The sequence below is a fragment of the Oculina patagonica genome, chromosome 2, assembly GCF_052425735.1.
Source record: "Oculina patagonica isolate OP01 chromosome 2, crgOcupat, whole genome shotgun sequence".
NCBI classification, from domain to species: Eukaryota; Metazoa; Cnidaria; class Anthozoa; order Scleractinia; family Oculinidae; genus Oculina; species Oculina patagonica.
Genome location: NC_135759.1, coordinates 32,891,588 through 32,949,566, shown reverse-complemented (window position 1 = coordinate 32,949,566; position 57,979 = coordinate 32,891,588). Strand labels below are relative to the sequence as shown.

The 57,979-nt window shown below is 38.2% G+C and overlaps 7 protein-coding genes and 1 pseudogene across 10 annotated transcripts in view; 3 read left to right on the top strand and 5 right to left on the bottom strand.

Moving 5' to 3' along the window:
* Nucleotides 1-485: 485 nt before the first annotated feature.
* LOC144644216 (uncharacterized) lies at nt 486-5,683 on the bottom strand. 2 transcript variants are annotated; one of them, XM_078503650.1, is made up of 5 exons: nt 5,468-5,683; nt 3,889-3,966; nt 2,995-3,303; nt 2,012-2,136; nt 486-1,399 (listed from the first exon to the last, which is right to left on the bottom strand). In XM_078503650.1, the coding sequence occupies exons 1-5, from the start codon at nt 5,502-5,504 to the stop codon at nt 1,256-1,258; spliced, it is 693 nt and encodes a 230-aa protein (XP_078359776.1). In that variant the 5' UTR covers nt 5,505-5,683; the 3' UTR covers nt 486-1,255. The 2 variants fall into 2 exon arrangements, with proteins under 2 accessions (XP_078359776.1, XP_078359777.1); XM_078503651.1 differs by lacking the exon at nt 5,468-5,683 and adding an exon at nt 5,268-5,333.
* A 1,185-nt stretch (nt 5,684-6,868) lies between these two features.
* LOC144644215 (uncharacterized) lies at nt 6,869-11,419 on the bottom strand. The gene is made up of 4 exons (XM_078503649.1): nt 11,206-11,419; nt 9,555-9,648; nt 9,307-9,383; nt 6,869-8,986 (listed from the first exon to the last, which is right to left on the bottom strand). Exons 2-4 carry the CDS (start codon nt 9,622-9,624, stop codon nt 8,771-8,773), a joined length of 363 nt encoding a protein of 120 aa, XP_078359775.1. The 5' UTR covers nt 9,625-9,648; nt 11,206-11,419; the 3' UTR covers nt 6,869-8,770.
* A 958-nt stretch (nt 11,420-12,377) lies between these two features.
* Nucleotides 12,378-21,848, bottom strand: LOC144644214 (26S proteasome non-ATPase regulatory subunit 13-like). The gene is made up of 16 exons (XM_078503648.1): nt 21,670-21,848; nt 20,629-20,707; nt 20,188-20,222; nt 18,948-19,003; nt 18,778-18,821; nt 18,510-18,596; nt 17,834-17,929; nt 17,304-17,379; nt 16,008-16,087; nt 15,548-15,626; nt 15,285-15,331; nt 14,304-14,366; nt 14,109-14,189; nt 13,737-13,782; nt 13,068-13,138; nt 12,378-12,532 (listed from the first exon to the last, which is right to left on the bottom strand). The coding sequence occupies exons 1-16, from the start codon at nt 21,762-21,764 to the stop codon at nt 12,437-12,439; spliced, it is 1,131 nt and encodes a 376-aa protein (XP_078359774.1). The 5' UTR covers nt 21,765-21,848; the 3' UTR covers nt 12,378-12,436.
* Nucleotides 21,849-21,941: 93 nt separating this feature from the next.
* LOC144644213 (meiosis 1 arrest protein-like) lies at nt 21,942-31,584 on the top strand. Of its 2 annotated transcripts, XM_078503646.1 has the most exons (16): nt 21,942-22,095; nt 22,314-22,382; nt 22,935-23,092; nt 23,257-23,365; nt 25,920-25,987; nt 26,539-26,652; nt 27,100-27,166; nt 27,491-27,565; nt 27,774-27,881; nt 28,331-28,431; nt 28,982-29,113; nt 29,563-29,574; nt 30,228-30,329; nt 30,442-30,669; nt 30,747-30,872; nt 31,209-31,584. In XM_078503646.1, the coding sequence occupies exons 2-16, from the start codon at nt 22,328-22,330 to the stop codon at nt 31,467-31,469; spliced, it is 1,716 nt and encodes a 571-aa protein (XP_078359772.1). In that variant the 5' UTR covers nt 21,942-22,095; nt 22,314-22,327; the 3' UTR covers nt 31,470-31,584. The 2 variants fall into 2 exon arrangements, with proteins under 2 accessions (XP_078359772.1, XP_078359773.1); XM_078503647.1 differs by lacking the exon at nt 29,563-29,574.
* Nucleotides 31,585-32,130: 546 nt separating this feature from the next.
* LOC144642003 (uncharacterized) lies at nt 32,131-35,132 on the top strand. Its single transcript, XM_078501009.1, has one exon. The coding sequence runs from the start codon at nt 33,096-33,098 to the stop codon at nt 34,719-34,721; it is 1,626 nt and encodes a 541-aa protein (XP_078357135.1). The 5' UTR covers nt 32,131-33,095; the 3' UTR covers nt 34,722-35,132.
* Nucleotides 35,133-38,199: 3,067 nt separating this feature from the next.
* Nucleotides 38,200-46,856, top strand: LOC144642327 (uncharacterized). The gene is made up of 13 exons (XM_078501292.1): nt 38,200-38,801; nt 40,075-40,184; nt 40,944-41,050; nt 41,203-41,261; nt 41,374-41,606; nt 42,007-42,300; nt 42,452-42,666; nt 43,326-43,455; nt 44,204-44,280; nt 44,770-44,883; nt 45,447-45,576; nt 46,168-46,244; nt 46,728-46,856. The coding sequence occupies exons 2-13, from the start codon at nt 40,124-40,126 to the stop codon at nt 46,854-46,856; spliced, it is 1,626 nt and encodes a 541-aa protein (XP_078357418.1). The 5' UTR covers nt 38,200-38,801; nt 40,075-40,123.
* Nucleotides 46,857-50,265: 3,409 nt separating this feature from the next.
* On the bottom strand, nt 50,266-56,312 carry LOC144644211 (mitochondrial carnitine/acylcarnitine carrier protein pseudogene; annotated as a pseudogene). Its single transcript, XR_013569068.1, has 2 exons — nt 56,235-56,312; nt 50,266-51,525 (listed from the first exon to the last, which is right to left on the bottom strand). The product of XR_013569068.1 is annotated as a mitochondrial carnitine/acylcarnitine carrier protein pseudogene (transcript).
* A 934-nt stretch (nt 56,313-57,246) lies between these two features.
* LOC144642002 (uncharacterized) overlaps nt 57,247-57,979 on the bottom strand; it is a 4,145-nt gene continuing 3,412 nt past the window's right edge. The window contains exon 4 of the mRNA XM_078501008.1: nt 57,247-57,979. This exon is cut by the window's right edge and continues 421 nt beyond it. Within this exon, the coding sequence (XP_078357134.1) occupies nt 57,749-57,979 (231 nt within the window). The 3' untranslated portion in view covers nt 57,247-57,748.

Here is a 57,979-nt window from a genome sequence, read left to right as displayed (position 1 = left end):
AAAAAGTTTCTACCAAGTTGCTCGGAAGATGAACAGTTGCCCTAAAGTTGCCGAGCATCTTTTAGGACTAAGAAACATGATAAGTATTATTGAAAAAGACGTAAGATCTGTGGTCACGAGCGATGGACAAAGAACAACTCTGAGCCCCCAGCCGACGGGAGTCGAACCCATACCCTTCCGTACACCGGTCGGATGCTCTAGCTACTGAGTTCCAGGGGATAGAGTGCTGATGAGCTAGGTCTTCAGTACTAGGTTTATTTGTATTCATATGCAAATGACCTTCCTCTAACAAGTTGGCCATTTACGTGATCTTGCGGTTAGCCGGTTAGAACACTATGGCGCCATTTACTGAGTACAACTTTTGCAATAAATCTTGAAGATCTTGGGCTAAACCCGACGGGGATAATAACGAAGGGCAAAAAGCTGACTCACAACGCAAAACGTCTCTCTGAGACTATTACTGATAAACCAAACCAAAGACAATGTACGTAAATAAAACAACACTTTAATGCATGATTTGTATCATTTTACTATTGTCTGTATTAAAGACTCATTACAGAGGTAGAGATTCTGATTTCTCTGGACCCAAATGAGACTGTCCTTTATATAGACGTGTTCTTATTATTATGGTCTCCGTAAGGAGAGGGTCGACTGTACACCAAAGACAGTATCGGCAGAATATCGATGATTGTGCTTTGTCATAAATTTAGTTTTGTATTCAACGATCTTAGGTCCTTTAAGTTTTGAAATGCATTTTATAAAAAGACGCCCCTACTACAAGGGTTGATAGCAATTGTTTAAAACAAAACCTATACGAGTTTAAAAATCAAAATATTAATATATAATGCACCATTACAAAAATAATGTTAAAGGTTTTGAAGCTGTTTTTTAACAGCTGCTCTAGCAAAATTCCTATAAGCTCTACAGTGTAAAAGAAAGGCTGATCTGAGACTGTTACCACTCAAATGTTATACGCAGTGAATAAAATATTTCCTCACTTGGGAAAACTAACTTTACATGCGTTTAAAGCATTCCTAACCGGACTTGAAAGCTTGACAACAATATGTTCTCAATTTTGTCCGTTTTGCGACCCATTTCAATTCCCGCTATCCATAATCATCCTTACTTCCAAGTAAATTCTTGTTACAGTTTTGAATGGTTGACAATAATGTTCTACAAAGCAAACAGTTCGCGACAGTACTCTTTTACAATTCGTGTGAACACGCCCAGCATTTGTCTCACGTCAGCTTGTAAATCATGATTTGTTGTTGTCAATCAAACGTCTTGTCATCACAATGACACCAGCCACGCCCACTGCAACAGCCACAGTTCCGCAGCCGATCGCTACCACCATGTCGATTACATCAGAAGACCGCTTTGATCGTTTTGTGTTTCCAGTCTACAAAACATTGTCAAAAACATCTTAAGTCTTGAAGTGTCTAAAACACTATTGACAATGTACACAGCTTTCTATAGTTTCTAACCATACTGTATAGTAGAGTCACATTTTGATTTTTGATACCTTTTGCCAATTTCTGAGAATTTGGTTGTAAATGAAGGAAATATCCCAAGTTAAAGAATGCGTTCATTCTCTTCACAAGGCTTGACAATATGCTAAGGTTTTGAGTATAAATACAATGCTGATACTAAACTGCTTGGAATTGTGAGAAAAGGTCGACACTGTGCTATGCCAAGTCATAAAGAATGCCCAGCGTGAACACAGCTGTTTCTTCACCTTCTGTGACTTGAGCGTGTTGCAGTTGCAAGGAATTCGACGCACACGAGCATCTTGCAATCACATTTATATTCTATCAATTCGCCTACCAACGAATATGTTGCCACTGAATTAAATTGGCCAGGATGGCTAGACTTGCTTTAATAAAGGACTGTAACTTTGTTTAAACCTAAATTTATTAGCCTCGACATAAGGTGGCCCCAAGGACGATTGCGGTTTCTGTCTTCATCTCACCGTCTTGCCGTAGTGACTACACAGTAAAAAGCTCCAACTCACCCCAAAAGCAGTCACTGTGGTCATGTCATCTTCTCCTTTGTCAACAATAAAAGGGTCTGTGGTTTCTGTTCCAGAAGCCTTCTCCTGAAGGTTTTCCTCCATAGCAGGTTCCCCTTTTCCTTCTCCTGTGTGATGAAAGATCAAAGATTTTTTATCACCGAGCTTAAAATCTACCATCTACCATGCTTTATTATTTACTACAAATTTGATGATTTCGACATTGCTGATCCTAGCAGTATGCAGGACGCGTGTCACTTATCAACCTAGTAAATGGCCTAGCTCACAGCGAGTCTTACGTAGCTCAGTTGGTTAGAGCGCCCAACCGGTATCTGGGAGGCCATGGGTTCGATTCCCGTCGGGGACCAGTCAGATTTTTTCTTTGTCCGACGCTCGTGTCATGTAGAATAATTTCTTCACCATCATGCAAATATGTTTATGTCTTCATGATGATAACCGAATCAAACAAACGAGAGGCTAATCAAACAAGGTGTCGGCGATAGAAGTGATTAAGCATCATTTGGAGTGCTAACCGACGAGCTTTAACACCAGCAAAGAAGTTATACTACAAGGGCAAATATTTAACCGGAATCCAGAAGTTTCGGAGAAGACAATTCTAGTTGAACCAGTCGACTGACTGGGCTATGAGGCTAGACAGAAATAAATGAAAATAACGCTGCGTAGGCATAACCATTTCATAATATAAATGCACAAGTACGGTAATTGAGAACTGCCAACTAAATAGGTAGGCGTTAGCTATTTAGTTAAAACAGAAGCATATCTGGTTAAAACGCAAGAAGGGCGTTGGTGAGAAAATAATACTACACGAGGAATAAAAATTCTTCTTGGTACTTTTCTCAAAAGTATATCTTTCTTTGGGAGAAACGTCACTCTTTACATTAACGTTAATTTATATTTTTATAACTTTTGGCAAAATGAGAAAACAAATCATAAAATAGTGCTATGCAGAAAATGAGCGGGCATACCTTTTGTCTCCTTTGCGTTTGATTTAGACACCACAGAAAGCATCGTGTCAAACTTGGAATTATCGGACTGCTTGATGGCACACGAGTCTGAATTAAAACACTTGACTAGATAACAGTTTTTATTCACCATGAAGGCAACGTCACATCTCTTAGACCCACAACAGTGTCCTAGACATTCGTCCATCTTGTGAATTCCTGCCATTTTGTAATATTTTCCAGCCTTGGCGCCTTTGCTGAGTGTGACATTGTAGTTTACTGCACTTTTCTTACAAGGTGTCTTGTCAGACGAGATCAGTTCGAGATTTGCGGCTAATAGAGGAGCAGAATAATCATGTTAGCTATTCTTTTAAACACAAGTAGAATCGCGGAGGTCAACGGGGTTCGAATCCCGTTAAAGCCCTGATTTTTCTCTCGGGCTTCTTTATTCCAATTGCTTAAATTGGAAATACACTGCGATGATTTACTTTACTTGATATTTACTTACCTTAGTTTCATATTTGTGTTTTGTTAAATATTTTAATTTAAGAATTTTTTAATTAGTTTTGAGCATTTAATAATTTTTTACATGTATGATTTGCGCATTATAAATATTAAATTATTATTATTAATATCTTCATTAATCACTTTCACAAGTAGAAATTGATGTAAAATTGAGAAAAAAGAAGCAATAATGTAACTTGACAGACTGGAATAACTGCGAAAAACTAGACTGAGAAGGCCTGAATGATAGCAAACGTGTATGCACATAAACTCACAACGTATAATATCAGTTGTCAATTGAGTTTGGGAAGGGTGATGTATACTTTTAGTTAAATCAAATGAGCTAAGCTATAGCAAACGGAGTACTGTTGTTATCGGGCTAGCAGTTGCTTACAAAATTACTTTTTATCTTACCTGTGATACTAAATAGTGAAAGTAAAAATAAACAAGCCAGATTTAAACCAGTCTCCATGTCTTCGTTGTCCCCACCGTCTATTCAGATAAAAGAGAAGCCAAAAGGAAAGCGTCAGAACCCTTTTTATCACTCATATAACTACAACAGAATGAATATTTTTTCTAATGTACTTCAATAATAACCATGCAGCCATGTTCTGCTCTAAGACTGTCCTACAGTCCCTCTTTCTCTCCCTTCCCCTGCATGCCCGGTAGGTGGAAGGTCTCGCCACAGTCCCACCCACACATACACACTCTGCAGGTAGAAGTCGAGTGCGCACCAAGTTTTGCAAACGCAGGGAATAATGTTGTGCAGCGTATTCTGTGCGATGATTATTAACCCTGTAACTTATATAACTTACAGAACGTTAGGTGATGTCTTCTAATATGTACGAACTGAAGGTAACCCCAGAAGACAAGCCTTACCGAGTTTCGGTGACCAAAATCTCAACTCATCATTTGGCATACATTCACAAAAGTCGCGATCTGTATTTGGGCGTAAAACTGGAAACATGGTATACCGTTTACTAAATCATTTACACTATCATTTCAAGCAATTTTTATTTCGGTTGTCCTAACCTCTATCTAAACAAGACAGCCCAGATCAAACAGGTTTTTCGGCCGTTTATCCAAGGTTGCGATGCTTTAACCAACTTAGCCTTTTTTGAAATAAACTGACCTTCTCATAAGAGGTGTGCACCAGATGAAGCGAAATTCATGTAAGCGTAATTAATCTCAATTCTTATTTTACGCTCCCTTAAACTGGCCAATTAAGATGATTGTGTTATTACGTTTTGTATTGGATGTTTGTAATCAATTTTCCGGAACATAAGCACATGTTATTCCATTTTACAGATTTCGCGAGGCTTTTAAATAGTTGTTAAAAATTAAAATGACTCAAAGCTCCCTGAGTTTAAAATTGTTTTTTAAAAACGCAGTAAAACTGTTTACAAACTGAAAAAAAAAACATGTAGCTGTACAACGAACCGTGAATAAGGCACCAGAATAACAACTCAACTGAACTTGACAATGTCAAAATTATATTCGTAGTTTACATTGCTGTGTATTTTTGATCTTTATTCTCTTTAACCATTTCGGTTTTTTCCTCCAAAGAGAAGCTAAATGGAAACTTATGATAGGTACTCTCTTGTCTAACAAAAAATCAAAGTGTTGATCTCAGCCGACTGGCAAACTCTTACACGACTTGTGCGCGCGATCACGGACCATACTGTTGTTGACAATATTTTTGAGGTTTTAAGTTAACGTTTTGCATGATCTAACAAGCGTTGCTTTACAATCAATAACAATGAACTAAATCATGAAAATCTCTATTTACTTACCGAGAAAATCCGCGATTTTTGAAGAGTTTTCAGTCAAAGATGAAGTCACTCACCTCCCTAGAGACCATTACTAATAAATTGAACCTAGAGCGTGCGCAGTACGGAGGGCAGAATAGTACCTGCCAGTGACGACTGGTATGTTATGACAGTAACAATGTCTATAGAATGAATTGCAACAGTAAATGTGTCATTAATATCACCTTGTAAATCGCACAAAAATCTCCTGTAAACAGACATGCTTGGCGTTTAGAAGTAGTCTCTTGCGTGTAGCTGGCTTCATCCGGGCGATCAGTTACCCTACTCGGTTGAAATGCTCTATATCAGACTTCACGCTGAGCCCGAGAGGTTTTCGCAGTGATGTTGCTAAACTGATGTGACGTATCTTTGAGGTGACAAGGGCTTGCCACAACATAGTGTTAACATTATTTCGCTCGGACAACAGCCTTCGGAAACTCTTCGGATGCGTCAACGATGATCTAGCGAAATCGACATTCGTTGAATTTCCGAGCCCCGATTGTCAAGTCCAAAGCCCATTCCTCTTTGCTATCCACTCATGGATTATATTAGATCGTGCGCGTTGCACAAATTGAAAACCTTCGTCTGTCCAGTTGGCTTTGCAAACCGGCATTAAGTTGCTGATACCCTTCTCGAAGACTTCCCGCAAGTTTGGACAGTAATTGCCAAGTGACGAATCCTTATGACACCATGATAACATGGGTATGCAGATATGAATGCTGTCATTCAAGAAGTGTTTAGCAACAAACTGTTGTTAGAAAAACAAAAAGGTTGTTATTAAAACTAGCAACATACAAGGTTTTTGATTGTTCGTCTAATATCTCATAGAAGCTTACAATGTTGTTGGCCCATCGGAGTGAGGTGCGGCGTACTGTTTTTTTTTTAATGAAATGATTACAATTTCCAAATAAGACTTCATTCTAATAACATCAATAGAGATAGCGGAATTGAAATTCCTGAAGCATGGATACCTACGATCAGAAAGCATAACAGCCGTTCAACTACACCAGTACAAAGCGGACCTATGAGGGAACATCATCTGTTAGTCGGAACAATAATGAGGATCGAAATGCACCAATCACAGCGAACCAACGTGCATAAATAGCGACGCGTAAACAATCGACCTCATCGCCTGATGAAGACTAGCAGTATTGCAGTCGAAACGTCGCGATCAACATCTCAAAGCGATTCTATCGTGAGACAAACGAATAAACGTTCATTACCTAATTTCCATGGGCTATTTCTCGCGATGTAACTCTTAACCAGTCAGGGTTGCCTCGAGATTCTTCGCTGTAAATGTTGAACAGGCTATGTCTGCAGCTACTGTACTATCAGAAGTCAAATTACCTTTGTAACTTAAGTTCCGTCAGCGACAAGGCGTTCGGTAGGTCTTGATAGAAACAGAACGACATATTTTTTTAACAACATGTAATACCTGGATTGTCCTCTTAAACAGAGTTACATTACAAAATAAGGTGCCTTATCTCAAACAAGACTTCAGCGGAACCCACCACCTAAGCTTCCTTAACGTGTCCCCCCTCCCCCCACTCGCCACCCAAGCACAAAGTGCAAATCAGAAACAAATATTTTCTTTCAAAATTTATTTGTTCGTTCACCTATCATACTGTTTCGCATAACTACAGCTATTCTACCAGGGAGTAATTTATCTAATTGAATCTTTTTGTAGATTCGTGCGTCACATGACAATGTTCTGCAGTTCTTTTCAGTTCGATCTGCAACGTCTTGCTTTCTCATACTCTCCATTAATTATGAACGAAATCGACACACAATTATAACACTTACACAATCAATTCACTTTCAACGAATACGCAGGTGGAAACCACATACTCTTATTATTAAAAATATAACACAAACAGCGGTGATAAACATTATGAAAATCGCATTTTTATAAACTTGACGTTTCGTATGCTAAGCTACATACATTTTCAAAAGTAAGACCGTTAAAATTTTGGCAACTATTTATATATTGTTATTAAAGGGGTCTGGAACCTAGACTGAGACAATTGATCTTCAGCAGTAACTTAATATTTACATTTAGGTTAATAAAGTAACAACCTCTCACTGCCGACATTGGCATTTAAAGAAGGTTGTAGTTCATGAATGTATAAGGTCTCTTTAATCTTGCAGTGGAGGTCAGTTTTGCCTGACGCAAGGATTTCAAAATGATCCCATTTGATGTTATGGCCTGTGGTTTTTATGTGATCAGCAATAGCTGATGGATGGTCACATTTAGTGAGGGCCTTAAAGCACGAAACGTCAAGTTTATAAAAATGCGATTTTTCATAATGTTTATCACCGCTGTTTGTGTTATATTTTTATTATATTACGATGGCCTAAAACCAAGACTCTTATTATTATTATTATTATTATTATTATTATTATTATTATTATTATTATTATTATTATAATTATTATTATTATTCTTTAAACCAACACCGTATATGGATGTATTAATAATAGGATGAGATAATCCATGTTAAGAAATATATATTCGGTAACATCAAAAGTTCATAATCCTGAACTTCTGGTAACATTTACACACAGCTATTTCAACAAAGGTTGTTAAATGAAAGCTTTTTAAAGCCTTTACGACCAGCCCGAAAGGTGGAAAGGGGTAGCTAAACACTAATGAGATTAACCAAATAAGGAGTCCGTTTTGTTTTAAACACGCTACCTTCAGCCAAACTTTTAGCAGAATTTTCTAACATCCCAATTTCCCGAGAAAATGAAAAAAAAAACTTCAAAAACAAAAGATTTCTTGAGGGCAGAACTTGGCGATTTATTTTCCACCAATATGCAAAATTAATCTTATGAATACCGAGATTATCACTCACTCGGTGCCGTCGAGGCGTAAGCAATTCCCGACAACATTTCCTGAAATAGCTCTGTATTAAATAATCCAGAACATCTATGCAACCTTGACTGATCATATTTGTAAAATGCTTCCTTTCTCAGTAATTCTGAAAATGTCTTATCACTCTTCCGTGGGAATCATTTTGAACTAAATATTATAAATAGTAAATATGTACATACAAGATATTATACGACTGGAACATTTTATGCTAGTTTCTCTTATTCAATTATAGGCCCATTTCGATATATTAAAATTCTAGCTTGTCTTCAAGGCTCCGGGGAATAAAGAAAAATATATCTCATCGACGGGTCGAGGGTGGAATGAATAATTTCTTTGTTTTATTCCCCAAAGCCTCGGAGCCAAGTTGAAACTTTCATATCCCAATTATCGAAAATTATGTTATCTTCGCTTCAATTACCCATTGAAATAGTACATTTACGAAATAACCGAAACGCTTAGCCAAAGTGGAAAAATCAAAGCGGGCCTTAGGTAACGTATACATTTTATGTTTGTTTAACTCTCGGTATCACCGTGAAAATATGATGAATCTTGTAAAGTTTCCAGCAAATTCAATGTTGAAATCATTGTTTCGTTCTTCCTCTTAATTGACCAATCACAGCAAGTTTTCAGACGAAGAATCACGTGCACCCGCATTCTTTTTGGCGCGAAGATAGCGCACCACATAAACAACTGTTGCCAAGCAAATCCAGCCGCCGGCCACTGCACAACCCACGCCTACAGCTAAAACGGATCGGTAGCGGCCTCGCTCGGCTCTCCTGTTATGACGGGCGTGTGCTTCACGGCTGCGGTGGTGTCGAGGGATCTCCGACTGTAAAGTTAAAAAGTAATGATGTCAAACGCTGCGATATTGTAAGAAATTGTTGATGTGCAAAACTACATTCAAATTGAGAAAATGTTAAAATAAACAAGGATGAATACAAATGTCGAAGATTAAAACGGATTTTTTAAAGACATACTTGAAAAAAAAAATTGGGCATTTTTTTCAAGGTGCACCGCTAATTAAAGTCTCACCTCTGAAGTTTCACCCAAACATCGGTTCTTACCCGTATTATAATGGGGCCTATTATGATAACCTTTTCAGTGTAATATAAGCTTATGTAAGAATTTAATTGTATGTGCCGTTTTTACCCTCTGAGACTCTCTCTCCTCTTCGACCTCTTCACCATCGGAGTCCACGAGGTCCTTTTCTTGAGCGTTCGTTTTGCCTAATGAAAGAACAACGTTATAATGACAACAATCTTCGTGAACTGGTCCCTACGACACAAAGTGTAGGCTTTGAAAAGGGCCCGAAAGATTATCAAGAATTAAATAACAATACAAGAGAATTACAACTACGTTCTGTCATGCTAAAAATCACGGAAGTGTTACTTGCTTACCGTTGCCATACTGTACCGCAAGGAGCAAGAGAAGAATGACGAGAACTGAGCCCCAAATCGACGAGTGCATTATGGGACTGCACAGCCTACATCGCTGTTAAGGAGCAAAATAAACATATCGTATAAGGTTTTAAGTGTGTAGTATCGCCGCATAGTTTTACTAGTCGTTTCGTATTTTTAGCTGATGGTAGAGGTGAGTAACAATACAAGTGTCTAGAAAGAATTTATAGTCCGACGTTTTTCTTTTCTAAAAATCAGAACTTTGAACTTTGCTTGGGTTCCACGCGGTCAAGATAACTAGAAGGAATATAACTATTAAACCTGTTTAACCGACAGTTCGGCTTTCATGACAAATAACTTACGTTTTGCGCTATATTTGTACTTTACTGAGTGGAGGTGGCAAATAAATAGACTTGTGAATTTCTCATCTTTTGCAAAATCGTCTTTATGAGAATAGAGTTCGCTTTCGACCTATATAGAGTCTAAGGATTAACGTGATCACGTATACAACGAAAAACAAACCAAATTGTCCAAAACGGGTAGATTGCCAACGGTGCAATTAAGTAAATTTCACTGCAGTATACATAAACCGTCACATCGGCTTGTACTTCAAGTTGTTACTGGTTTGAATACTAGTTGGTAAGATTAATGGACCCTGTCTGTCAGGCTGACGTTTCTTGTTTCGATTGCTGTGACGTACGTCCAACGAAATAGTAGGTAGAACGTCAGATTCAGTTTCAGTTCCAGGAACGTCACAATGTCGATTCAATTCGAAATACCTTATTTAACAAGTGTTTTTTTTACTTGCTACTAGAATTCGAAGCATAACGGTGTTTTTATAATAAAGCTAATCCTCATAAAGAAATAAATTAAAATTATAGCAATAAGTATTTTCTGAGCACGACTGCAGAACGGAGCAGTGATATAGAGAAAAAAAGAACATTAAGAACAACATCTTATTAACCGAATAGACTTCCATATCCGAAGACTGAAAAGCAGGGTGAAGTTTAACTGCTACTTACAGCACAAACATGCAGCCAAAACTAACGACCAAATCTAAGAAAGTATATCTTTAAATTTAAACGTAGAATCAAATGATATATCATATGTCGAGAAGCGAATTGGAATTCCAAATCGGAAATCGAAGAAAGCTGCAAGTAGAAACCATAACGTTGATAAGGATCGTTAAAATGAAGACTATTGTCTTGACATTGATGTCCTGACTCGTGAGTTCGCGCACGTGCGTTACAAACCATCAACAATCAATTGCAACCTGTGAGGAGAATTTTCGATATTACGGTCACATACATTTACTTGTCATCGAAATATCCACAGAAAAACGCAGCCAACTATCTCAAAAAGCCTTTCACGGTTCAACCTGTACCGCGTTGGGCGGTACACTGATCATTTTAGTTGTCTTCCGTTAAATAAGATCAGACTAAAGGCAGTTTAATGAATGTGTTATTTAAATAGTTCGCAGAGTACCATTAAAAGACTAACACACACTTCATTCATATAATACAAATTTAACTAAGACGTTACGAAGTTAGAGAAGCAATTTAACAAATTGCTCCTCCTTATATTGTTAGAGTTGAAAGCTTTTTCGGGAACAAAGGTTTTTGACGTTAAAGTCAACAATCATGTTACTTACACTTTGCCGTTTATTTGCCTGCTTTTTCAATCGCCTTCCAGCACAAATCCTCCTGTTTTGCTTTCGTAATGTACAAACTGCTTAAACACTGTTAGCCAACCAATGTATATCTCTTTCTATGTTCTTTTTGCATCGATTTCTCAGAGAGCGCGCAATTCTTTTGTTTGATCGAACGTAAATTGTTTTGTTTCAACCCTGTGTGATGTTTTTACGTTACGTGCTCTTTCAAAGAATGTTTATTGGGAAACCTGCAATAAACAACGTAGAAAATGCCTCTCTAGCATCAACATTTTCTTGAGTCACCCGCGCAGCTAACGAAATTTTTCAAAACAATTGCGTCGGAAAAAAACGACTATTTTTAGACATGCGCTTTGTAAATAACATTCGATTCTACGTAACAATCTTTGTCTGAGCACAACTTCAAGAATGCATAGCAAGCGGGAAACTTTCTTGAGCAAATACTCGCACTGATTGTTGGTTTGGAGTACTAGCCCATCAATGGGCCAATTATCTGAACGAAGAGGAATCGAGTGCAAATTTTTTCAGAAACGAAAGCCTGGACCATTGAGACCAGGGACTTTGTATCAAAGGTCGCTACAGCATATTCTATGCAACAAGAAAACTGGCGACGAGGTGGCTCAAAACTCCTGACATGCAAATGGCAGGTTTTGTTAACAACTCATTGGGTGAATTACCAGAGTTATCGTATAGCTCAAGTCTCTCATTTACTAATGATCATTTACCAATACGATGACTGAGGCACAGTGGCTTGTGGGAACGTTGCTGGGACAAAAAGATAAGAAGCCATACTGTCCTGAGTAACGATCCCACAAGCAACCGCCAGCCGAGACTCGCTCAGTTTCTTCTCGTTTCTAAAGTGGCGAATTGCGGGCAAGCCTTACTTCACTGGCTTCTATGTAAACTCACAAATGACCGGCTCATTTGTTAGTTTACATGTTCCCTTGAAAGGAATAGAATAGCAAGTGATGTTCGGGTACAATCAAAACCGGAAGTGGAGAAATCATTCTTACACCGAAAGCTGGTGCTTAGTCTCCGAGCGGAAAATTCAGGCAGAAAATGGTATTGGCCGTTTATCTTGCTGGGCAGGAAACCCGACTCTTGCTTTTGCACTCCCCTACCCTTTACCCATGTAGACAGATTAGACATCTAGCAACAATCAAAACGTTGACAATCTTTATTTATCACAATTATGACAGTAGAGAAGCCTTATTTACACCAGCAGCTCGGGACCTTGGTCTTCAACAGAGTACACTTGAGTCTTGACCTTATCACACCACTCTGATAAACGATCCCTCATGTGCGCGATCTATAGAAAACAAGCAAAGGAACGTCAACACACTTGTGTCTTCAATGTGGGTTCACTACGTGTAGCTGCATGATGAAGGCTGGAACGCTATTCATTATCTCAACAACAAAAACAATTTATGGACTCTTACAACAGAAGTTGAATTAGAAAGAGCTCGTGAACCTAAGGCCTAGTCCACACCGATTCGGATAAATTTAAAAACGGAGATTTGATTTGCCTTGTCAACGGATAAAAGGTCTTCCGTCCACATAATCCGGATAAATTTGAAAACGATCGTTTTTGGTGACAGAAAACTCCGTGTTACTGTGGACGGTTGGCCTATCCGGAGAAAAAGAGATGCCTTTTCAATTTTATCTGGAATAGCGTGGACGGGGTCTAAGATGTGCATGCAACTGATGTTAAAGAGTTCATCTCCATTAAAGCATAAAACTCATGACCCCAACTAATCATAGCTTTTCACACTGCCTTATACAACTATTATCTCCTTTGCGGAAACAAAAACACGCACAGCAGAATTAAAGGTGTTTACATTTACCTGATTCAAGTCCAGTACTCGTGGTTGTACCCAGGTCATGTGAACCATCTGTTCAACCTCGTCAATGGAGCCTGGTGACAAATGAAACATTTTTTGACAGTCAAGTGATTGTGACACTTATTTTTATCTAGAAGGGTAATGGAGAATACGTTTAACTTGTCGCAAATTTGTTGCCTGGATAAAAAATAAATACTAAGTAATGATAAAAGTAAAAACAATGTAATTTCTTCTATTTCCGGCTTGTTCGTGCATTACATAAAATGTTTTACGTTCAGAGGGGTAGCAAAAATATGACTTTACAGTAAAGCATACTGCTTGTCAAACACACAAAACAAAAACAATGTTTGAATAAATCTGGGGGGGGGGGGACTCCCATATCAAACGGACAGGGATGCTCGTTGGATGAAATTTTGAATTAAACCCCTAAAAGAGACCAATCTGGGCGTTACTCACGCTTTTTTGACCCCTAAAAGATACCATTAGAACTGATATATTTCTATAGTTTTTTGCATGCAACTCTAAACGGGACCTTGGTGGCTAAATATACCGGCGAGACGAAAATCCGAAATTTACACCCCTAAGCGAGATGACGAGCACCCCGTCTCTTTCATATGGGAGTCCTCCCCCCCCCCCCGGGATTAAATACATATAATATAGAAAGTATCCTACCTTTTACTAAGCCAAGGGATAAAGCTTTCATTACAAGAAGCTCAACCTGTGATGAAGAAACAGAAGCAGATTACATGTAGTCTGATTCAAACCCAAGCATTCTCTTTAGTTTTTTGCATGTATTTCTCTTACTGGATTTTTGAGCTAGCCACTTTTTGCCTTTCAGTCTTCAGTCACTTCTCTCTAGACCATTCAGAGGAGAGGGGAGGGGGAGGGAACGGTCAAGCCCCAAACGAAAGCATAGGAAAAGTTGAACCACCATAATACAATAAATTAGTTTAGCAGCACTTAGCTTGACACTCATGTCAGTGATTGGGTGACAAAAGAAATGTCTGTGTAGGATGTTCAGTAGTAATTCATTATTTTACCAACCTCTTCAAGGGGTAACTGTGCTTCTCTTGCTATCACTTCAAATGTAAGGTTTCTGTCGTTTGAGGGCCTTTTGAATGTCAACTGTTGCAAGAAAGAAACGAAATGATTGTTAATTCAAAAAGCATGAAACCTTATTTACACTTATTTACACAAGGAATTACTGCAAGAGCAAGAGAAATTGCACAAAAAACAGACCTCCATCAAGCAAAGCAGGCTGATCTTTTGTCTCAGGTTCTTGTAGTTGCGGTTTAAGTCGGCCTGTAAAACAGCAAATTAAAATTGATCTAATTATATCCACTAGACATGATACACAATATTCTCAATGTATGTGCTGGTAGAAACTAATCATGATTTCCCACGACCAGATGTAGTACACGGCTAGCAGGGTTGTAAACAACCCTCACAGTGTCTAAGAAAAGTTAGTTCTCTAGTGGTAACTTTTTTTCTGCAGGTATAAGCAGCTAAGACTTTTTCCCAATTCAGTTTTCTACTACACTGGTTATAAATGGCTGTGTAATGGTCATCTTTTGACTCTATATGGTAATGTGCACCATCACATGTAATAAAATTAATGTAGTAGTGTATTGTATTTCAAGGCTTACTGGCTATGTTGTATAGGGTAAAGTCTGCATACGAGCCTAGTGGCCCATCAGGATGGAGCTTATCCCTGTTTCTGTAGCATGAAGCGACTAGGAGTATTTCTACTCCCCCCTGGATGGGATGCTAGTCCATCGTAGAGTTACCCCCAGCATTAAATTCGCCGGTAGCCATTTATACACCTGGGTGAAGAGAGGCACTATGAGAGTAAAAAGTCTTGCCCAAGAACACAACACAATGACCCCAGCCAGGTCTCGAACCCGGACCCTTCGATCCGGAGTCCAGCGCCCTAACCGTTAGGCCACCGCACCTCCCAAGAGATTGCTAGGCAAGTGATAGCTCAGTTTTTTTAAAATAAAATTCAATCTTTTGTTTTTTGTGATGTCTGACCACAATAATTTTGCATTGTACGACCACGATGGTGTCTCAGTAGGACATTGTACTTTCAAGTGAAAAAAACTATTTGCAGCCCTGAGATAATGATAATAAATATAAGACAATGAAAAATAAAAAATCAAATCAAAATTACATGTACAATGAAAGCCACAACATAAAATTATGGCAATTTACATGAAGTACCTGCTTCTGCCATTGAGGTCTCAAGAGTTCAAACTTTGCCAAGTCACCTGCAAAACAACAGACTGGTTCAGAGCTAGTGTACATGTACACGTAAAACGTGACATAAGTTTGAGAAAGCTCATTATCAACAAAGCTCTGACAAATACATAAATTTACACACACTACTTCATGTGATGCTTATCAATGCTACTGTACATGTACTTACTTACAATGTAATGTAAATATGTATCAGCTAACAAGGAATTTATTTCAGTTGTACATACCACTGTTGAAGGCAAAGAGAAGATCGATTAGCCATCCATGCTCTGTTCCTTTGAGGGACTGCAGCACAGGATGTGCTAACTGAAAAAGTAACAAACATACACAATTAAAAATATTTAAGATATACCGGTACATGTACAAGTATATGTGTAATGGTAAAACTAAGATAGGTAATGACCGCTGGCCAAGAACAAGCTGCCAACAATCCCCCAAAAAGATTTTGTTTACCCTCAGTAACTGATCTATTACAAGTGCTAATGGGGCTGGGCATTCAAACATTGGAAACAAATATTACAAATTAAACGTAACAAAGTTAAAAATCCGAACTGGCAAAAGGCAAACCAGTACTATTTACAAGCATGGCTGAGGAGTTGAACTTAGGTCTACTGGGAAACAACTCCAAATGGTGGTCACTGCTTGGCCACAAGTAAGAGGGAAATAAAGAAGTTAGCGTTTACCTACCAACTCTCCAAAGTTGTAAATATCATTTCCAAGTAAAGCTGCTAAAGAAAGGTGCAGGGCTCTGTCAACTTGTTCACCGGCTACATGTGGCAATAAAACAGAGAACATCATGTCACATGCATTATTTCACACATAAACAACTATATTGTATATGTACATGTACATGTATATGCCAGTTGATAGCTATTTAATTGTGGCCCCTCTACATGTAATTATTCAAAGCCCACACTTCCACGAATTATTAACCAAGTCCTACAACTGCTCCTAAAGTCAAAGAACACATGACAATTTTATTCAAAATTGTTGGTTGTCACATGTTATTTGGAGTAAACAAATGGCATGTAATGCTACAAAAAGTATTTTAAGGAGAATCCTGTTGCTAAGTTCCTCAAAGGTGCTTCTCAAGGAAATTCACCAAGATACTCAGATTTAATTAGGCATTTGTCTCAGAGTCAGTCTGGGTACAATGTTGATGTAATAAGTCTGCAATTTTGTCAAATAGGCCTTATTAGTTATGTGTGACAACGTCATAATCCTCAAAATTCGCCACCAAGCCTCGTTTACGTGAATTACTCCCAACCTTCTTCCACCTTCATGCAGTTTTTACATGGGTATTCTTTTCATCTTTCCTGCTTTGAGATATCGTTCACAATAAAATTTACAAGTTTGCACTTTGAAAGCGAGGCTTGGTCGTGAAACTAGCCAGTCTGACATAAACATGCATAAGGGCTATTTATGTGGTTGACTTATGCATATTAGATCACTTGACCTGACAGGGTAATTTTTAGCTTAAAAATCATGGGTACAATGTACAAAACTGTCACGGCTTAGTTAATTTTATGCTATAATATTTGGTCAAATATTCGGTATGAAACTAAATTGTCTGCAAAGAAATTAATTTGATGAGTCTAAATGACAAAACCATAGCTTCATTGCAGTCAAATATGTCTCCCGGGTGCTATAATTCAAAGTTACAAGTAGACAAAAAACTGTTCTGCCGGGCCATTTTAAAAAAAAAAAACATAAAGCAATCTGTTTCAATCTTCATCACTTTTGGCCAGCCGTACCTTCTTTTGCATTTGGTGTGTTATTTAAATAATAATTCCTTCACTGTTTCAAAAGGTTATTACTGGTAATTATGATATTTAAACAAATTTGACAGTCATTTCCTATGCCTAAGTTTGGCTTAAATCTGTGACAAGGTCCCTTTAATATAATGGAAACTCAGAATTTGCACTCTGAAAATTTTAAAATATATATTTTTTACAATATTTTACTTTCAAATTCACAACTGACCTGCCATGGTACTTATTTCTACGCAGCCCAGAAAGCGAAGTGCATCTCTGTAGTAATCATTATATGAACCAGTAATCTAAAATGACAACAACAAAAAAACAAACACTGTAAGCACAGTCAAATCAAGACATGCAGGCATCAACAAACCCACACCAGCTGCCTGTATTATTTTGAAAACAGTTTACTTCACATGGCAAAGAGGAGAGGAATACTTCTCAGAGACATGATTTTCGTTTCCTTTTTTTAACAGTATTTACTTTTTCGCAAAACAAATTCCATGTAAAGAACTCTGACACTTACATTACTAGAAGTTGACAACTACATTTCAAAATCTAATAACCCTTTACAGAAGAAGAAAGATTCAAATTTTTCTGTTAAAACAAATACATGTATCTAGCAACATGCATACAATGCTAGAGTAAGTTGTGTGTGTAAGTTTCCCCTATCTGTGCTTTGAGTGCGAAGCAGGTTATGAGCCAGTAGTATAATTTGCTACCGTTATGGTGAAAGTGAAAAATTGTGACACTTACTTTGTGATAGTTACTGCACAGTTCATAAAACCTTCCATGAACTGTTGTCACTCCATCTATGGTCTCCAGCATCCCTCTGGCTTGTTCAACTAGCACCTGCAAAAATTATTATGCAAAACATTAAAACCCAGGTGTACATGTTGTAGACCTTTGAAGATATCCAGAAAATACCCCTCACATGAAGTCTTCTAGGTTTAAATCCCCCACCCCTTTGGAAATTCAAGTTAAGCTTCATACTTTTCTTTACCAAATTGTGGCTTTGAGACCCACCCCCACACCCTTAGGGGAGGGTATGGATATTTTCAGGAACCACACATTTAGCGTTTCAACAACTAGTGCAGGGATGACTTACGTATATATGGAGTAACAATAAACTTTACTGACAAGCAGTGTTGTCAAGGAAAAGTAACATAATATGTGATCTCATATGCGAAAACGGATTCTGAATAGATGACCTTAGCTGTTCGCACCGATGTACATGTACCGGTAATTTTTTCAGAATGGATGACCTTAGCCGTTTGCACAGATGGAATTTTTTTCTGCACGGATGATGAACGGCTCGTGCACAGTCTTACTGTACATTTAAAAATGGAAAACCTCTACTGTACATTTTTCTATGAGAGATCACATAAAATCAAAACATAACAAACTAAAAAACAAAACAAAAAATTCCCACCTTTGTTTCTTCCATGTTGCTCTGTTGGAGTTTAATGTTGCCAATGGCTGTCATACAAAGAACTTCAGCCTCTATATCATTTTTGATCTGAAATAAAGAAAAATCTTGCTTGTTGAAATATGCATACTCTGCATCAAGAGCAGCAAATTACATGATTGAACTGTCACTGAAGGTAAGCCGGATACACTGGAAGGCATGTGAGGCAAAATGAAAACCATAAACACTGGAAAACAAATAACAAATTAAATTACAATGATGCACATCAGACCTTTTCTTTTTCCCTCTCTAGGAACTCAATAGCAGTTTCTGGTTCTGAAACGAAGGAAAAGAGTAACGTGTGGCTACCACAATCAAGTCTAAACAAAATGTACATGTATACACTGTACATGTTCATATCTACCAGGCAATGATAAATTATTATAAGTAGTTAAAACATACCTTTTATTTCCTTTATGATATATAACACAATTTCCATGAGGGATAGCATGTTTATTCTAGGGTTAAAAAGAAAAAGAACTCTTTTAGTTTAAGAGCATCATTCATTAGTTAAATTTGAAACAACCATTGATAAGAAACAGCAGACACTGCTAGAACACAGTTTTTTTTCTTTGGTTTAAAATTTTTTCAAACCAGTTTAATTTTTATTGTTCGTTGTTTCACATTGATTATCATAATCTGAAACAAGGGAAATGAAAATCAAACAAGTTTGAACAAATTTAAACCACAGATAAATTACAACCACAACAAACATGTGAGAGCTGATGTGGATTCCTCTCTCAATATATAGTAACACATATACATGTGTAATATTTAGGGTACTGTACATGAACACTACATGTACTTGGCAATTAGTATGACCTTTTCAAGTTATGTGCATGCAGGTACTGCAGTCAATATGAGCTGCAACCCACTCAAGGCTAGTACTTGTTAACAAAAAAAACAAGTCACTCTCAGCTGCACGCAGACCTGTACACTGTATTGAACCACACTATCGCGATACTATTGCCATAGTATTGTAATTAACGACTTTATAGCGTTGTAATCATTTATTTCTCCCAGAGGGGGTGGAGTTTTTCTTCGAACCACAATTTTGAAGGCTGTTAAGGCCCTGGAGATGAGCGACGTCCGTGAAGTTTGCTTTTATGGCTTGTTGTACAGTACGGATTCTGAAACAACGAACAGAAAGCCGAGAAAAAACGGCAGAGAACAAGAGGGGTATTTTTCAATCAAGGAAAAAGTACTAGCTAGAGGACACCATTTGAAAACTATCGTAACTATCGATAGTTAATGAAACTATCGCGATTGTTATCGATAGTTGAATTTGCCATTGATGCATCGCTATCGGAGCACTCCCAATCGCAAATATGCATCGATAGTTCAATGTATCATTACACCCCTACATTTTAGCTTTCCCACCCTCCCACCTCCATGGCAGTTACAGTGTATGATTTTATCTATGTATTGTAATTTCTTTGTGATTTAGAGTTTTATAATTTTCAGTTTTGTTTTTAAGTACAAGCCCTGATGGGCCTCTAGTTATCGTAGGTTTATTTCTGAGATTGTATTACAATTTTCTATATCGTTTGTGTTGTATGTAAGTGTAGTATCTTAATAAACTGCCTGATCCCAAAACGTGGTTCTAGAGTGCGTTACTGTGTTTAGCTTTTCCATTAATTACCTGTGTTCAAAGTCTGCAAGGAAATTTTCATACATCTAGAAAACAAAACAAAACAAGATTTACATTTTAAAGTTAAGTACCATAAACAGTCTGAATGATGAGGATGTACATGTACGTGTAACATACATTTTGTGAGTATGAATTTGTTATTACTCCTTTATTAACCTCAATAATAAGCAGTAAGCAACTTCAAACAAAATTGAAAAAAGAAGAGTCTACATGATTGTATGTACCCTGTATTTATTTTTTATTATCATTATTTTAAACTCCTGTCATAACAACAATAACCAAAAAACTATATCTCCTTTCTTCAATATTTTTAAGATGTAAAAAAAACAGAAGGAGAGGAGTTCAGACATTATTCTTCAGTATTCTTTCTTATAACCATCTCTTTACAGGATGTTATATACACACTTCTAGTGTATGCAAATATTGTTATACCTCTACAAGTCCTCCATTTTTGGCAAAGTGGTCATTCTTGACAAACTCAGTAAGTTTTAGAGTCAGTTGATGCCACAACCTAAGGAAAAACATTTTACAATGTTTTGCAATATTACGCATCCCAGTCATTAAAACAAAGAAAAAAAGCAACGTCTTATAATTATCACAACTTTCCAAAAAAAACAGCCGGACCTGTCCTGGTGCACCATTGATGAGCATTGAGAAAATTTGTATAATTTGTATTTCCTCAGTTAGAGTCATAGCTTTCTTTTACTGTATTGTTTTTATATTTCAGGTTTGGTTTTTGTGTTCCAATATATGGAAACGTCACCAGAAAAAATTGGCCAGCTTAATAATTAAGTGAAGTCATGCCTTCATCAGAAAAAAAGCTCAGTGTGTGTTACATGAAAAATAATGACAAGCACAGTACATGCACATGAAATATCTCAACTGAATCATTCAGCCTTTTTTCAGTTTCCCTTGCAGATACATGTCTAAGAAAATTAAATCCCCTGTCATTATTGCTATGGACTGGAGTATCACATGTTTGATTCAAACTTCAGCAAGAGTACAGGAAATGTAAGAAAAAATTATTCTTAAATAGTAAGTGAACTACATGTATAGCCAGTACATGTGCTTTATATACAAACTTAAAAATAAAATTCGAGGTTTAAAAGGTAGATAACATTACGAAATCAAAGCTTAAGTAACGCGTAAGGTTTAAGATAATTTTAAAGTTTTTAAAAAAGGGAAGTAAATTAAATTAAATCGTAAAGCTGAGTTGAGGTCTAATAAAGACTACATACAACGAATGATCATGCAAATTGAAAATATCACTCTTGTCGCAAAACAAATGATTCATGTAAGTTTTTAACACAGATATTAAAAGAGTATCTGTTGGCAAATGTGCCGACATTCTCTATCAGACGGAAAAGAGACTGACACGAACACAATTGAAGTTTCAACAACTGAAATACTTTGACAAAAAGCTCGATGACTAAGCAGTTAACTTGAACTCGCTCAAAATCGAACAAAACTTACTTTTTCTCGTACAGTTCACCCAAAGCAACCCATTCCGATGCCAAAGGTCCTCCTTCACTCTGTTTCCTACTAAGGAATCCTTTCACATCCCTCATTTTTACACGAAAGTTCAGCTCGATTTACAATAAAATTTCTAAAATGGCGTTCTCGTGGAATAAATTGAGCCGTCGGTTTCTGGAGCAGCGGTCAACAATCGTTGGAAGAAATTGACTTTTGATCAGGAGCGGGCGGCCGGCGTTCAGTTTCCCGCCAAAAACTTGAATAGGAAACTCGAGAAAGAGAAATAAAAAACAAATTTATAATGACAACACATTTTTTATTATTCTATTGGAATATTTCTTTAAACGAGAAAAGTTAATTACTATCCCTGAAACGATTCACGTTCGAGGAACTCGAGAAATAAGCTCGACAGCTTTGTAAAATCAGGTAAGTCGTTTAAACTGATACTTGACTTTGCTTGCTTCGTTGACTTCGTTCGTTTTTTGTGTGCTTCATGCAAATTAAAGATTGTAAGAAGCGACTTATTCAAATTAAACATTTAAATTCGACGTTGACTGAACGTCATTATAAAGTCAAGTAAAAAGTTAAATGAAATTCATTCTGTAAGCAGCTTATCTTTTATTTTTCTTTATTTTGAAACACAGAAAAACGAGACGGCATGGATAAAACTGTAGAAAAGCAACCCAACCGAACAGCATTTATAAGACAACCAGGCAAGGAAAAAAAATATTATTTAATACCGTAAATAAAATTTGAGATTGGGCATCTTTCCGTGAAATAAAAAAATAAGAGGGACTCCCAGGGATTTTCGGAACAAGGAAGCTGAAACATGGTTGGGAACAACCGAACAACAAGGATTATCTTTACAATATGAATTAACAGGAAAATTTCGTATTTTTTTTTAATTTACATGTATTAATGAAGAAAAAAAGAAAAAAAAGGCGCCCCCCCCCCCCAAGGAAGGCCTTCAAATTAACTCCCCGTGGTACGCTTGCTTAATAGTTTTTGTTTGCATCATGTTCTTGTCAAATTACACACAACAATCAGCACGCGAGGGAAGCAATGCTGATTGGTTTTCAGTGCAGTGGTGGAAGTGACCAGAGGGCCTCAAGCAAAAAAGGGCCAATTTTCACGTTGCCCCTTCGTTTTCCATTCAAACCTCTGGACCCGCAACTAGTTTTGCAAATGATTTTGCGAGTACACAGGCAAAATTTCAGTTCGGATTCGCAGGTTGTAATATGCTGCATTTATATTTGTCTTTTTAGCTCGGGTGCTACTCGTAGACTACAGTCCCCCATTTGACGCAGATACCTGTGAATACCTTCATGATACCTTGGTAAATTTCTTCTCTCTTGTCACGCATCTGAGTGGACCATGTCGAACACCATTCTTTGGTTTATTTGCACTCACCAGTCATCCAGAGGTATTACAGTTGAGTCATATACTGATATACTGTTCTTCCATTCAAGCAAGAACTTTTCAATGATGGTTTTGTTTAGTTTAGTTTAATTTATGGTTTAGTTTAATTTATCAGAATGACTCTAATCGCGATATCAAGAAATAGTGAAAACTATATAATCTTTTCAGAACGTTTTCACCTTGCAACATGTCAGAGGAAACTTTCCGCGGCTCCACACTGCCTTTGAGGAACTCAAGTTGTTTTTCAAGGAAAAGTCGGCTTGTCTGTGTACACCAGGTATACCTTATTATAGGAATATAACGAAGCATTGTAACAACGCGAACAAAATGTACGCGTAATAAAATTAACGCGAATTGTCGAAACTTTATGTTTACATGCATATAATTAACGCGAATTCTCGTGTGGTGTGTGCTTACATGCAGTTAATTAACGCGAATTTGTTGCGTAGTAATCTTTATAGCAAGCTGCGCTATTCCAAAGACAAAACAAGAACGTCCAACATCAGAACTTGAGGTTTAATTCCGATAAACCATACACAACAAAGATATTTACACAGACCAAAAAGTGACTAATATTCAATGCATGGGTCCAGGGATGGAATACATCCCGTCCTGGCGCTCGCTTTCCACTGCCTCTGCTATCCCTGCAGCTTTGACGGAGAAGTAGATGACGTGTTAATATAACTTACCAGGAAATAAAGGTGTCTTAAAATAACAATGCTGTTAAATAGAGTGTTTTTAATTAACAATGACTTAAATTAAGGTACATTAAATTAACGCGAATTTTTGAAATTCGCGTTAATTACATGTATCGTACATTTCCTATAATGATCCCGGGATAATGATCAAGTTTACGATCACATGGTTTCCTATAATGATCAAGTTTACGATCACATGGTTTCAAATGCTATCTTTCCCGTGCTTCAATCTTCTTACAGGCAATTCCATAGCACTGAAACTGCACTTATCAAGGTGATGAACGATATTTTGTTAAAGATGAATTCTCAACACGTCACATTGTTAATTTTGTTGGATCTGAGTGCTGCCTTTGACACCGTTGATCATCAACTACTTTTAGAGAGGCTATCTGACGAGGTTGGCATACGTGGGACTGCTCTGAATTGGTTTAGATCGTACTTGTCTGATAGAAGTCAGCGCGTCTCTGTACATGGGGTCCTTTCTCGTCCTTTTGACTTGAACTGCGGAGTACCTCAAGGCTCGTGCTTAGGGCCTCTGTTATTCATAATATATGTGTCCAAGCTGTTTAAGATCGTAGAACATTATCTTCCTGATGCTCATTGTTTCGCGGATGATACGCAGCTGTACCTGAGTTTTAAACCACTTGGTAACACCGCTCAAGCTGATGCTATACAAGCTATGGAAAAGTGCATTGACGCGGTGAGGAAATGGATGATTCACGATCGGTTGATGATCAATGATGACAAAACCGAGTTTTTGTTGATCGGCACACGACAACAGCTTGATAAACTAGATTCGTGTTCCATTACTGTGGGCGATAATCGCATCAGTCCAAGCCCATGTGTCAAAAACCTTGGATCGTGGTTTGACAGCAACTTAAGCATGACTGATCATATAAACAAGGCTTGTAATGTGGCATTTTATCATTTGCATAATTTGAGACGTATTAAGAAATACCTATCAAGGGATTCTTTAATTACTTTGGTTCATGCTTTTATAACTAGCCGTCTTGACTATTGTAATGGTTTATTGTTTGGCTTACCAAAGGCGCAGATTGCTAAATTACAACGTGTACAAAATGCAGCAGCAAGACTTATTCTTGGCATCGGAAAGTTTTCTCACATTACACCGGCGCTTTACGAGCTGCACTGGTTGCCGGTTTCTTTGCGTATTGATTATAAGATTTTACTTTTGACTTTTAAATGTATTTATGGCCTGGCGCCAACTTATCTTAGCGATCTAATTAGGATAAAATCGAATTCATTATACAATCTTAGGTCTACTGGCATGCCCTTATTGGACCATCCCAAGGGAAAGATGCTGTCAACATTGGGAGCTAGATCATTTTCAGTGGCAGCTCCGAAACTTTGGAATGTTCTACCTGTGGAGCTTCGTCAAGCGACATCACTTGACTGTTTCAAATCTCAACTTAAAACTTATCTTTTTAAGAAGTATTTTTATAATCTATAACTTTATTTTTATTTTCATAAGATGTAAAGCGCTATTAATCAGAACATGAAAATATGCGCTATATAAATTAGCAAATTATTATTATTATTATTATGTATTCAGTTTTAGCCGATACAGGACCAGCCTTCGCGTTAACTGGAGCATCTTGCTTAATAAGTTCAGCTTTACTCACTTTACTATACTTTTAACGATCGCTCTAGCACGTTGCGGATTTATGTCGGTAAAAAGCAAACACAAAGCGTAACGAAAACTACTGACTTATTTCGTCACACCTGCCTCGTACTCAGGCGCCCGTCCTTCGTTGGAGCTCAATGCGCGATTGCATTGCACTATGAGGTTTTTTCCACCTAACCATTAATCCCCATGAAATTTTTTTCGCGTGGCTTTAAACAGGTCGACACTCGTTAAAAGCGTCAATGATTTTTTACTGTACTAGAAAGTAAGTTTGAGTTTGTGGAATCGCTACAATTTGAACTGAAGACTGGCCGCCATGGTTATTTTAGATAGTTTTAGCTAGGTGTCTCCTATTATCAGTGCCCCCCCCCCCCCCCCCCCCCACACTGCTGGATTTAATACTGTAGACACATTTATAAAGTCATTATTATCATTATTATTATCATGGGCAGTATTAATAAATCTTATTCAAATTCTTTTCCTTCAAGATGTTATTCTACAAGCGCTTAAGGAAGCAGCAGCACAGTTTAAACGACAATCGCAAAGTCTGAGACAGGTCAGAAACAATACCGCACTATCATGATTATCATTTGCTGGTTCATTTTTTGACGTTTCGTCGTCTTCTCCGGATGCTTACTTTTGGAAAAGACGATTACTCGAGAGTAAGCGGCCAGAGAAGACGGCCGAAATTTGGGCTATATGATGCGATCACTGTCTCTTCATAAAGAATGCCAGTTTTTCTGATCATGAGTGGCTTGAAAGCCAAACAACATCTCTGGTGGGAACTCTCTTGCCGATTGGAAATTTTAAGCCGTACTCTTTGGGCTGTTTATGATAGCTCTTCAGTCTTCCCCTGCATCTGACTCTGTAGTTCAGATCAGGGCTAGATCATCTACAAACTTAATAAACTTGAATTCTGATTCCGGTATCGGCCGGGCCTTTTCAAACGTTTCACCCAGTTAACACTTAGTTTCTATAGGAACAAGAACTTTGACATAACTCAGCATTGTTTCGTACCTTTTATGACTTTAACCGAAGCGAAATTGACCTCAATCTTTCTATCCACTGAAATTTTTATTGTAAATTGCTCTTGTTCTCCTTTTCTAGATGAGCACATCTAGTTGTCAACTAGAGATGGTCTTTCTTACCTGCAGAGCAGCCACCTCTGTCTCAAGACACATCGAGAAGTTTTCCAAGAATATTGAGCTGGAAAACTTGAAGGTTTGATAAAAATTAAATATTATTTTCATTTAGTAACATCAGCAACAATTCCTTTATTTTCTCGATGTAATCTAGGAGCTTTTATTAGAAGGCCTCACTAGCCAATGACCCATCGTTTTTTTCGCTAGGTGTTTAATCGACATACTGAAAGCATCATAGTTCATAACTCAAATTATTAAAATAAAAGTTTAGTCTTTAAACTGATTGATTTCAACGTTCAATTAACGATTATCATAGCTAACCTCATTTTCTCTTGCTCTTGAAGTAACAAAAATGTCATATTAACCATACATTACAAAAGGTATTTGATTCATTTTTGTGGCTTACTATTTTTACTTTTAATTATAGTTAAGATTTGGTAAGAACGCAATAGTACTAGCAAACTTGCATAATAAAACTTAGAAGCTAAGTCAGCACGGGTCTTCACCCAGTACTTTTCAACTTCAGAAAATCCAAGTAGTCAGTGTGCAAAGTTCTGAAGAAGTAAACAGAAAAGAAGACGACGTCCGGTCTGGTGAGAAAAGGGAACATTACAAAATAAATTATAGAGAAATCCGCTGCGTAAAAGGAATCCTTTCCCCTGGTGCATCTCCGTGTATTTGTGCAAATTCTCGTTCTTGAATTTGATTGATTAACCGAGAGCAATTTCTATGACAAAATATGTGCGTAAATTACACAGGAAATGGAAAACCCGTCCTTGTTTCCATAATGATTGAACAACGTTCAATAAAAGCCCATACTCGCCTGACCACCGATAGCAACACATTCCACTCCCTGTAACAACTGCCCTCATTTGAAACTGTGAAAAGTGGTTAATTGTTACTGTTCATTTTTGTAGTCGACAGTTCACCGGGAACTGACGAGGATGAACTGATGGAAGGCGGCCTGGTGGACGTTGTTTCTCTTGGAAAAGGTAATAAATTAAAAAAGAAGTTCAATTGTTCTGATATAAAAATTCAATTTATACTGCCTTTATTTTTACCTCACTGACTACATCTATCTTCACTGTTCCCTTTTCAACCAAGTTGAATAATTTGTATTACCTCAGCCTTATCACAATGCCAGGTCTGTCGTACCCAATCACGCATCCGGTTTAAGTCTCATTTTTATCCATCTTGCAGATATTCTCAGTTTTCAAAACTTTTTCAAGACTTGGCTACTTGATGGCGGTACAGATCAAGAGCACTTACGGATAACTTTACCCAGTGCCTTTACCCAGGATAGTGAAGGTAAGTGGTATAAACAAACTATGAGAATTATCAGCGTCTGTGATGAATTTCAGTAGCTGTCTAAGAAATAAAGCCGAAGCAGCTGCCTCTAACCAATCACAGCCGGCTCAAATGGTGCAGCAGATTATATCAGAATATAATCACAGCCAAACCTCCCAACTGGTCCCATGCGCGGACAAAGTCTTGTGACAAAAATTGACTGGTTTTAGTTCCGCTCTGCTTATTGACTTGTTTGTTTGTTTGTTTTGTTTTGTTTACGGGCTTGTTTGTTTAAGGAACCCTTAACAAATAAACGACCCCACATCTCCGGGTCCAGTAGAAATGAAATATGTTAAGTCAAAAATACTGTTGCGCTTGTATATGGGCATAAAAGTTCTTCCACTGTGAGTGTTTTGTTTTTAACAACTTATCAAATGTACTCTAGCATTATATTTTTATCAACTTGTTAGGTGATTACAGTCAAGACCACATCGACACTGGTCTCACTCTAAAGTGTGATCTTCACGAACGTTTACTTGACCCTTTGCACCTCCCTTACCAATCTTGCTTTGTAAGTACATGTCTGTCCTTAATACCCCAAATGTATGACGTGGTGCTACAGAAACCCGCCGAAGTCAAGCGCTTCTGGCAGTGATTGGCCATCAGGCTTTTTCTTCGATTCCTAAAGGGACACTGTACCAGTTTTACTTCAAAAACTCAAGAGCCTGAAGACATATAGAGACTGCAAATAGTGATCCAATTTGGTTAAAAATCACCTTGCAAGTGTAGTGAAGGGATAAACAAGTGGTTTTGTTGTGACGCCATCGGGAAAATTAGATCTCAACTTGAAAAAGTCAGGCTGATTTTTTCAAGTTTTTTTTCTTGTGGACTGGATAAACACCTTAAAATTATTATGACTCCCTTCTTCCTTCAATAACAATCTTGATGTTATTTGTACTAGGTGCATTTTATGTACGAGAAGATCTATTCGCAAATTTTAGTACTTTTCACCGAAAAGCATTAAAATCCCCGTGTCAGTGTCCCTTTAAAATAAGGATATAGTAAGACAATGTTAAGGGAATGTACAAAGGATTTTGTGTTTAATCCTACTTAATTATCAGACTGTGTGCTCAGAATCAGCCAATCTCACAAGCAAAGGAGTAGCAATCACAAAGCCCAATGTTCTGACCTATCCAGTATACAACCTGACTGCTGTAAAGCTCGTCAACACAGAGGCTGTCTGCGAGTCAGTAGTAAGTGCATTCATTATACATTGATCATGCCTTTGAAGTAATTTTCAGAATAATAAATACGCCTTTCGTATTTTTTTGATTGATTTGTAGTTTTCGAAGTGAATAACTTAATTCATTTTAGAGCTTAATGTGTCTAAGACGAAAGCAGTCAACCAAACGTACACTGTTTTCGGGACAAACGTGACATTTGACTTATGTACATTCATTTTTGAATTGTTTTGTTGCACTTTTTAGAATAATCTTATTTTTACTACGCACAGAAAAATTTATCTTTCCCCTTCCACAGCAGGATTTATTACTAGTAATTGTTTTTCCCGTTCAGGTTGACATGAACTCCGTGCCACAGGGTTTCTCTCAGTTTTTCTTTTACCTTTTTAAAAAATTCTAACTCATGTTATTCTTGTACTATTTGTTCCATTTGTGGACACCTTACGCACTGCTCCGTTCAGCTCTTTGGGATGGTGAGTGAATTTTTTGGGGGCAATTAATTCTTTTGATTACTTTCTCTGAAAAAATTACCATAGTTTAACAAAATTAATTAAGAAGTAGGCTAACCTGGAAACGACTAAAGACTGTCCACACTGCAGGCCCAGTGGTAAACTAAAGCCAAGCTAGTGTTGACCTGGAAGAAAACTTCTTTTTTACTGAATGCACGGGCTATTTTATCAAGCCAAAAAGGCATTGATATTTTCGAACAGATTTTTTGTTCACAGAAAATACTTGTTCGATCGTCCACTACATAACAAGACGGAGTATGTGGAGTTAAGTTTAATAATACTTTGACATGCTAACTAAGTAAATCTATAACAGAAAAAGTCGAAAAGAGCATGACTGGAGAATAATTGGGGGGAACTAAATTCCCATATAAATTGATTGTCCTTTGCTTTGCTCAAATTATTAAATATTATATATTTCAAGAGTCAATTTTGGAAGCGAAAATTAAAAAACTGCGTTACCGACAACGGAAGAATTAATGGCTTTACCAACCCATTGCAAAGTTAGCACACAAAAAAATAGCTTTTAGGTGATCAACCGGGTATGCGAGTATTATTAGGCAATAAGAACAAAAGAGTTAATTTCAATAGTGTATTTACCATATTTTGTGTCTTAACAGCCGTATATTGTTCGGCCCACACTGTGTTGGAAACTGGACTGGGAAGACTTGGAGAGCAACCAGCAGCACTTCTATGCTTTGTGTTCAGTATTGAAGGAACGGGTAACATGCAAAATTTACCTTTTTTTCATAGCGATAGTGGTGAAAGATAAAGAAAGAAAACTATGAAAGGGTGTTTTGACTAAAATAAAAATTGCAATCATTCTTGATTAAGGGTGTATCCCTTTTGGCGAAGACCAGTGGTCAGAGTGGGACATCGCATGGCCGTCAGAAGACTGCGAGTGCCTCTCCTCAAGGACACTTCCTTCTCCTTCCTTCTGACAATTCGCTGTTGTTGAAGTCCATCGCAGTCAGTGAGATGATGCTACCTAGCGATGTACAATCTCCAGAAGAAGGACCATGTGATAGCGCCCTGTCAGTAGTAGCCTCATGCCTTGACCAGGTAACACCAAAATTAGTTTTAGGCTGCAACCCTTACGCTGGAAACAATTCATTGACTTGATGTTTCCTTTTTATCAGATCGAGCTCTCCAATACATACAATCCTCTTCTGGTTCATTCAGATCTATACAAGTGTCTAATCTCTCAATCCCTCAAGAACAATTCAGCTTCAAAACCACTGAAAAGGCGATTTCAGGCACCTCAGGTTGGTAATGCTCGGCAAAGTTTAATGCCATCGAGAGGAAAAGAGTCATTTACACTATTGTACTTGTTTGGAGAATATTTCGTAGACTCTATACTTATCAAAATTTGCCAGCAGCTGAAAGTTAAATCCAGGCACGGACGAAATCCTTGCTGATTCGTCGGATGACGACCGTTTGTTTATGCCAAATTAAATATTGGCCTAACTTTACGGACTTTTTCTTTCCCTCATTTTTTCCCTATAAAGGACGGACTATTTGCGGGTTAAACTTAAACCATGCTGTTATTTTAATGGTGTCGTATGGCACTTGCTTAATTGCTTTACTTTAACATTTGTTAGAAATCCCAGGCTGCCAAGCAAGCAACAAGCAGCAGTCAAACTGGTACCACCAGTACCAATCAACAAACAACGAAGGCAGCACCGCGGGCTCAAGTGCGAAGAGTGGTTTTTACAGCTTCTAAAGAATCCGCTTCCCAAGCTCCACAAACAAACGAGTTTAGATCAGCTGGTACCGTCCTTTCTATGTCTAAACGCTTCAAATCGAATTCTGCGGCAAATCTGTATAACAGCAGTCCACCGTCATTTCCAGACAACTTGTAACACTAATTCTCCATCTCACGACTCTCGAGAGCCGAATGCAAAGGTCTAGAAGTGCATCTTTTCTTGAAAAATAGTAGAGCGACCGCATTCAAAATTAAAATAAAATTAAATGTGATGTGAATGATGTTGCTTGGTTTCCACATCTGTACGTACTGATCAAGAAATATAAATCACTGACTAGTTTGGAATATAGAACGTGTAGCATAAGTAATTTAAAGTGTCTATACAGCCTACAGGTTTTTTGTAGCTATTGTATCTCTATAACGCATAAACAGGTATTCTAGAAGAAATGTTTGGATTCCGCATTTTTTTCGCTTTAACATCGAGCTTTAAAGTTCCCGCTTCCGTCACGCCCAAGAAAGTTGACCGAGTAATTGAGGATTGGTGACGAGTGACGTCATGTCAGGAACCGTCTCGAAGCGCGATATTTACAAAACGTCCCTCAGAATATCCCGAGCCAGCATTCGTAAGCTTGTGAATACGATCAAATTTAAAGAACAATTCTCCAAATAACATCGATTATCGAAAATGAGAGAGCTTTTGTCTTTAAAACTGAAATATCATTTTAAGTTTATATAACCACTTACACATGCTTTTCAGCATACTTAACTACCCGAAGTATTAACTGACAGGTTTCGAACGGGAAGTTGTTAATTTTCAACTGAGAACTTTACAATTTCAAATTGAAACTTATCAGTGCTAATCTAGTATACTGATCCAAACTTTGTCGAACCTCGTGTCACTATATTATTCACTACTTGTTATCATGTTCAATTCCCTTTCTCGTTTTTTTTTTTGTTTCAAATGGCTGAAGATTAAATCATGCGCTGCTTGGTTGAAGGTATATGAAACCGAAAATTATTTCACACGTTTATTTCATAAATCCGTAATACAAAGCTCGATTTCCTTGTTTCCATACACTGTTATGGAAACACCCGACACCCGAAAAATTGGGAGTAAGTCGAAATGGCTGTAGAAACATGGGTCGTAGGTTCCTTCTTAAAAGCTTACCGATAAGTGTGAAAATGGACTAAAAAGTACTCCGAGATATAACTCGAAAAGCATTTGACAGGTTGCAAAACAGAAAATGTAAAGCTTTAATATGCAAAAATTCAAATTTCTTGCTATGAAAAGCGACATCTTCTAACCCATTTTAAAACATTTCAAGTGCCTCGATGCTATTTATATAAAATACCATGAAACATAGATAAAACACAAGCTGATTGGCTGAAGAAACGAAGGAAATTACTCATCAGTGTATTTTACCATTATTTCCTTGTTTCCGGGCAGTGGAGACATTGGAAAGTTTAGGAGATCTCGAAACATCGGTGGAGGCATGAGCCGTAGATTAAGCTCTCGCAAGATTCAGGTCATGAACCACGAAAAGAGCTTTCAATTTCTTATTTACCTTTTCTGACACAAAACAACAGCCGGTACAACCAATCAGAACCGCCCGTCATATGATCATTTTTTTAAACGTAATTTAAGCCATGAAATCACTTTTTGTTCAAGTTTGCGTTATTAAAACTATACAGTGCAGTGCTGCAGGTTGCTCGTGCAGAAGGCACACCTTCACTTGCTTAAAAGCACTCAATGTGGACAGTATTTTTAAAGACTTAATCGAGAATGGTTGGCAGTACTCTTGTTGAAGTGTGTGGTGGCCTCATTTTCAGCTTCACGCGCGGTGTCGCGGAACACGTTAATCCTAACGAAGCTGAGATTAATCCAGAATCGTTAAGTTACAATCTTCTACAAAGCGCGGGCATGGAGTGGTACTGCCAACCTGTTGATGAGCTTATTTGCCAAGAATACAGCGAAAGAGAAGTTTCAAGCACTGAGTTCTTAGCTCCTACTAATCTTGGTCAGGCAAGGTTTATAAATGCCTGCTCGATCCAGACGATCGAGAACAGCGAGGATACAGAACAAGTCATACATGATAGGGCAATGGCTTGGAAAAAACTCAGACCATCGTTCACTCGTACAGTTTGGAACTCGCTCTGCTTTGGGTTTCTAATTTCCGTTTTAAGTGCGGCCATCATCGGCATGCTTGCTATTCTTGTTTACTACCTCAATTACCAAGCCTGGCTTATGTGTCAGGCTCGTCCAAAACAATCGATCCCAATCAAGGTTCAATGGTCTAAAACCATTTCTGAAGCCATATTCTGTATGCCCATTTATGCATGGTTTTCCGTTAATACTCTGTTTTTCTTCCGGTCACATCAAATATTGGGATTGAAACGAAAACTTTTTCTGATATCTTTCGTTTTCTACGTCCTAGATTCGCTTTACCGTATAGCTCTACAAGGTTTCGGCATTTCCCATTCAGAGTTAACGCGTCTGCAAAGAATCCCTGGAAATGCTTTTTTCCTGTTAAATGTCTTTATACAAACTTGGATCCTTGCTAGACGTTTTAGTATAGGAGCTGAAACAAAGAAATTCAAGACAATGTTGCTGATTATAGTTCCCTGCGTTTCTGCTATTGTCGTGGCCATCCTGGTGGCATATTTTGTTTATCCAGCGTACAACAAACAAAGCAAAATAGGAAAAGTCAATATTGCCGTGTTTTCCCCTCTTATCACAGTTGTCCTTAAAAGTATCTCGCGCCTTTGTGTCCAGCGGTTATGGAGAATCAGTCATCCGGGAACATCATTTGTCTTACTGGTTCCGTTGTATTATGGGTCGGCTGTGATGTTAAGGCTATTACAAGTAGATCTTAAGAGTTTGAAATCAATCGCTTTGATTGGAATTATCCATGGCATAGCAGAGGTCATCGAGCGTAGCTCCGTAGTCTTGATAGATTACATTCATCATCAAATTTATAAAAGAAGACGGGTTCCCTGGGGAAGTTTTCGAACTCCTCGTCGTGAGAGACTTGCAGCAGACATAGCTATACTGAGTATGCTGTTTGAACCAAGTGCAGTGATTTCCGTCAACGGTTTCTTGCACTTACATGAATATTTCTACACGGACAATAAAACTCCACTGCAGTTACTTCAGTCATTTGCCATCACCACGTCTGTTCCGCTGGCGATCGAGTGGATTTTCACCAGTGTGTCCATTGCTATTGAGACTCGCTATCAGAACAGACCTGTAATGGCAATATGGCGAAGGCAATGGAAAAGACATTTGACAGTGGCGATAATCAATGCACTGCCGATAGTTGTTTGGTCCAGCACAAACCTGTTTATAGCTGTACAAGCTCGCTTTCCCAACATAAAAGACTACTGTGAAATGCCATTTAGTCATCCATAATTGGAAAACGCCCGTGGGGGGACTCCCATATTAAAGGGACGGGGATGCTCGTCAAAGATTTTGGAAATAACCCCTAAAAGAGACCAATCTGGGCGTGGCTCAAGCTATTTTAGACCCCTAAAAGATACCAAAATTATGACAAGAGAATTTATATATGTATATTTCTTCGTCCAACCTATGAAACCCTAAACGAGACCCAAACGGTTAATAATATTGCAATTTTGCCCAGAACACCCTAAGCGAGACCCGAAGTACGAAATTTATACCCCTAAGCGAGACGGCGAGCATCTCCGTCTCTTTCATATTGGAGTCCCCCCGGGGGAGAAACGCAGGCGATTAAAATTTTGTATAAAACGTTATCATAGCTTGTATACACTTGTTGAACACACTAGCCGGAGCTAACAAAGATTAGTAGAAACTCACGTGTGTTCTATTGGAAATCCGCGAATCTGATTGGTTCTCCCACTGTTTTCTATTCGCCGATAGAAAACAGTCGCGCGCGCGTACCTCTTTAAGCGGTAAATTTTCTTGATTTTTGTCTTCAAAGTGCACAAAACTGTAGGTTTTGGACTGCAATCCTTTAGAGTTTCTACTAAAACAATTAGACTACTCGCCCTCGTTTTCTATGAGCGATAGTCAACTCGGCTGCGCCTCGTTGACTATTCGCTCATAGAAAACTCGGGCTCGTAGTCTAATTGTTAATTAAAAAATATACACTGTTTTTTGTAAAATAATCTGCTGACAAGTGGGTATTAAAATATATTTAAACTTGAGACCCATGCGCGGTTTTGCACAATTCTTACTTACACGATATACTCCCACTCCTTTAATCAATGCATTTTTTAAACAAACGTTAAGTAAGGGATGGCTATCTTAACATGCATGATCGCGTTTCCATGGGAGTGTCTCAACAATTTTGTTTCAGATTATTGCAAAATTCTAACAGTTAAAATTTATCGAAGTCACCGACTATTAAAATTCTTACATGGAGTCGAGGCTTCAGGAAAACAAAAACGCTATATCGAGGTTGTTTAGGTCCCCAAAGCCTCGGTGCCATGTTGGAATTTTGATATAAGTATCAAAATTGGCCTATTATAGGTGCTCCGAATGGTAAATGCGAGACGGCGAGACTGATATCTTTTCTGCGAACCCGAGACCTTTTTAGCCTTGCTAAAAGAAATTGAGACTCCGCAGAAGACGTCAAAGAAGAATTCGAGACTACGAGACCCCTGAAATTTGGCTAAGATTTTGCGAGACATGCATTTTTCGAAAGACCATTCACCACCCTACTTCCTATTGGTATCTGGGTGGCAATGTGGGTCAGGATCTGATTGGCTCCCAGACGCTATCACTTAGAATGTGATTGATAAAAGTAAATCGTATGGAAAATGTTTAATGTAACTACAGCTTGATCAGAATTCCATACAGTGATAACTTGCATGCCTATTCTTGAATTAAGAGAGATCGTAATTCTATGAGAATTTTTTCTCAGTTATAAATGTAAGACATGTAAAGAAGATAATTCCATTTCCGTGTTCGTACTGCTCTTAACAAGTCTCAATCTTTATCTTTGGCATAATGTTTGACGTTTACATAGCCAGATCAGTACCTTTGATGTGTGAAACAGTCAAGATTTTATCTTATTAAATTGAAACAAGTCATTGCATTTTCACAGTCAGTGACGTCAAAAGAAAATATATTCATGTCGCTTGTGCAAGGTTTATCCTGGAATCTAATTGGTTCAGGTATAACTACACCTTTATTTGTCTCTAACATTGTAACGTCATGTCTGTGAGGTGTTGACCAAGGACAAAAACCGTTAAAGCAATTAATTCTGCTAAACCTGAAGAAAGTATAAATTTCAACAAGGAAACAAGCTAGACAGACCGGGACCCAGGATTACACAACTCAAGCCAGTTCATATACTCTTGTTGGTGGTGTGGCATAGACGTAAGACAGAATGAAGTTCTCGCAAAAGATTAAGAGGATACAGAAGCTGGTTTTCTTCATGATAAAGAAGGACCTTCTCTGGCTTAGAAGAGCAATTTAATTCACTAGAGTCACCTCAATTCGAGGAACTTTGGCAAGGATTGAAGAAACAATGTTGGTAATTTATTTACCCGCTACACTTACGTCGAACTCTTTATTTTCGAGTTTAATGGATATTACTGGTGCAGTTTACCGGAAATAATACAACCACCTGAGAACAATCGTCGGTACCCGTGGATTTCTGGTTGTTATATGAAGACGGCAAAAGATAATTTGCTTTGATGACCGAACATTTATTTCTAAATAGAGAGGCGGGGAAGAGATTCTCCTAGTCAAAACACACACACACAAGGACGACGAAAAACACTGAATTAAATTGGTTTATTTGGTTAATTTGCGTGAACTACCTGCGTGATTACTAATATTTTAGTAAATAACTTGACATCAAGACAATTTTTTTGCCCATACATTCATCCTTACGGCTAGCACTTTTTCTTGGTTACCCTTTCGTTCGTGCGAGCTTACTTGTAACTAAGCTCACACGAGTAACCTTTCCTTTGTTCCGAAAGCGTTAGATGTCCCCCCTTTTGTATTTGATTTCATTAATTACTTCCAGACCTTTCAAAACATCTTATATGTCATATTTGTTTTCCAACAGCATCTATATGAAGATTGAGACTAATTTTTGTTACATGATTATGAAACACTGATTCAAATAATGGACATGTTCAATACGTGAATGCTTGTGGTGGGTGGGACTTGCTGAATGTTAAGGGTGTGTTCTGCTCTCGTATTAAGCACTTAATTCCCGGTGACAGTTAAGGGTTTGTTTTGATTGAGAACCAAATTCTCAACACGATAATTATAGACAACACTATTTAAAGTAACCGGCGAGAATTTAAATGCTGTCTTTAGAGAAAACGTTTCCAATTCGTTGACAAATCTCTCAAGAATCTTGGCTATCGGAGACAACTTCTCTCCCGGCTACACAAAACAATTTCCTCTACGTAGTTTCCCCAAAAGATAGTGCTGGCAGTGCTGAGATAATCTGGAGATAGTGAACACTTATTAAACTTGTAAAATCTTATTTTACAAGTTTAATAATTGTTCTTATTTTAATCTTATTATTTACCATTTTACTTAGACTGCATAACAATAGTTTTTTCCCTAAAAACATTGAAACTCCAGACCTCTCGTTCGAAGACCGAGCGCGTTCGCAAAAAATACAACTGTTTCGCAGTCTACATTTTACTTTATGCTGTATTTCGAATTTCTTTCCCTTGATTTTGCAATCATTCTTTGGTTTCCGAAATTACAAACAATGGAACGAGCTAGCCAGCCCAGTTAGCAAAAAAAGTATCTGTTACACCAGTGAGACAACGAGAGCCTTGAAAATACCAGCGGCTTATAACGATGCAGTTTGTTGGAGTTTCTCATTGTGTCTCGAGTTCGTTTTCCCATGTGAGACACTAACAGAACATTTTTCCGGTATTGTAAGCCACAAATAAAAAATACTCAGACATATTTTCAGAAATATTTCTCTTCAGGCCGACGCGTCCTTGTTTTGCTTTAATGAAGTGGAAACGCCACGCTTGATCTGCAAGCCTGTAAGGTGCGCGATAGTGCGATTAAATCAACATTGCTTGTTCTTTTCATTTGCTCGAACTTTGCTCCTTACACCAGAAGCGAAACATTTATTGCCAAATTACTACACTCAAAAAAATAAAACTTGATTAATTTCAAGCAAGAACCTCTATTTCTTTAAACAATGTCTGGTAGGAAAGCCCCCGAGTTTACAATAATTTAATGTTGACATTTTTTGTTTGCCGCTGTTTAAAGACCTGCTTGGTTTTATGAAAACAGCACCGCAGAAGTGTTGAGCCATGCAATGCCCATAGCGATCTCGTTCGTTTATAATTAACAATATTGTTATATGTCGCTCTCGTTTCAGTCAGTTCCTGTACTAAGAATATTACCTATTTTTAGACCTCTTGGAATTTTCCTACTTTGATGACTGTTTGATGAATATAGAGCAATAGTCCTGGGATTTAAATACTGATTGTTAGTAACTTGGCAAACTTCTGTTAAAAGGTAAGTCAAGGCGATATGAAAAGTTTACCGCCGTTGAAGGTGCTAAGATTCTATCTGGTTCTAGAATTCATCGCTTCTGTCACGTTGGTGCCTATGTTTGGTGTCAGGGTTCGCAATTTCAAGGCATATTTTCTTGCGTCCTTTCTCTTTATTTGAATGGGCCAGAACGTGAAGCTGGTTTAAGGTTACAACAAATTCACATATTTTTCTTTGCTCAGCTTACTGTGAATTCGTCCATGAAAATATGTGGTGTTTAGATGAACTAGTCAGTTCACGGTTCCCTGGTCTTATTCAGGTGAAAATAAACTTCCAAAACAGAAATCGTCGCTGCTTTGAAATTTGAAATGAGAAGCTTAATTATCGCAAAAACATGTCAGTTCTGCAATACTTCGAGAAGTATAGATTATGTGACGTCACGATCGCGACGGCATATCTATTGGAGTTGCAAAATCAAATTTAGTTCCTTCTAAGCAATTCGAAAATAAAAGAAGTGTGAATAGCAATTTGTAGGAGGCAGCGTGGCCGAGTGGTTTAGGGCGCTGGTGTTGTAATCCGGAGGTGTCCCGTGTTCAAACCCTCCACCCTGCCACTAGCTGGATTTGTTCTCGGTCATCCCGAGTTCAAAGCCAACTTAACTTGTCTGCCTCCTGCTAGTTGGAATTTTTAACTACCGTATGTTGTGTTCATTTAAGATATTTGTTTCCTCTTTTTCAGTGGCATGCCTGTAAACTAGCTATCTCGAAGAGATATGAAGCTAAGTGCATGACCACTATAAACAACATTTACACTTTTTTTAACATTTTCAATACAAGGCACGACTGCGCTAGTAAACTTTTGAAGTGCTTGAATATTTCGCGACATTTTGCGCGTTATTCCATTTATCTCTTCATAGTCTGTACATAAATCCATTTGATTAACTTGATACCCTGATGCATCTAAGTATGTGTGACCATCAAATGATTACAAGATCCAGTTCTCCATTTAAAAAGGTATAATCATGATCAAGTACGCGCGTTAGCGCAAGTTGTCGCCATGGCAATTTTACATGTGAAATTTGAGGGCGCGTGAAATTTTAAACTGTTCACACCACTCCTCGTCGTCCCACACACGGAGCTAAATACTTTTATTCCAACCAACCTATATTTTACTTTTTGTCCAAAGCAAATGGGTCTTTCATGTTATACATCTCAAATGAATGAAAAGTTGATAGACTTTGACAATATTACGCAACGGTTGATCAGCCCTTCTGATCCAACTTAAATTTGTTTTTCAGTTTGTTCCTTGTGGACTTTCCGGCGCCATGATGCGCCTCTCTGAGGGACATGAGTATTTATTTTATGATCTGCGCCCTGTTAGTATACAGCAACTTCTACTTTCTTGAAGGTATGAAACTAGCTCTGTCACAACAAAATATATATCATGCAACGAAACTAAATAAATAATTCGTATATAATGAAGCGGTTTCCTGTAATTTAAATCACTTGTCTCCTTGTTTGGAGTTCCACTTTAAATATCAAGGGCTTGGACAGTAGTCGAACGTCAAATTAGATTTGTTTTATTACTCGTTTAGTAGATTATTCTCCATCCGCTTGTCGGGTGCGTTAGTTGGTATAAGGCCTGGTTGACACTTGCGACATAACGACATGGACATAACAACATAAAGAAAAGATCAGTTCTTTCCTTTTGTCGTTATGCTTATGTCATTATGTTCCTGTTATGTCGTTATGTTATGTTGTTCATACTGGTGACATAAAACATCAATGTGAGGTATTTTTTTGCGTGATCTTGCCGTTATGTCGTTATATCGCTAGTGTGAACCAGGCCTAACTAGAGACGTTGGCTAGTTAATCAAAAAGGGCTATACCCAGCCATTTTAAACTGAACGAAGCGCATATTGATTTTTAATGGTCTCCATAGCGTGCACAGTTTCGCTATAACAACTTCGTTAATTCTTATGTCACATGGTTATTCCGGCGCGTAAAGCATAGATCTTGGAAAAATTTGGCCCAAAATATTAAAGAAAACAAACAGAAAACATTTAGAATAAGCTTTAGAATTAGATATTACTCGTCAGTCAAAACAGCTCACATATTTTAACTTGTTAACTGATTGTCCTGTTTTATGTTTTACTTTTTGATGTAGGTAAAATGTACCCGGGTTCTGTAACATTTAAACAGAAATGGGCAGACTTTCGAGTGATGCCTGGAAGCTCCCAGTATCATGTGATGGTTAAAAACATAGAACATTCGGTATGTTGCAGATAGCCAACGTCTTTCTCTTTTTATTTTTAAGACGTAAACTTGAAAGTTTTCCAACAAGTTATCTTTGGTAAATGAAGATATGGTATATAGAAAGGAGCTCACGACAAACTATTAAAACACCATTCTTATTCTTTAAATAGATACGAGAAGCCTTCAAGAATGATTCTAATTTTGAAAATGTCAAGGTGACGCAGTTAAGGTAAGGTGTTTGCCTTTACATTATGACTTATGAGCTACCATCTTAATTATGATTACCAGCACCTAATAATCTGAATAACTGACTAAACCAGCTTTTTTTCTCAAATTTATAGAGAACACGAGGCGACTAAAAAGTCCACGAGGCAAGGAAACCTTGCAGCGGATTTTGATCTGTCGTTTAACAACCACTCAAGAGTTAGAAACAGTGTTTACAATCTCTTCAGCATGGTACAGGATGGTGCTCTAGATGGCATACCAGTCCAGGAAGGATCTCTATTTATACAAGGGCTGAAAAATATGACTTGGCTAAAACATGAACATAGAACGCATCAGCACCTTGTTAACGGTTTGTTGCTTTGTTTTGTTGTTTTCTTCTTCTCCTTTACTAACTATCAGGTGTTGGGTGTTTTTTTTGAGATCTATAATCTGAATCACAAAACACACCCAGTCCAATTGAGGCAAACTGGACTTTTTTCCAAAACAAATCAGGGGCAAAACGAACACCAATCCCGCTGACTTGGCTAATGCCCGAATACTGTCCTGCGCTTGAACCAGTTGCATGAGTTTTAATCATGATGCTTCTGATAGGTTCATAACATTGTTTGCCCTAATGCTTGATTGATCATGGATTACCTTGGTTCAGGTTCAATTTCCAGCAGTCACTAGAAAACCACTCTGATAGCCAAAACTCTCTTAAACATCGCGAACTCAAGCTAAGCATCCATTTTCTTTTTCATCTTTAATAGCTATACCTGTAAATCGAAACACTTGGCCCTCAGGAAGTTACGGTCTCCCTAAACCAAGATCAGGGTGTCCCAGTAAGCAATGGCGTGAAGGCTTCAGGTACCAAGACTCAGAAAACCTTGAAAACACAAACTTGAAATCAAATGGGAGTCATCTTTCAGGGGAAGTGAGCCCACATGGAGTACGACAAGAATTCTGCATACACATGGACACTCCCGGAGAAAAAATTCCTTGGCCGCGTGGAAAATACTGCATTTATAGGAAAGGAAAAACTTGCCCAACTGGTTTACAAGAAGGTATGACATTGCTATTGCCAGGGAGTCCTAGTAGTGGACAAGGTAACCTGAAATCATACGCAACCGAATCCATTCATTTTCACTGTTAAACTTAAGAGCATCGTTATCATTATATAGAGCTTTAATATATTTTTATGTTTCGCGGTTTTAGGTTGGATACGATGGGACGACGAAAACACAAAGATCGACTTTCCAAGTTCCCTTGGAGGAGAGCTTCCGGAAGGGATATACGGGGAAAATACGGTTATTTATTTTTGCTGTAGCACGTCAGGCAAAAAGTCCGTTGCCATTTCCTTGCCGTATGGATCTCCATTTTACTTAATTGCTTACGGCTCACGTAGATGTCAACAAGTACAATACCATAAGGCAGGTTTTGTTTCTCTTATCATTGCTATCAAAACCAAGGGATAAACTGCATCTTCAGTGATAGCTCATACCTAAGATCACGCCTACGCTTGGTGAATAGATAATTTTCATTCCTGCGGGCTCAAAAGGTGCATGAACCATAAAAATGCTCCTAAAAAGTACCGGTGTCTGATCTCCTGCCGTATTTTTAAAAGAAGGTTTAAGATAAGAAACGGATAAATCGCTATCCAGCAGATAAGCATAGACAAAAAAAAATATACGCTATCTACTGGATAGCAATTTATGGTGAATTTCAACAACTAATATCTCCACGGTGAAACTGGAACTATTTTGTAGTGGAGGCTAATTCCAGCAACAAAATAAAATTGCCGGCATTGGCCTCCATTTCAAGCTTATTCCAGTTCAATGGTGACACCAAAAGATCGTGAACTGTTCAAAAGACGCTGGCTAGATGCTGTACTCCAATCGACCTGGAAGCTCGCTCTGCGCTAGTCTCAAAGCTATCATTTCAAAAGAAATATTTTTCACACCGGTATTTTCGTCACTATACCCTTAGTCAAAGGGTCAGCTACAAGAAAAATTGCCACATGAACAAATGCCCGACAGCTGAAGTTCAATTAATTAAACTTCTCTGATTATGTAAAATTGGCCCTTTTCAGGTAACTTCCGAATATCTTCAGTTTGATGACGAAGACCAAGGAAATTCTAATGCCCGTAGTCGTATATCACCTTACGGACCAGCAGAAGATCCATATAACAACAGAGTATACTACTGCTACTATGAACCAAGTAAGATATAAAAGAAAGTTAGCAAGTAGCGAAAGATCAATTTTTCTTATAAAGAGAATAATGAAAACTACTTACTACTACCCAACCCCATAGCTTCTAGGAGGAGCATAGGGCATCCATATTAAGTCACGCCATTTAGGACATATTCCTGATTGAGATCGTTGGCCCATAACCACTAGATCACACACAGAACTCAGCACGCATCCTCACTCTCACGGATCGTTCAACACGCTGTCTTCCAGCGTGGTTGTCAGGTTACAGTCACGCTCAGGTATCTGGATTGGCAAAAGATTGTGTTAGCCCACCCAACGTGGCGCAGTTCAAGGTGTTTTCAAGTTCCACATTACTAAATTTCTTACGACATTGTTTTGCTGGATTCTTAGTCCTGAATTACTAAATTTTCCAAAAGATCTTTGATACGTTTAATAAATGAGGTTGCATCTCAAAGCGAGAACAAGTTCAAAACTTGAGGGTTCTATCTTTACGGCCAGCAAAAAAAATCTCCATGCTAAGGATACGATTAAGAGACTCAGAAACACAAGTTTTCAAAATTCGAGATTAAGACACACTCTTAATTGTGTCGAGATTTCAATGTCGAGATTTCAAGATTCGGCTGCATTTGCAAGGATAATAGTACGAGAATTCCTAGGGTTGATCCTGAGTTGATCAAGCCCTTGGATATCATGACCTGATGGCTTAGATTTACCACAATCACTGCTAGGTACTAAGGGGTTCAAACTTTTTACAGTTCCTTGTGATGTTACCACTGATATCACGTGTCCAAGCCAAACTCCATCCACAGACCTAGAGACAATCTTCGACAAAGTAAGTTCCGTGCACATCTCCCTAGGAGTGCTTATGTTGAGGACATTTCGGTCAACGGAACAATTATGCTTCAGCAGAAAAGTTTTGGTAAAGGAATCATGATATCCTCTTTTCGAGGCTAACCTCGCTCTTTAATGGTTAGGCCGTCCTTTGTCGTTTTATTAGGACAAAATAGTTGATTTTCTATACTTCTAGTACAGATGCGAGGGATTTGTGAAAGAACTGTAAAACGGTAAGAGGTATTTCACTAGTTGATCGCTTCAATCCTGGAATGTTATCCCATTTTGCAACGGTTTAATGCCCAACGGTTTGCTCAGTTTAAAGAAAGATCCCAAGAAATAGAAACGTTTTTATTTTTATCATAGTTACTTTTTTTAAAAAAAAATTATTGAAAGAGAATTTTTAGAAAGGTTCATTAAAAAAATCTTTTTTGAACTAACGAGTATATGTAGTAGCGAAAGTTTCTTTTCTTTTTTTTTTTTTTTTCAGGTTGTGACGCAGAAACCTACCCGAGCCTCTAAGTTTGCCACAGGGGGTGGAGTTGGGATGATAATAATGGGCTCAGCATCAGTGGCTGTTAACCTAAGATCACGCCTACGCTTGGTGAATGGATAATTTTCATTCCTGCGGGCTCAAAAGGTGCATGAACCATAAAAGTGCTCCTAACAGGTACCGGTGTCTGATCTCCTAGGCCTAGTGTTCAAAGGATGGTTAATGCTATGAACCGGATAAATCGCTATCCAGCAGATAAGCATTGACAAAACAAACTATACGCTATCTACTGGATAGCAATTTATGGTGAATTTCAACAACTGATATCTCCACGGTGAAACTGGAACTATTTTGTAGTGGAGGCTAATTCCAGCAACAAAATAAAATTGCCGGCATTGGCTTCCATTTCAAGCTTATTCCAGTTCAATGGTGACACCAAAAGAGTGAACTGTTCAAAAGTCGCTGGCTAGATGCTGTACGGCAACTACCTGGAAGCTCGCTCTCTGGTCTCAAAGTTATCATTTCAAAAGAAATATTTTTCACACCGGTATTTTCGTCACTATACCCTTAGTCAAAGGGTCAGCTACAAGGAAAATTGCCACATGAACAAATGCCCGTCAGCTGAAGTTCAATTAATTAAACTTCTCTGATTATGTAAAATTGGGCCTTTTCAGGTAACTTCCGAATATCTTCAGTTTGATGACGAAGACCAAGGAAATTCTAATGCCCGTAGTCGTATATCACCTTACGGACCAGCAGAAGATCCATATAACAACAGAGTATACTACTGCTACTATGAACCAAGTAAGATATAAAAGAAAGTTAGCAAGTAAAAGACAATTTCTTATAAAGAGAATAATGAAAACTACTTACTACTACCCAACCCCATAGCTTCTAGGAGGAGCATAGGGCATCCATAAAGTCACGCCATTTAGGACATATTTTGGGCTAATCTAACATTGTTTGGCCAATCCGACCCAACATGGCGCAGTTCAAGGTTTTTTCAAGTTCCACATTATTTAATTTCTTACGACATTGTTTTGCTGGATTCTTAGTCCTGAATTACTAAATTTTCCAAAAGATCTTTGATACGTTTAATAAATGAGGTTGCATCTCAAAGCGAGAACAAGTTCAAAACTTGAGGATTTCGGCCAGCAAAAAAATTCTCCATGCTAAGGATACGATTCAGAAACCCAAGTTTTTAAAATTCGAGATTAAGACACACTCTTTAATTGTGTCGAGATTTCAATGTCGAGATTTCAAGATTCGGCTGCATTTGCAAGGATAATAGTACGAGAATTCCCTTGAGTTGATCAAGCCCTTGGATATCATGACCTGATGGCTTAGATTTATCACAATCACTGCTAGGTACTAAGGGGTTCAAACTTTTTACAGTTCCTTGTGATGTTACCACTGATATCACGTGTCCAAGCCAAGCTCCATCCACAGACCTAGAGACAATCTTCGACAAAGTAAGTTCCGTGCACATCTCCCTAGGAGTGCTTATGTTGAGGACATTTCGGTCAACGGAACAATTATGCTTCAGCAGAAAAGTTTTGGTAAAGGAATCATGATATCCTCTTTTCGAGGTTAACCTCGCTCTGTTAGGCCGTCCTTTGTCGTTTTATTAGGACAAAATAGTTGATTTTCTATACTTCTAGTACAGATGCGAGGGATTTGTGAAAGAACTGTAAAACGGTAAGAGGTATTTCACTAGTTGATCGCTTCAATCCTGGAATGTTATCCCATTTTGCAACGGTTCAATGCCCAACGGTTTGCTCAGTTTAAAGAAAGATCCCAAGAAATCGAAACTTTTTTTATTATCATAGTTACTTTTTTTTTAAAAAAAAATTATTGAAAGAGAATTTTTAGAAAGGTTCATTAAAAAAATTCTTTTTTGAACTAACGATATATGTGGCGAAAGTTTGCTTTCTTTCTTTTTTTTTTTTTTTCAGGTTGTGACGCAGAAACCTACCCGAGCCTCTAAGTTTGCCACAGGGGGTGGAGTTGGGATGATAATAATGGGCTCAGCATCAGTGGCTGTATTTGCTAGGAGATTTCTTACGCGAGGACGAGCAAGTTAGAAAAGAACTCGACCAATGTGGAAACTCAAGAAACAAGAAGTACAGTCAACTTCCGTCTTGCGAACACCTCGCTATTACGAGCGGGAGCTGTTGCCCGGGTGAAAAGAATTACTGAAAATACCTCCCGCTACTACGGACGTCCTTAAATACGGACACCCGAAATTGAGGTGCCGAAAGGTGTCTGTTAGGGAAATAGTCAAAACTATTGCACTCAGGCAGGACCCACCACTCTGCAAAAAGACAGGTGGTCTCTTCATGTACCCCCCCCCCCTTTCCCCACCTTAAAAAATGGTGTTTGTATACCCCCTACTCTATAAGGAGTAGAAACTAAGAAAAAGATTCGAACCTTGTGCCATTTCTCCAGCAAGGCAAGCTTCATGCACACCAAATATGAAAGTCTCAACTCAAATTTTAAGGCCAATAAATTTTGTCCATTTGGCTTACGAGACAGTTGGTATTGTGCATAGCCCCCCCCCCCCCTCCAAATTTTAAGGCAAATAAATTTTGTCCATTTGGCTTACGAGACAGTTGGTATCGTACATAGCTCCCCCCTCCCTATACAAGGTGGGTCCTCGTCGAGTACGCTTGTTATGACCACTTCCCTTATAGTGGGAGTTGACTGTATTTGTATTTAAGTAGGGGGTTCCTGTTTGGCGTCAAGCAAAAAGTTGCAATTCAGTTGGAATCGTAGCAAAGGATACACCGATTCAGCGTAAGCCGGAAGTTGCATGGAAACGAGGCCTAAGGGCCCTCGGCGGCTAAAAACTATAAAGATTTTACTAGCGTGTGGGGCATTTCGAGTCGAAAGAAAGCATTTCCTTTACAAATTAGCCACGAATCTTGATCCCTATCAGTGCAAAAGTATAAAGAGAAGAAATGTTAATGTCTACCAGGCGACAGGCGAAATTCTAACAGCTTAGCGGTAAGATTTTGCTGCCAACTTCAATATTCCCTCGCCAGCATGGGCTGAATTTCATCCGTTCTCTCAGGTAGTTTACAATCAATTTTGAATTTTGTTGATCAATAAAATGAAACCACTTAAAAATCCAGAATACCTTTTAAGAAGTAGGTTTTTCTGTGGGAAGGAAGCCCTTTGGTTTTCGATCTAAATGAAAACTTTCTAATATATTAATGGCGAAACTCTCGAAAACGTCACGCACACATCATTAAAGACAGTACTGATTCTGTTACAGAATTTGTTAGATTTTTTCAGTAGAATTTGTGATTGGCATGAACTGTTTCAAGTGTAAATTGAATTATACATGTATTTGAGTTGCAGATTCATACAGGTTAATAATAAAATAAAGCCAACTTTCATATCAAAAGAATTATAATATAAAGTACACAACGTCGTTTTCGACGCCAATGGGTGAGTTGTGTGTATACACGGAAGGTTATTTAGTGTTTAAACTCATCGATGCTTTTTAATTAAACACACAGATTCTAGAGTGGTAGCAAAATGTAGCAGTGTATTCATAGCAGACTCGGTTGTTATTACCGGTAAAATTATACTGACCTGGAAGCTTACATGTAAACAATAAAATCTTCTCTTGCCGGTCAAATTCGATCCAGTTCACAAATGAAGTCAGGTCCGTAAAATAATTCAGTGAAAGAAATCTGACATACCTGTATTTGACTGGGTTGACTGTACGCTTTTCGATTGTTGATTAATTATTATGATTGGGAAATGTTACAACAAACTGCGATACATGTTTACGTGATCTTTTCTGTCGAAACAAACTAACATAATTTAGATAACTGAAACTATTTGTGAGACATGTTTACGCGTGACTCTCTACGATTCTATGTCGATACCTGCAACTTTTTATTCGGATTGAAAACCTAAGGGGCTCTCAAAACCAAATTAATTTTATTCTTCAAAAGTTCCATTCAGTGAATCATAAGGTAGTTACGTTCGTTTTTATTGATTAACAAAATCCAATTCATATTATACATATTTACATAGATAATTATATGATTTTTTTTTTCCTTTTATACAAATTTTGCGTTATTGTTGTTGTTGTTGTTGTTGTTGTTGTTGAGTGTAGCCAGAGAGCGGCAAACATTCAGGCTATGCTGATGAATAAATATATTAAAAGATTCGATTCCAAAGAAGATGACAACAAAATCTTACCGGTAAGCTGTAAGAATTTCTTCTCTAGCCTGCAAGACCTTAAATTTCTTCTTCTTATACTTTTGAACTAATAAGAATCAAGATTCGTGGCTAATTTGTAAAGGGATTGCTTTTACCAACTCAAAATGCCCCACACGCTAATAAAATCTTTATAATTTTGAGCCGCCGAGGGCCCTTAGGCCTCGTTCACATGCAACTTCCGGCTTTCGCTGAATCGGTGTATAAGAAAACGGTCAATATCCATAGGTTATGGATGTATCTTACAAATTATTTGTTCCAGAGGCCAGAAGCCCGGTTTTGTATGTGTTAGAGGCTTTTTATACCTTTGTTAACGAAAAAAATCTGACTGCAGGCAATTGCAAAGAGAAAGAGTCGGTTGTCATGAGCCGTAAGAAGCGACCAAAATCTAATTTTAGTTTACGCACAAAATAGAAATATTGCAAGAGAATGAATTTCTTTGTTTCATTTAATCAGATCTCAACTAGATCTTCCAAGAGTAACAAAGAGGCATGTTTGTTGAGTAACGGAGGCATGTTTGGGAAATCGATTTTCCGGCTTGTTTGTGCTGACAAGTTTAAGAAGTCAGAATAATAAGCGGTGTTGATGACCTCAAGCTCTACACGGTCAAAGTCTAATTTTTGCTGTCTTTTAGAACAATCCACCATGTTAGTCTTGCGTTTGTGAAGGCGCGAATGCCAAGGGGTCGTTTGAAGTTGACCGAGACTGTATCCGTAGCGACGGTAGCGTTTTTTTTTTGGTCTACTTAAGAATTAAAATATTTAAACACGTCCATTAATGCTTTGTACATTCGATGTCATTTCTTCAGCAAATTAGTACGGTTGTTATTTCACATTTGCCTAGACATAGTAGCAGACTCATGACAATAAAATCATTTTGTAATATATTCACCTAGTTCCTAGCCTGTTGTTCTTTTTATTACTAAAGAACCAACTTTTACATAAACACACACTTGCATCGAATCAGTACAGGAAAAATATAAATAACGATTAAAGGCTGACCAAAACATTTTAAGTTGTAAGCAATAAAACTAACATGAAATTGAAACTGTTCGTGTTGCTATAGCCTGCGTGGCCGGCGTTCGAAGGGGAGGGAGAAGGGAAGTTCGAGCGCGAAGCGCGATCGTTTGGGATTGGGAAGGGTAACGCCGTCTCCTTTCCCCCTACCCCCCACCCCCGCTATCCCAAACGATCGCGCTTCGCGCTCGAACTTCCTTTCTCCCTCCCCTTCAGACGCCGGCCACGCAGGCTAGTGTTGCTATAAAGTTAATGTAAAAAAGCAGTAGTCGACGGGCTGACGTGACCCTTCCCGCGCTTGTAATACTTAACATTTTTTCTTTTCTTACAGTTCCAATTGTAATTAATTTTGTGACAACATATTTTAATTTAGTTTTACAACGTATACGGTCAGTCAGTCTGAGATTAAACCATTCCAGCGATGTCATCACTCATATGAAGGCGAGAAAATCCTTGACATCCAATTAATGGCTTTCAAGGTCAACTCGTATCCCCAGAAAAGTGCAGCACTCTCAGGAGCAGCCCTTAACAACACTGGAACGAACCCTTTATATAATGCGAAGGCGCCTTCATTACGAAGTAATTCCCGCAACGCATCTCTCACTCCCCGAGGATATTTCCCTTCTGGAGCGGTCCAAATACGGCTCGTCAACACGTCAGCAGGAAGGCCCACTAACCACCATACTGTCCCAGCAATGCCCCCGGCAAAGAGAACCTCCAGGGAACCTACATCATCGCGTGAAGAGCCAGCTGGAACAAGGGCTCTTACCAGGTACTCATACGTCACAAAATAGCACCCTGTCGCTGGTACAGTTAAGAGATTTGCGGAGAGACCTTTATATAATCCTTGTACACCCCTTGTTTTGAGAATGTGAAGAGCAAGTGTGAACGGCCCCATGTATTTTACGTTCACACTGGATACTTGCTGCACCTGAAGCTTGCATTTGATATGGTAAAAGGGTACGAATACGGCAGCTACACATGAACCAGAAAATAAGCCAGCTCTGAAAAAGTCCATTGAACTGAGTTTATCAAAGTTTTGGTCTTTACTTTGAAGCTTTAATCCCAATCCATAGCCCCAAAATAACAAACTTGAGCATGGCACAGACATAAGCAAGTGCGGAGTCAGGCCCTTGAACAAAGCTGATGCTCCTTCTTTCCGCACAGTCTGCATAATACAGTCGAGTGTGCCACGAAATTTTGTCTGCTGGGAGAGAATTTCTGCTGTCTGAAGACGAACCTTGATGGTGTCTAGTGGGTGTCCCACAGTCACCGATATCAGACCTCCTACTGTCCCTGCTATTGAGTAGCTGATTGGTGAATGGATAACTGCATGTTCCTTGATGCTTGTATCTTCCATTTTGACTAAATCGAACACAAGTGCAAATTATCAAACAGATGAAATACTATCAAGATTGGAATAGGCAAGTGAATCTTTTCTCCACCTGGTAAGATGGCCCTTTGATTATAATCAACTTCTGTTGCAATGGCTATCTCCCACCTGAAAATAAATTTAAATTGAATGAAGCATAAACAAGGTTAATTTCTGAGTGCAAATAAATCCCTCTTACTCTCTAAAGGTGCAATATGCAAAAGGCGCAAAACGCCATCAACCCACAAGACTGGGAGAATGGGATGCATTATGGTCACTCTAAATCAGTGGCAGGCCTGGGGGTACAATGCCCCTGCTATGCTTGAAATCCTGGTTGAAATATATACGCTCCCTGAATGTTTTTTGCACTGTATTTACACTTTTTTAACACAGCAAACCAACAATTCAGATGCACATGACAAGACCAAAGAACAAGGCATGACAAGTCTAATGCTTTCCCATAAGGGGCTATATGATAATTTTCAGCTATATATCTATTTGCTCAAGGGAAATTTGTCACTTCACTGGCAAATAAAACTTAATTTTCAATTATTACGGACATTTGGCAATCAAATCTGTTCCATTTTTTAATCACTTGTTCAAACCCTTCCTTGTTTAATATCTTTACAGGCCAGCCACCTTCTGAACGTTAGACTTATTGCACCAAACACAAATACAAACTTCAAAAATTTAAATTCACGTGACTCAATTAGAATAACACACATAAAGATTATAGTTCTTTGATAATTCAGTCATGTCAGATTACATTACATTGGCTTCACTTGCACTTGCATATAACTGCTTTGAAATTCTGTAGATTAACAGTCAAAAAAGGGGAAGCAAAATGCTAATTATTATTTCCATCTGGCAGCACTTCACTTCCAATTTACTGAATTCCTTCTGAGAAATACCATATCATAATTGTTCAGGTCTGACTCTAAGTTTCTGCAGGTTATTGTTTACCATAATTTTTACAAGATCCTAAACAAAAGGCCCACTAGTCGTTCCCTGCTAGCAGAGGCCTCTTTCCCTTTGTATTTGCTGAGCTGACAGAACAGGGGAAAAGAGACCTCTACCTTGGGTTGAAAATGGCTATATTGAGCATGTGCCATGGTAACTTAGCGGCCAAACCGTTGTGTGATGTTCTTACCTTTGTGGGCTCAATAAATAACAGCAGAATTAATGTAAAGAAATTCACAGCACACAATGAGCTCAAGTTGCAGTCAGCAAACAATGCAAGGAGCATGTGCCAGGGATGGCGGAACATATTTTCAGGTGGGGGGGGGGGGGGGGGGCTGACTAGTGACTTAAAGTGGGGTGGGGGGCTTAAGTGACGCTTCCCTTAGTAAGTCTTTATTTTTTCGGAAAAAGTGGGGGGGGGGGGCTAAAGCCCCCCCAGCCCCCCGGCTCTGCCGTCCCTGTGTGCTTTGAAAAGAGCTGTCCAAGACTTTCTCTCGTTCCGCCAGCAGGGGTATTTTGCAGAACGCTGAATGCAGAAAGCAGAATGATGGTGACGGAATGGCGATAGTTTAATGCCCTAAGCAACAAATAAAAGCTATACTAACCGCAAAGCAAACCAGAGTGAAAGCTAACTGCAAGCAAACCGCTGACTGTCAATTTGCTTTCTGCATTCTGCAAAATACCCCTGCGATAGTTTAATGCCCTAAACAACAAATAAAAGCTATACTAACCGCAAAGCAAACCAGAGTGAAAGCTAACTGCAAGCAAACCGCTGACTGTCAATTTGCTTTCTGCATTCTGCAAAATACCCCTGCGATAGTTTAATGCCCTAAGCAACAAATAAAAGCTATACTAACCGCAAAGCAAACCAGAGTGAAAGCTAACTGCAAGCAAACCGCTGACTGTCAATTTGCTTTCTGCATTCTGCAAAATACCCCTGCGATAGTTTAATGCCCTAAGCAACAAATAAAAGCTATACTAACCGCAAAGCAAACCAGAGTGAAAGCTAACTGCAAGCAAACCGCTGACTGTCAATTTGCTTTCTGCATTCTGCAAAATACCCCTGCCGTCATCCCATCAGCTCAGCAAATGCAAATAAAAGCCAAGAGACCTCTACTAGCAGGGAAAACAGTTACTACTAGTTGCCTAGTGCTCCTAAACAAAGGAAATACAATGGTGATTCCCTTGTTGGCTGGGACACCAAGGGGCAACTATTCTAAACAAAAATCAAAACGTTGCCAAATCAACTTCACTTTAATGCACCTATCAATGTTAAGCCGCTGGGGGGGGGGAGGCCGGGATTAGGCGGGGGATTTGACAGCAATTGTTTGCCCATGGTGGGGTCTTTTGACCGTTTTACAGCCATTCTAAATAAACGGGTGCAATCAGTGTCGCATGTAATAAAATATATATCTTTGAGCTGATTTAAGAGAAACGTGTCTTTTGATGTAATCTTTTTGAACTTTCATATCTTGGAAATAGTACAAAAACTTCTGTTTGCCAATGGTATTCGTTATTTTTTTCTGGCTGATTATATTATAAGCAAGACTTGTGTAAAATCAGGTGTCGCATGGCTTAAAAAAGGAATTGAAACATTCAAATTTCACTGTATTTCACCATATTTCTTTCTATTAGCTATTTTTTCATTAAAGTAAACATTAATGTCTAAATTACTAAACCCCTGGTGAGGTACTTGGATGAAAATTTTTTCAGTGTAGTACAAAATTACACCTGTCGCACAGTTTAAAGTAATTTACGTTACCAGAAACACAGGCAACAAGTAATATTTTGCGTTTGTTCTATAACAATGAAAGTAATGCATTTTCTAGGTGCTAGACATTGGAACTTCCAAATAAACTTCAAATTAAAACCAAGAAATGACAATAGCGGCTAGAAATTTGCCCGGCGGAAAGCAAGATGGCCGTTCACACTTTCAAACATAATTTACGTTACCAGTGACTTTACTTGGGCCACTCTGTGTAGAGAGTCACAGTAGTCTATAAACGGCATTCTATCGAAGGGTGTCTGTGCACTGTTTATTGACAATAAGAGATCGCTTTGGAACTGTTGATCGTCTTCGCAAAATAACATCGAGACGTAATCAATATAATTTACGTTACCGTAACGTAAATTACGTAAGGCCGAGGCGTTAATTTTCAACTCGATAATAAAGGCAGCCATGAAAGCAAATATCAAACATCTGTCATCGTATTAAATGTTTAATCAGTCAACAACAATAAAAAAAGGCATTTAGCAGATTTTTTTCTTTTTGAGTTGCTGCAAAACAGTCGAGTTCAAATGCGAGACTCTGTTGAAGGACATCTGTGCTTCCTTGACAACCAAGGTGGGCCTTTTTGAGCAATAGGTCATATAATACCTAGTCGAAACTCAGAACAGATACGCTTTCGTTTGACCTTATCGTCATTTGAAACCGGTAAGAGATCTATGCAGGAGCACGTGCTTTTGAAAGGTAACGTAAATTACAGCGTTGGTAACGTAAATTATCTGTCACGAAATTGGCTTTGTAACTTTTAGAGAGGTAAACTTTCCTGCTAAACTGGACTCAGCAAATAATCTTACAATGACACATGCAACTACATTTTGTCCATTTGTCAATCTATCAGCAAAGTTTAGTTGACTCTTCTAAAAGTTGAGAAAGTTGTAATTTACGTTACCGTTCATCAGGAATATCAAAACGACAGACAAAGTTAATATAGTTTTATTGTCAATTTTTTGTTTAATGATAAAGATTTAGCTTACGCGTCGTGTCATTTGCGGTTTTTGATCATTTTATGCGATCATCCGTTAAAGAATTAACAAAGAGTAATTTACGTTACCACTCTTAAGTAATTTACGTTACCTTGTTTCCAAGGAAATTTTAACTGTTTTTATAAGAATTTAGTAGATAGTGAATTGCGCATCAAATCTTGATTACTCACTTGTGTACATAAAGTAGTTATGAAAGGAAACAAGTAGGTTTTAATCGTTTTAAAAGAATATTAAGGAATTTATTTTTCTAGTAAAAAGATTTAGACAATCTTCTTCGATAGAATTGTGCAATTTTTCTGGATTTTTTTCATGGCAAGCAATGGTTACTAAGTTAGGTTTCTTTAAATGTTTCATTTATTTACGAAAATATGAGAATAAGTCACATAGGGCATAATAAAGGATTGCTTTAAAGTAAATAGACAGGCTCTTCCCTTCAAAATAAAGCAGCATTTTAGACAATAGTGTGGTTAATGCCCAACCTCATAACTTTTTATTGAATAAAGATATCGAAGGCCCAAACTGGACAAGTGCACTACAGATCATGCTCTATAAGCAGGATTATATTTGGACGCGTTTCGGTGAGAGTGATTTTTCAACATTTCGAATCCCCATTTGCACCCGTTTACTTAGAATGGCTGTTTAATGGACTTTCTTACAGCATTTTATTGAAGTTAAGTGACTCTTTTGAACATCCACACATGCCCTGGGGTTGGGCATTTGATCAGAAAGTCTCAGCTAAGTTCAAATGCCCGGCCTATGCCCGGCCTCCCCCCCAGCAGCTTAACATTGATAGGTGCATAAAACAAACAGAGCGCCTGACCTGTAGCCTGACCTTCAGGAATATAAAATGAAGTTAAGTTCAAATTTGTAGCGATCGCGGTGGTTACGTAATGCCAAGAGTGACAACACTCAGTTAATGTCTTTTCTAGTCAAATAGCTGGAGTCACATGGTTTGTGTTCGTTATATTCGAGTTCAGTGTCTATCGAACATAATATACACGTACCCTGCCGAGTATTCATCTTTTATGGAAGTCGCATAATTCGAATCATACAAAACAATAGCTTTGCACCCTACTTTTATAATAACTGTCACAATAAAAGAAGCTTACCTCTGCGAGTATTCCTTCTGTCTCCATTAATTTGTGTTTGTTATTGCATAAGCACAAGCTTGTCCGCCATTTTGTTTCAAACGACCGCGGAACACTGGGAAGGAATTTGTGTACTCGTTCCCAGATTTCCGTTTACACGGCCAGCCGCTCAGCATTAACCCTACTGTTGGGTGGCAGAATCAATTAAACAAAGATCAACAAATAGCATTGTTTCCTTTACACCTTTACAGTCAAACCGGATATTATTTTGATGGGAACTTTGCAATGTTGCGGCGCAATGTTCCAATATTGATTGACAGTTTGCTCGTCGCAACTCGCAACTTTCAATTCAAATTTGCCTGAGCAAGTTGCCAAGTTCCGGTTTTCATTTTTTCCGTATGAAACATAGTAATTCCACCTCTGTCTCAAACAAGGATGAAATAATTGTCCTATGGTCGACTCCTTATCAACAGACTGCGATAAATTAGCGACAGGCTTAGTAGAAATTGCCAAACTTGGAATTGCGCTTAAAAATTCAAATTTGCTCCGCAAGTTACGGCTTACGTTTGTAATTTTGAAGCGTAATTCCTAACTTAGCAATGTAAACTAAGCCTGTCGCTTATTTCTCGTATTCTGTTAATGAACAGTCGAATAAGAGGCAATTATTTTCTGTTTCTTTGAAACAAATGTGGTACAACCTCGTTTTATACGACAAAATGAAAACCGGAACTTGGCAAATTGCTCGAGCAAATTTGAATTGAAAGTTGCAAGTTGTGACGAGCAAACTGTCAATCAATATTGGAACATTGCGCCGCAACATTGCAAAGTTCCCATCAAAAGAACATCCGGTTTGACTGTAATGGTCTTTCTCTAGAATACGACAGCGACAGGAGCCGTGTTGGCCGTGAATGTCAGCGATTACCAAGACAAGACTCGTGCGTCCCTGTTAATAGTCTAAATAGGGTTTAATAAGCCCTGGAGGCCTGGATACACCCCCTCCTTACCCCCAACAGCAGTGAAGAAGGCAAAACTTAGTATTGTACCGAGCATTATTGTATAATAAATTTCTTCTTGTCAGGTAAAAACTCTTCTGGTTCAACATACTTTATTTTCATCGCTTTTAGACAAATATGTCATGACCTTCAGCTATAGGTATAGCACTTTTCCAAAATAAATAATAATAATAATAATATTCAAAGAATACAAAGCGCGAACCCCTGCAACTGTCATCAAAGACGGAAGAAAAGAGTGATGTTTAAACATAACATCACCTGCTGAGAGCTAGAAAGTCTTTAACGCGAAAGTCGATACATAAAAGTGTGTTTTCATCCAGTTTTTATTTAAGTAGGAAAACGATTTAAATAGCGCCTCAGAAACACAGACTGAGAAATGGGTGAAGTTTCCCGCGGAGCATACTCTCTGTTGATTCTACTACTTTATAGTAGTTTACATCCATCTCTTTTTGGTGTGAAAAAGATAAACCGCGGGTCCAATTCTTTGCATTTCTGTTAATAGTACAAGTAACGTTCTCCTGTTTAAGGTGATACGGTCAACGGCAAGTTCGTGTTCGTACTTGCTGTAGGAATATAACCATCACAACATTTCAGCATAAATGACGCCATTACGTTCTTGATCAGCGGTATTTCCTCGTAAAACGGAAAAGGTCCGTCACTCGTGCTTCCCTGGCAGACCCTTGTAGGTTGGATCATAAGTTGGTCTGCCATCGTTTTTACGTTGAAAATATATTGGTTGAAGTTAAAATAAAC

Bases quoted from the DNA above. Each gene is read 5' to 3' on its own strand.
- LOC144644214 (XM_078503648.1), bottom strand. From the start codon at position 21,764: ATGAGGGATGTGAAAGGATTCCTTAGTAGGAAACAGAGTGAAGGAGGA. The intron at 20,708-21,669 runs GTAAGTTTTGTT...GTTTTTCCTTAG, and splicing joins GGTGAACTGTACGAGAAAAA to GTTGTGGCATCAACTGACTC. The intron at 15,332-15,547 runs GTATGTACAACT...GTTGTTTTGCAG, and splicing joins TCTCTTTGCCTTCAACAGTG to GTGACTTGGCAAAGTTTGAA.
- LOC144644216 (XM_078503650.1), bottom strand. From the start codon at position 5,504: ATGTCTGTTTACAGGAGATTTTTGTGCGATTTACAAG. The intron at 3,304-3,888 runs GTAAGATAAAAA...CTCCTCTATTAG, and splicing joins TTCACTATTTAGTATCACAG to CCGCAAATCTCGAACTGATC. The intron at 1,400-2,011 runs GTGAGTTGGAGC...AATGTTTTGTAG, and splicing joins CCACAGTGACTGCTTTTGGG to ACTGGAAACACAAAACGATC.
- LOC144642003 (XM_078501009.1), top strand. From the start codon at position 33,096: ATGGTTGGCAGTACTCTTGTTGAAGTGTGTGGTGGCCTCATTTTCAGC.
- LOC144644213 (XM_078503646.1), top strand. From the start codon at position 22,328: ATGGATAAAACTGTAGAAAAGCAACCCAACCGAACAGCATTTATAAGA. The intron at 23,093-23,256 runs GTATTACAGTTG...TAATCTTTTCAG, and splicing joins CACTCACCAGTCATCCAGAG to AACGTTTTCACCTTGCAACA. The intron at 28,432-28,981 runs GTAAGTACATGT...CTTAATTATCAG, and splicing joins TCCCTTACCAATCTTGCTTT to ACTGTGTGCTCAGAATCAGC.
- LOC144644215 (XM_078503649.1), bottom strand. From the start codon at position 9,624: ATGCACTCGTCGATTTGGGGCTCAGTTCTCGTCATTCTTCTCTTGCTC. The intron at 9,384-9,554 runs GTAAGCAAGTAA...TTCTTTCATTAG, and splicing joins TGCGGTACAGTATGGCAACG to GCAAAACGAACGCTCAAGAA. The intron at 8,987-9,306 runs GTAAAAACGGCA...TTAACTTTACAG, and splicing joins AGGAGAGAGAGTCTCAGAGG to TCGGAGATCCCTCGACACCA.
- LOC144642327 (XM_078501292.1), top strand. From the start codon at position 40,124: ATGAGTATTTATTTTATGATCTGCGCCCTGTTAGTATACAGCAACTTC. The intron at 41,051-41,202 runs GTATGTTGCAGA...TTCTTTAAATAG, and splicing joins TTAAAAACATAGAACATTCG to ATACGAGAAGCCTTCAAGAA. The intron at 42,301-42,451 runs GTATGACATTGC...TCGCGGTTTTAG, and splicing joins CCCAACTGGTTTACAAGAAG to GTTGGATACGATGGGACGAC.